The sequence below is a fragment of the Lolium rigidum genome, chromosome 4 (genome assembly GCF_022539505.1).
Source record: "Lolium rigidum isolate FL_2022 chromosome 4, APGP_CSIRO_Lrig_0.1, whole genome shotgun sequence".
Lineage (NCBI taxonomy): Eukaryota > Viridiplantae > Streptophyta > Magnoliopsida > Poales > Poaceae > Lolium > Lolium rigidum.
Window position 1 is genome coordinate 158,587,863 of NC_061511.1, and position 72,089 is coordinate 158,659,951.

The window sequence follows — 72,089 nt, forward strand, 5'->3', positions numbered from 1 at the left end:
CAAAAAGCCTTTGCGTTTCATTTCATTGAAAAGAACGTGAAGACTGTTTAGCGGTTACAGCCCTCAGAAGAGGCAGCACACAGAAAGATTGGATGGATAGCCTTTTATCACAAAGGCATGAATTTTTTTTTAACTTTCCTGTGAGCATACAATGGACATCAGCTTATACACGCCATGGAAACTTATACAAGACACCATGGATGGTCAGGAGGCACCAAGGCTCCATGCCATGTTCATAGACAATGGCATAGTAAGGAGAGTCTCGCCTAAAGCGAGCTACATGAAGTTCACTACAGGTCTAGTAAGAAACACACATGTTATCTTCAAAAACTAGTATAGGATATATACCGTAGATATTGTCTTGGCTCAAATACAATTGTCATCCAAAAAAGGATACCTCAACAACAAATGGCAACTAAAAACTACTGCAGATGCTAGTTCACTAGTGCTACAATCAACCACCCAAGAAACCAGCCTAGACAAACAGGTAACTAATTTAAAGAGTGATTCCGTTGGTTTTGCTGTGAACAAAACCAACTGATATGATGGATTGATGGTGCATGATTATCAAAGCTATTGCAGCTAGATAACAACATAACACTACAACAGTCAAACCTGCAACTTAACTACACCGAGCACCACACCTACATTTGGTATGTATCCACTACCAAAATTAGCACTTGAATAAATGAATGGAACATAAAAACAATAGACAGTAACTACACATACACCAGAGAATGCTCACTTTCATTGGATGTGAAATTAGTTGATTAATCCCTTTGCTGGGAAATCAAATAAAGGCTTAGAACTACACCAATTACAAGTTAGCCTCCTCTCTGGCAACATGAGCAGCGCACAGCTGTGGCACTCATCAAAGCCCTTCCTGCCGGTGGTGCAGAATCGGTCACTTTTCAGTACGTTCAAAGACAACAGGACAATGGAATGTGTACATGATTGCCTTCGGAAGCAATCGATTGGAGCATGAGAAAGAAGGTACCTTTGGACGCCGATGTCAGCAAGCTCCTGAACGGCGGCCTCGAGATCACCACCGTGGGACTTGGGTGCGATCAACTTGCACGACGCGGACATCAAGATAAAAAACAACTATGTCAATTAATTTTTTGGCAAGTGTACACGTAAGAAAACCAGCAGGTGTTCAATTATAGAAAGAGATACAGACAGTACATAGAAAATTCCAGACATTGATAAGCTTGGGTATCAATACAAGCAAGAAGTTCACCAACCTGGGTAATGTTCTTAACGGTCAACATGGGCAAGAACAGAGGATCCATGCTGAACTCTTCCTCACCTTTATTTACCTTCTGCCAGAACAGTCATAACAACAAAAAAACACAGCCAAGTAAGTAATTAGCAATACAGAAAAGAAAGCTAAGACAAGGTCTTGTCATACATTAGCTCACATCATTGTACAAGACAATGTATAACCATTGAGAGAATCGATGCTTAGCCGCTTCCTCCGTCGTCGGTGAGACGCGAAACCTGTGGTAATTGAAGGCCAGAAAAGACAATAAGGACTAAATAGCTCAAGATGCCGATGTCCGGGTGCACCTGCTTGAGCACCTTGAAGATGTAGATCTTGTAGGTCTCCACGCTCTTCTTGGCCTTCTTCTTGCCCTTCTTCCCCTCGCCACCGTCCTTGGAGGCGGTCTTGCCCGCCGGCAGCCGCTTCTCCGCCTTGGGCTTCTTTCCCGCCGGGGCCTTCTCCGCAGATGGCTCCTCCTCCACGGGCTTCTTCGCCGCCGGCTTCTTCTCCGCCTTGGGGGCCATGGGTGGTTCTCGGAGGAGGGGAGTGGAGTTGAGTTTGGCTGGAAGGTGGGAGAAGAGATGGGGAATCGCAGATGAGATGTGAGGAATCGAAGAGGGGATGGAAACTTTATATAGGAGGAAAGAGGTGGGTGGTGATTGGTGGAGAGGTGTGTGCCGCGGATCGCTGACCTGGACGGGTGCGATGCATTGGCGTGGTTTCGGCTGGACGGCTGTGATACGCTGCGTCCCAAATCGCTGTGTTTAGTTCAGGTTTAGCGGGTCCAACCGGATAAGTACCACAAAAAATGAAATTTCATCAAAATCTGTATTTTTTATATATATTATTTATTTTATTGACGGAGCTTATTATGCCACACAGAGAAAGGGAGGATGGGGCTTCGTTGTTAGAGACAGAAGTGGAGCAGTGAGAGGCTCTGGAGCGGGTGTCCTTCCATGTGTGGCTAGTGCAATACAAGCAGAAGCACATGCATGTACAGAAGCCGTGTATGCAGCTATGACATGGGGAATGGTGAACGTCCAAATTGAGTCTGATTCTCAAGTTTTGCTTCGTGCGATCCAAAGCAATGATCTGGACCTGACACCTGAGGGGGTGATCTACCGGGACTTGAGAGTCCTTCTTCAGTTAAATTTTAATCAAGTTAGCTTTTCTTTTGCCCCGCGGGCTTGTAATAATTTAGCACATTGCCTAGCAGCCTATGGTGCCAGCCGACAGGATTCTCGACTACACTGGTCGGAGTCTCTGCCTGACGATGTACGAGTTATGGTGGCCAGCAAGTTTGCTGAGCCTGGTGTTTAATGGAATATGGTGTTCCATCTCAAAAAAAAGAAATATATATATTATTTATTTTATTGTTTTGTATCTAGCACGATGACACGAAGGCAGAGGTTGATCAACGTCAGTTCAAAAGAAAAGAAAAGGAGGTTGATCAACGTCGAAAAGAAGGCAGAAGTTGATCTGGACGTACATTCCACAAGTTAACTTAAGCCTTTCACAATGCATTATATTTTAGCGCCTTATCCTAGATCGAGGTATGTTTTAAGAAATAAGAAACCACCTCTACAAGACTACAATGCATTCCGGTTATATCTACATTTAATGATTTTAGGCTAAGAGCATCTTCACCAGTGTGTTCCATATAGTCGTCGGTAGGGGCGTTGGTACTTCCGTATGGAGATCGCCGGCAGAGCATCCTCTATTTGGGGATGCTGCTCCCACACCGACGCCCCGATAGTGTAGCCCCAACAAAAATTTAAATTTAAAACGATATTTAAAAACCAAAATTCATACGAACTTTATATAAAAGTAACTCGAATTTACACCTAACTAAAACTTAAACTTAATCCTAATCTACTGGCCGTCGATAGGGGCGCGCGACGGGCCTGCCTCATCATCGTTCTTCGCCTTTGCCGACCCCATGGCGGGAACTTCGGCGAATGGGGAAGATCGCCGAGGCGCCCCGAGGCCTGCGTAGCAGTGGCAGCCCTAGGGGAGGTGGTAGACGAAGTAGACCCTCCCCTAGCAGACTCCACCCGTGGAAGGCTAGCAGCGCCAACAATAGGGGCCGGTGGCACCATGGCGGCGGCCGTGCCCATGGCAGCCCTAGGTGACGCCGGCAGCCCCACCAGGCTCACCGACGGCTGAGGTGGGCAGACCTCCACCGCCGCAGCAACTGGAGCAAGGCTGGCCGACTGGGTAGCCGCATCACCAGCGGGAGCATGCGCCGGCTGTAGGGGCGAGGTCGATGTAGAGCCCACACTAGCGACGGGCGTAGGAGGAGCTGGCGCCTCGGCCTTCCCCCGGCGAGGTGAAGGTGAGGATGCCCGAGGGGGTAAGGGTGAAGTAGACCCTCCTCTCGGCACCACCTCTCCTGCACCCGAACCAACCACCGCATCCACTCCGGCATGCGCACCCACGAGCGCCGCCGAGGCAGCCGCAGCCCGTCTCGCCGCTGCTGGAGCAGTACGGGCGAGAGTACACACCCTACCTCTGGCTGGCCTGTCCGAGCGAGAGTGGTCCGCGACAAACCCAGGAGACATAGAAGAACCAGAAGAAACTGCATCAAGCGTCATACGCAAATCACCCGCCAACACACGAGGAGTAGACGCTGCAAAAGGCTGAGCCTCCAAAGACGGACTAACTGCCCGCAGTAGCATACAACGTCTACGGGTTAGGATTAAAGGGCGTGACCGCAAACAAAGGAGCCATAGCATGGGTACCCCCAGGCGCTGAAGAGATAGATCCTCCCTGCTGAACCTGTGTAGTCCCAGTAGATGAAGGCCCCACCCTCGGCTCAGAAGTATCCATAGCATCATCCCCACCATCTGGAGCACCCTCATCACCCTCGTCCGGATCATCTCTCTTTACCCAAACCAAAGGAACAAAATCCGGCTCCGGTATATAATCTGCAGGCTCACGGCGGAAGCGAAACTCAAAGGCCTTAAACTTAACCACATCATCAACTTTAGCTATCGGGCGTGCCTCATCAGAAGGATCCCCAAGAACTCCAGCCTGAAGCATGGCCACCTGAATACGCACCACAGCCCTGCGTCTCAGACTAACAAGATCCACATCAACAGTCTTCCCAACAAGAGAACCAACAGCCCACAAACCCAGAAAGTGTCGCAGCGTATGAGGCACTCCATCCACGTGCAGCCACACCTTCTCGAGTTCAGCATTGTGGGGGACCTCTGCTGATCTCCAAGCAGAAATGGAGATAGAGGAACTGAATGAAGGCACCCCCACCTGAATACCATCAAGCCTATCAAGATCATCGAAGGAAGGAATTGAAACCAAGAACTGCATATCAATATGAGGAACCTCCTCCCACTTCCAATTTATGTGCACATATGACCTATCTTGTGTACTGAACTCTTGCTTATATAGTGAGGTTGATGGACTTCTGGTTTGCATTTTTAGGATCACCATTTGTCATCATTCAGTTCGAGGGCGTCAAATCCAAAAGGCTCCCATTCTCACAAGAAAAGATGAAACACGTCTTTTTTTCGCTGATCAGCTGCAAACCTGCAGTTTGCTCCAGCCCGCCGCACCATGAAGATTGAAGATACATATAGATCATACATCGTGTTTGTCAAGAAAACAACCAATATTTGTACCTCCTTGAATATATGATGATAAGTTTTGTTGCATGGAAATCTATTGCCGTTGGGTAATACATAACTGAAAAGAAGAAGTCTTCGATTTGTACGTTGACTTGCCTATAGTACCAACGAAGGTTGAGCACTCAACTAAGCGGCAGCTAGCATCTAGTTTAAAGAGATTAGAAGGAGTTAGAATCTATCTCTAAGTAAACGTGTTAACGTTACATAAGTATCGTTTATCATGATCTGTTTTTGTTCGACTGATGAGGGTATATGCGGTGAGTTACGAGACTCAGGTGTAGACGTGTAGTCCTATCCAGGAAAACATTTTAGTTGTTTTTTTAGCAAGCGCGTGTGATTTATCGTGTGCTTTATTAATCAACCAAAAGTAGATTCATTATAAATTGTCTCCAGAATAAGATCTGGGGCACCAAGCCACACTGACGTACTAGAAAACTGACGAAAGCAACAACTATAGAACCGATTCGCGAACAGTTTGATATCATGGATTACTGATCCATAAACTGAGCGGTCCCTTTGATTAGTCTAGATTCGCTGGACCATCGAGAAACAATCAGACGCCATTTCCCGGCCTTTAGCACTTGTCACAACCATGGACAAGTCCGCTCGCGCTAGGTGATAGGCTGACCACATCCTAAAGATGCTGAAACAGCTATGTGGCCATGAAACGAAATCGTCACCGCCATGACGGCTGATAGGGATCTGCAGACGTGATCAGCAACTGCTTCGACATAATGTACCCTGGCATCCTTCCATGACAGCAAGTCTCCACTGAATAATGTACCCTGGCATCCATAAGGGCATGCCCAATGCATAGCCCTAGGGGTGTTGCCTCACACCTTTAACTAGGTTCGGGTGGTCCAAAGTAGGTTCGGATGAGGAGGCAGCCTCTTCATCAGGAGGCAACCTCTTCAGCCATAAAGTGGAAAATGTGAGAGAGAGAAAGAGAAAAACCAAATCAGCTTTTGAGAGAAAGACATATTAATGGGATCATAATATGGCATGCATATGTCAAAAGTTTTATCCAAGCCTAGTTGGACAGCTGCCTCCATTGCTCATGCCCTAAGAGTCCGCCGTTTGGCCATCAGTAAGTGGCGTCAGAGTCTGCAAATATTGCAGGCCTAGTTTTCGGCATACAATTGCCATGCATGTGCAATCACGAACACCCCATCTGGCACCCAAGTGAATCAGTTTAATTGCCTGCTGCGGAGGTAGGAGACTGCATTTTAGTTAGACACACAATGTACTATGACAAGCAAGACATAAGTCAATGTGAGTGTCACAGAGAAGGAGACTAAGATTGTGTCTGTTGCATTGCAATCGTGATCGAGGGAGCCAAGTTAAGTACAACAGAGATCGTGGCGAGCAGAGGCGTGCACAGACGCATGCATGGCGCAAGAATAGGGCTACTGAAGAAGAGGGACTAAAGTTGTACAACGGTACAGTTTTCAGGTTTCAACACACAGGTCATGAAGTTCTATCATAGTTCAAACAAGTGCCCAAATGATTTTATTGCTGATGACATATCGTTATTTTCTTCAGTATGTTGGGAGTGTGTTGCTGGTATTTTTACAGGATTAAAACAAATGTAATATTAGCTCCATCCCAAAACTTAATGCTTATATTCTTTTAAAAATGAAACTATGTCAAGCTTAAGTAAGTTTTTATAAAAAATCATTAACACGTAAAATATAAATTCAATAGCATTAGATAGATAATGAAATATATTTGTATATGATATTTTTTGAAAAATATCTTATTTATTGATAAGTTCTTCTAAAAATTTGGTCAAACCTTATTTGGTTTAATTTTTCAAAAAAAAAGCCTTGTGCTTGTGCCATCTAGTTGTTCAATGCTGATGGCACATGCTTTACTGCATCCAGATCACGAAGGATCTCAGCAACAACACGCTCAATCCGCCCCAACAAATTAACCATCAGCACCAACAGCTTCAGACCCTGGTTATGTGAATCTGAAATAGATTGGCATGCAACGATACCAAATGATCTTGTGCACAGAACAAACATCACTCTCCTCGGTATCTATTTTCTATCTTACATTTTAGTCATCACTCTCTTTCATACTCCCGTCGCCAACAAGTAGGTATCCTTCAAGGCTAACCTGAAGACACATATCGCTGCTATCAGTGGGGGGACAAATGGCCACTCAATTTTGAACTACAGAAAGCATTCCTGTTTCTGTGCTCGTATGAACGAATGCCCACGTACACCAGGCAGATCGCGCACCCAACAACCTCTGACGGACGCCATCCATCACGCCGCGAATCACACGAAGCGCGCCTAGTGGCTTTGAGGCCGTCACCATTGCCCAGTTCAGAGAAAATGCGAAGCGCACCAGAAATGGCGACGCGGAAGGGGAAGCCGTTGACGACCACCAAGGATCAAGTTTGACTCTTCGATCATTCATATCGTTTCCTTCATCCATCCTCCAAAAAGAAAAGGGAATTAGTAAGATCAAAAGCTGTACGGTAGTCAGAGTTGGATTGATCTGGGCGCGTCACTTCCACTCCTGGGCGTCGCAGTGCGAGCACCCTTCCAGCGCGACGTCGTCGATCTGCACGCCGGTGTCGTAGACCCGGCCGGCGGCCCACCGCCGCGGGATGACCTCCCGGTCGGCCCACACCCACTTCCCGTCGTACCCGCCGGTGACCACCATCCGGAGCTGCAGCGGCCCCGCCGGCGCCTGCTCCGTGCTCCAAGCCGGCCCGCCGCGCTCCCGCGTCATGGCCCTCCACCCCGACCCTGACCCGGCCGTGGCGACGTCCACGGCCACAATGTCCGTCTGCCCGCCCTGGTACAGGAACCTGAGCGCCAGTCCGCCCGGCGCCGCGCGGGCCTCGGCGCGCACGGACAGGTTGCGGTCGCGCGCGTACTCGCACGGCACCCGCCTGTACTCCACGTCCACGGCGTCCCGCTCCCTGAGCCGCCGCGCGGCGCCGGAGCCGGCGCCGCCCCGGGCCATGGCCGCGTACGCCGCGCCCCCGAGCACGAGGTCGGCGGTGTGGTTCGTGCCGGTGGCGCGCGCCTGGTCCGTCACGACCACCGTGGTGCCCGCGGCGCTGCAGAGCTTGGAGTCAGTGCACCGGACCTGGTAGCACGCGCCGCAGCCGACGCCGGCCCTGTAGAGCGCGGGGCCCGCGGCGGCGAGGAGGCCGCCGTTGAAGGACGACGCCAGGGAGCCGTACCCGCAAGAACCGGCTGCACACGAACGAACGCGCAATTCAGCAAAGCACAAACAAAATTGTGTAATTAACCGTGGCGAAAAGCAGAGCCAGGGGGTGCCGATCGATCCGCGCACGTACCTTTGTCGAGCGCGGGGGAGGAGGCGCGGTACGCCGCCTTGGACCGGCGCACGCAGCTGTCGCAAGCCGACGCCGGAGACAGGCCGGCGAAGAAGAAGAAGAAGACGAGGATCAACAAACGCTTGATCAAGGCCGCCATGGATGGATCGATCGAGCTTGAAGACGCGCGCGCGTTACTAGCGAAGGTGTCTGCTTTGGCGAACGAAACTGAACAGAGGATTCTTGCGAGTAGGAGCACAAGGCTGGAGGTGGGATTTATACCCGAGACGCGGCACGCACGCAGCTTGGGCGGTTACGGTTTAGGACTACGGCGCAGGTGCATGAAGAATACTTGGTGCCCTGCCGACTGCCTCGGAAGAAGACGGCCGTGGTCTGCTACCTGGGACGCAGCGGAATGTGTTGGGGCTTGCGAGGAAGCTGCATGCGCTCGTGGCGTCGCTGGAGTGGAGGAGAAGCACGATAAAGGCCACCGACCCTGGCTGGCTGGATTTACGCGTACGTGCCGCGCTGTGGGCGCGCCAGCAAGCGGTACTTGAATGACTAGGATAATAATCTCCACGTCGTCAGAGCAAGTACAATAAGGTACACTCAGCTGGCTATAAGGAATAAAATATTATATATTTGCTTAGTTGGAGGAGAGAGATTAGGAGAGAGAAGAGAAGTGGGCTACTATCTAATAGCCAGCTCTACACGTGTTCCTAGGCACTATGTGAGACTAAAAGGTGGGCCATGTATTGTTAAAGTACTACACTTTTATAGCTTACTATTGTACATGCTAGCTATAAGTTGACTATAGATGATGTGGCAAATTGTTATAGCCCACTGCCGGCTATACTATTGTTCATGCTCTCATATATCTATCATCCCACAACCACAATCCGGCACGTGTAAAAGTTGTGCTCCCTTTGTCCCATAAAGAATACCCACTGTATGAACATAATTAAATTTTAACAATTTTAAGATAGATTTTACGAATGGATGAAGCAGTATAAAGGATTGAGCTCTTCTATATGAGGAAGAGAAAGGAGGAGGAGCTAAGAGCATCTCCAGTCGCGTCCCCCAAACCGTCCCCCAAACCGCGCCGGATCGAGCGTTTGGGGGACGTGTTTTGTTCGTGCCGCGTTTGGGGGACGTCGCTCCCCAGCCGCGTCCCCCAAACGCCGCCCCTAATCAGAAATTCAAATAGATGCATTCAAAAGAGATCGTTCCCGCCGGTTCGTCGCGATCGGAGTAGCGGCGATCGATCAAAGTACTCGGGCGCGCGATCATATTACGGACCGGTGGTGCATGCAAATTAGAAGAAGGGGTTGGTCGACGGCGTCGTGTCCCGAGTCGACGCAGGCCCGTCGAGCACGACGACCTCGTCGCGATCCGCCTCGTTCCTGTGCATGGTGCGTCCGCTCCGTCGCCGACGCGGAGGCCGACGCAGGTGTAGCGGTAGAAGACGCGTCGGCCTGCTCTTGCTGCGGCTGCCGCCGCCGCCGATGCCGATGCCGCTGCCGGGGCCGCCGCGTCCGCCGCCGCCATTTTGGCTTCGATGTCGTCGAGGATCTGGCCTTTGAAGAAGTTGTGCGCCGCTCGCGTCCGGGGAGACATTCCCTCTGTCGACGTTCTCGGCGGGGACATGTCGTCCCTGCGTTTCTTGAGCTCCAGCTTCTCCTCTTGCCTCTTGAGCAGCTCGGCCCACCTTTGGTCGGCCTTCTTGTCGCGGGAGATAAAGGTCGAGGAGACGTCGGCGAGGCATTTCGTGATCGACGCCTGCGTCTTCTCGGACGACGCAGCGTCGGCCAAGGCGGCCTTGGCAGCCTTGTTGCCGTAGGACGCCCTGCCGACGTTGCCGGCCGGCGCGTCCGGATCAATGGCGTCCTTCCCCTTGGACAACGACAGGCGCGTCAACTTCCATTTCTCATTCATTTTGAGCTTGCCATAGCAATGCGTCGGCGCGAAAGACTTGTGACCATCCGAGTACTTGGCGTACAATTCCATAGCCCGATCAAACTAACCAAAGGAAGCGAGTCATTTCATCGAACACAATGTGGGCGCTACGGATTATGGAAGAAACAGTCGTACCAGTTGGCCGACGTCGGCGCCGCTGTCGCCTCTGGTCTCTAAGTCGTGATGGTACCCATGGAAGGAGTTCACCGACGCCCTGGATGATGGCCCATCGCGTCGACATTGCCTTCCGGCTCCTCTTCATTGGCACTTTCCGGTAGTCGCCGTTGATCGGCTTGCGCTCATCGAACTCGGCCTTGATCCTCGCCCAATACTTCCCGCCTTTTTGGTTGGCGCCGATGATGGAGTCATGGCTCACCGTCGCCCACGACTCGCACAGACAAAGATCTTCCAGAACCGTCCACTTCGGGCCTCGTGTGCCCGACGCCTTCTTCTTCTTCTTCTTCGTCCTCCGGCCGTCCGCGTCTACCTCCACGAGATCATCGTCACCGGCACCCTCGTCGTCCTCTTCCTCGCCGCCCTCTTCCTCGCCGCCCTCTTCGTCCTCAACGTCGTCCTCCTCGTCGTCCTCCACCCCGTCCTCTTCCTCGTCGTCCTCCTCCTCAACCCCGTCGTCCTCCTCGGCGACCGGCGCTCGTCGTATTCGAGCGGACCCCTGCGGACGGTGAAAGGGCCGCCGTCCGGACCGGGTCCCGGCTCGCGTTGCTCGTACGCCGGGGAGTAGAGGTTGTTGGGGTTGAAGCCGCCGTGCGGCAGCGCATCCTGGTAGTGCGGCGACAAGTTAGGCGTCACGCACCGGGAGTGGCGGAGGGGCCGTCGTTGTAGAAGGCGGCTTGCGACGGAGAGAAGACTCCCGAACGTACACCGGCACGTTCGTACTATATGGGCTCGCGTTGGTGGCGGCGATACACCCGGCGATTATGCGGCGGGTGGCGCGCGCGCCGCGAGCCTTCTTCTCCGGCTCCGCCGCCCTCCGTCCTTTCCGCTCCGCCGTCGATAGCTTCCGGCGCAGGCAATCTTGCTGCCATTCATCTTCGGTCATGCCTTCGAGCTTCTTCTTCGCAGCCGGCGCCTTCCGCGGCTTCGCGAACGGCGCTTTCGCCCCTATCGTCGCATTGCCCGGCGGCTTCTTGGCCGCTTTCTTCGCCATCTTTTTGGGGGCTGTCGGCGGCGCCATGGAATGGGGAGAGGGTAGCGGCGGCGGGTGCACGGCGGGAGGGAGAAAGAAATCGGCGGGATAGGAGAAATGAATCGGCGGCAGGATATGTTTTGGGAGGCCTGTGCGCGGCGGTATAGGCGCGATTTGGCGGGAGCGGCGGGATTTGGCGGGAGTGTGAGACGAATTTTCCCGTGCCGGCGACGGGTCGGGCCCGCGTCGCTTGGCCTCGCTTTCGTTGTGTCCGGCGTCCCCGGTGCGTCCCCGTGGGACGGGGACGGGCTCGGGCGCCGGACACCGTATCGGGGCGCGCCGGACAAAAAAGGGCTTTGGGGGACGCGGCTGGAACGCTTTTTTTGTCCGGCGCGCCCCAAATCGCTTTGGGGGACGGTTTGGGGGACGCGACTGGAGATGCTCTAAACCGTGGTGACAAGGATTTGATTCGGGAGGATAAGGACACAAGTGGCGGCTATGTTTGCACGGTGTGGAGGGAGACGAGATTACGACCGACTGAAAAGTATTTCGGGCTTATCACGAACGACGGCTGGCTCCGGGCCGCACAATCGCTGCCGTTGTTGCGCCGCCGCGCGCGAGAGGCGTTCCCGATAGTGCTGAATTGCTACTGCTTTTCTTTCGGTGTTTGCATGGTGCCTTTGTAATTTGTCGTTCGTCGCAACTTGGATTCGGTCCGTTTTCATGGTTTGTTGGTCTGGTTTTAGGTTAGTTTCTTTGGTTTATGGTTATTATTATTTGTGATGGTTGTTGCTCTGCTATGCTGGTTCTTAATTAGGGTCTTAACACGACGACTTCTTGTTTATCTACTATAACAAGCTTTACTATGATAAGATTCGCCCGGCTTCAATAATGATGGGACGAGGACGGCAACATGCCTTCGGCTCACGTAGTGTATGTAGTCGTTACTAGGTGGTCCCAAGACCCAGTGACGGAGCCACGTTTAGGCAGTGTAGTCAATTGGCTACACTGATTTATGGCAATATGCTCTGAATGTATGCAAAAAAATAATGAAAAATTCGTACAAATATATGTATTTGACTACACAGTTTTAAACTGACTACACAGCCTCGTTGTCCTGGCTCCGCCACTGCCAAGACCTACTTGTAGTTTTTTCCGTCTCGGATCTCCCATCATCCCAAAGATTCGAACCACCATTGCTAGTCCTCAGATCTCGGCTTCTATGATATTTTTCATCTCTGACTTCACCGTGAAATGCAAAAGACATGTTCCATGATGACAACAGATAGCAGAGCTTCGTGGCACTTCCTCCTCAAACCAAACGGTCAAAAAAAAAATATTGATGTGCACGACCGAATCCCATCCGAGCCAGCAAATTCCAGGGTGTCGCGCCACTGCCTTGAGCGGGCGAACTCCATCCCGCACAGACACCTACCAAGGGGATGCTACCACCACCGCATGACCAGGGTGCCGCCCCATCCACCGTGCGCAGAAGACCATCAGCGTCGTCCCTAGCCGCCACTGACGATCCCTCGCACTATGTAGCCCCGATACCTTTGGAACCAGGCCCGCCGCCACATTGGTCCGCGCTGGCGGCAGCGGTGACAGGGGAGGCCACCGGAGCCTAGGTTGTTTGGCGGCGCTAGGGTTTCGCCCCAGTGCCGCTCAAGGTTTATCCTAGGATAATACCATTGTGCATGCCATAAGGAGAATTTTTTAATTTGTTTGAGTAAAAAATTGCATTTGCTTACACAAACATGCTCTGATTGTTGGATGTCCCATTGTTTATTGATTTGATTTGATTCGCTTCGATCCTGATCCGGACGCGTCCTGAGCCTCGCGTCCATCGGCTAGATGAGTTTTGGATAACTCATAGAAGGAGGACCTTCTAAGTTGCACGTACGCAAAACGATTGATCCGGTTCGATCAACTAGCACTTGGTAGGCCACGGTGCGAAAGGTATGTGCTAACCAAACTAGGGTCGGCATAGACACCTGGGTTGACGAAAGAAAACAAATGATCCTGTCGTTTTAGCGAGCAAACGGTTGCTATTTCGTAATAGTACTTCCAATGCATTAAGTTCAATTGTTTCAAGACTACCCACAGTGAAAGTATCATATGTAGTATAATGCATCTTATGCATGCAAAAATGTGATGTGGCAGTGCAATTAAAGATGAGAGAGATGATTGTAGTATCATAGGTAGATACCGTATCATAGCACGTAGTTAGTACTAGAAAATTTAATGTCAAATACATCTTGTACATAGATTTGCATTGAGATTCTACAAATCAATTAATATAAGAAGATTATGATACTAGTACATAATACCATGCATTGTGGATATAGTAACATGTAGTAGTATCATACACATTATACTTTTATATGATACTATGCATTATGACTTGTCTAACGGTCCTGATATCCGGCCAGTTCCAAAGGACCGATAGCTCCATTGATTATCGGAGGTAGAAGTACATAGTAGGACTACGGCTCTTTAGAAACAGGAAAATACAAACAAATACTTGCATTTTGCACAAATGATCTCAAAAAAAAATTATTAAAAAAAGCAATCAAGGCCACATCTTTCTTCACTAGGAATCTGCATCACAATAGAGTTAATCTCAATGTCGTCGATGATACCACTTGGTGCGGTGATGCGAGAGCCTGCTACACCTAGGGCCGGCCCATAGGGTGGGGCAGAGGGGCGCTCGCCCCTGGCCCTCAACAGTTAGTACCCTAGTCCAAGATTTGTTTGCACACTTACTACATTTATATTCATACTCTTTAGGTACTAGAGTTTGAAATAATTCTAGAAAATATAGAAGGTTGAAGTTGTAGCTTAACGTGCCTATACTCCGACTCCTTCTCAAATGTGCAGAACAACACCGACCCTCATAATTTTTTTTCTCTGATTATTTATATTTCTCGCAAACAATACACATATATACAAGTAGAAATAAATAGTTTCAAAGTCTTGACCAATATTCTGAAGACCATGGATCTGTAAATATTAGTTTGTTATTGCATTACCTAAATATTTATCTTTCTGAATAATAATATATTTTTAAGTTTTTGTGCGTGTGACCAAGTGGTGAAGCTTGACTGAGATAGTTAAGGGGCCTAGAACACCAATCATGCTCAAACTTTGAGTAAGATACATAAATTTAGCATAAATAGATATCTTTAAGGAATCTTTCAGAGTAGGGGGGCCATTTCCCCCTCCCCTAGAAAAGCTTTGCCACTATGTACAAGGGGCCCTTTGTGTTGTTTTGCCCTATGGCCCCCGAAATCTATGGACCGGCCCTGGCTACACCGGAGCCATGGGGCCTCCACAAGGGAAAACTAGCCTTGAGGTTGAAGACGACGATCGGATGCCGGCTAGAAACAACCATCGCTGATGCTAGAGGAGGGAGTGGCCGCCCTTCAGCCACGAAGATCGGGCGCGAAACAAAGACGTGAGGAAACTCCCGAGAGAAACACTACTTCTACCTTGTTGCAGATCGTCCCTTCAGCCGCCTTTTACACCCGAGTTCCATCCTTCCTCATTTCCATGTCGAGCCGAAAGAGAGAATCTTGAGCCTCGACTGCTATCGTCTCCTAATCCACGGCTGCCCTTAGTGGAGTAGCTCGCCTTGGGGAAACTCTCCGCCATCTTCCACCATGGAAGCTTGACGAAGAGATCCAAAGACCGATGACCGGCCAGGCACACGCCACATCACAAGTATCGACCTTATCTAGAAATGTTTTTTTAGCATCGTTATATTAGTGTATTTCATGGCTATGCGTTTCCTCTTTAGTAAAAAAACAAATAAACACATTTTTTGTTTCTTTGCCTAAATGAATCCCCCTCCCCACCGCCTCAATAAAAGAAAAGTTCCCCCATTTCGTATTAGTTGTCGCAGATATTGATGGTGGTGCAATAGAGGAGGGAACGGATGTTGGGGAAAAGAATGAGAAAGATAAGAAGAGACATAAGAGGGCTGATGGTACTTCTACCTCTAGCGCATCTATTGGATCGGCGGCATCCCTCGAGGATGACCGCCCGACCCAATGAATTGCCTCGGATGGAACTGTCGTGGCTGTGGTAATGCCGCGACAGTTCATGACTTGGGAGTTCTTCAAAGAACACACCAAGTGAAAATTATTTTTCTGTCTGAGACTAGACAGAGCTGCAGTCGTATGAAGCGGCTCCGGGGACGCCTTGGTCTTAGAGGCTTTACTGGTGTTGATAGCGATGGATTGAGTGGTGGGCTTGCCCTCTTCTGGCACGAGAGCATATATGTTGAAGTGAAAGAACAAAATGATCGGTTTATTGATGTGTGGATGCGAACAGCTCCTAGCGAACCACTATTCCATGCAACTTTTGTTTATGGGGAGCCCAGGACAGAAAATAGACACATGATGTGGACAAAACTAGCTACACTCAAAGCTACGTCGTCATTACCATGGGTTTTATTTGGGGACTTCAATGAGGCGCTATGGTCTTATGAACATTTCTCTGCATGTGCTCGTGGTGAAGCACAAATGGCTGCATTCCGTGACTGCCTTCAAGTCTGTGGGTTGCATGATCTAGGATTTACCGGCCTACCGTTCACTTACGACAACCGTAGGGCTGGTCGGAATAATGTGCGGGTACGATTGGACCGTGCACTCGCCGCCGATGCATGGCGAGATATCTATGCCGACTCTGCTGTGACTCATCTCACGTCACCTTGCTCGGACCACTGTCCCATCCTGCTACAGCTAGAAAAGGAGATTCGGGTACAAAGAAGCTCTCGATGCATGCAGTATGAAATTTTTTGGGAAAGGGACTTGGCGCTGAAGGAAGTTATTGACCATGCATGGAAGGATCAGGGACATATGGCTGATTTGGGCAGTGTTAATCAAGGATTGGCTGCGGTAATGGAGAAGCTGCAGAGTTGGGGCAAATATAAGTTTGGGAATATAACTCGTGAGTTGGCTCGCCTGCGCGACAAATTATCAAAACTGCTTGCTGATGGTGCACCCCAAGAGGAAATTAGGGCCACCAATGATGTTATGAATGAAATCTTATACAAGGAGGAGATGATCTGGCTTCAACGCTCTCGGATTAATTGGCTAAAAGAAGGAGACCGAAATACCAAATTCTTTCACCATAAAGCCGTGTGGCGTGCTCGCAAGAATAAAATTGCTAAACTTCGCGATGAAAATGGAGTGATCAAGACGGTCCCTACTGATATGCAGCGGATGGCAGTGTCTTATTTTAAATCCTTGTATTCTCGGGATCCATCTCTTGTTCATGGGAGTATTACTGAGTTGTTACAAGAACAAATCACGGATGTAATGAATGAACAATTATGCAGAGAATTTTCAGAGAAGGAGATCTCGGATGCACTTTTCCAAATTGGACCCATTAAGGCGCCGGAGCCGGATGGATTTCCCGCCCATTTTTATCAAAGGAATTGGGAACTTCTCAAACCAGATATTATTGTTGCTCGTGAAGAAATTCTTTGCTACAGGACATATGCCTGAAGGTGTAAATGACACTTCCATTGTTCTAATACCAAAGGTGGATAACCCAATTGATCTAAAGGAATATCGCCCTATTGGTCTTTGCAATGTTCTGTATAAAATTGTCTCTAAGTGCCTAGTAAATCGACTTCGCCCCCTGCTTGGTGAAGTCATCTCGGAGAATCAAAGTGCTTTTGTGCCTGGACGCATGATCACTGACAATGCCCTCTTGGCATTTGAATGTCTGCATTATATGGAACATGGTACTTCTGTAAATTCAGATTTTTGTGCTTACAAATTGGATTTGTCCAAAGCTTATGACAGGGTGGACTGGTCTTTTCTGGAGAATACGATGCATAAGATGGGGTTTTCTCACCGGTGGGTGCAATGGATTATGGCTTGCGTGACCACGGTGAGGTATTCAGTTAAATTTAATGGAACCCTATTGGAAGCTTTTTCTCCAACACGAGGCCTTCGACAGGGAGACCCTCTATCTCCCTTCCTGTTTCTTTTTGTGGCGGATGGTCTATCAGCATTATTGCAAAAAGAGGTACAAAGAGGCGGAATCTCCCCATCAAAGTCTGTCGCAATGCCCCGGGATTTCTCATCTATTGTTTGCGGATGATACTATGCTATTTTTCAGAGCTAATGATGCACAAGCACATCATGTGAAACATGTCCTAGATGTTTATGCGGCTGGTACTTGGACAGTTGATTAACCCCTCTAAATGCTCAATAATATTTAGTGCTTCATGTTCGGAGGAGGCTCAAGGTGCGGTGCGCCAAATCCTTGGCGTGGAGCAACAAACTTTTGAGGCCAAATATCTAGGTTTACCCACTCCGGAGGGTCGGATGCACAAAGGAAAATTCGAGAGCACGCAAGCGAAGCTCAGTAAGCGGCTAATTGAATGGGGTGATAGCTTATTAGCGCAAAGTGCAAGAGAAGTGCTGATCAAAGCCATTGCACAAGCTATTCCAGCCTACGTCATGGGTGTCTTTAAGCTACCAATGTCGGTTTGCGATGACCTTACTCGTTTGATTCGCAATTACTGGTGGGGTTCTGATCATGGAAAGAGGAAAACTCACTGGATAGGATGGCACAAGCTCCTTCGCTCTAAACAGCAAGGAGGCATGGGATTCCGCGATATGCGCCTTTTCAATCAGGCTCTACTTGCTCGCCAGGCCTGGCGACTCGTGGCCTTCCCTGACAGTCTTTGTGCGCGAGTTCTACGAGCACGATACTACCCCAGTGGGAATTTAGTGGACACTGTTTTCACTGGGAATCCATCCTCAACGTGGACAGCTATTTCCTATGGTCTCGACTTGTTAAAGAAAGGACTGGTGTGGCGGGTCGGTAACGGCCGCAGTATTCGGATTTGGAGAGATCCCTGGTTACCGCGTGAATCATACATGAAGGTGTTGACGCCGCGAAGGAAAAATCGCCTTCGGCGGGTCAGCGAGTTGCTCGATGCTCAAGGCAACTGGAATGAAGCTCTTGTACGGGAGACCTTTTATCAAGTGGATTCAGATATTATCATGAAAATTAAACCTTCTCAGCGGCTTGGGGATGACATACTTGCTTGGCAGCCAGAAAAGTCAGGACACTTCTGTAAGGGTATTTTACCCTTATCCATTATTTTGGTAACAATGACACCGTGCTAGTGTATTTGGACTAATACATGACTACTAGATGATTCCCAGGTATTAGCCAAAGAGGTATAAAGGTGTATCAATGGAACAAAAAGGCTAAAAGAGACCCCCATTTCAACAACAATCAAAAAGGGGTTACAAGAGAAATCCGGTCACCAGCCCGGTCCAACCGGACCAGCAACCGGCCAGTCCGGCGTACAGGCCGGTCGACCGGTCGGAAACCGGGCTCGACAGGAGGACCAGCAGGTCCGGTCTGTGGCCCGGTCGGCCGGGCTCTCGACCGGCGGGTCCGGCGCTCCGTCCGGTCGACCGGTCGGAAACCGGGCACCAACCGGGCACCAACCGGAGAAGAGCCAGAACGACGCAAGAGGTGCTCCGGTCACCAGTCCGGTCTGACCGGCCTCTGGACCGGGCTGTCCGGTCTGTGGTCCGGTCTGACCGGGTTTGTCGGGAAGAATGCTGAGGTGGCAAGTGGCAACGGCCGGATTTTGAAGAACACTATAAATAGCCCTTCTCCTACCTCTAGACAGTTAGGCAACATACTATAAACTGTTCTTGAGCTCTCTCTCTCTTACTCCATTGCTAGAAACACCAAAAGCCTCAGATCTCCCTCCTCCTCCACCCAAACTCAAATCCCTCCGGGGAATCACTAGAGGAGGACCCGATCTACCGTTCTACCAAGCCAAATCTCATTCCCCCTTGTATTCATTGAGAAGCTTGCTTCCTAGGGTTCCTTGGAAACCCTAGGTGGGCAAGAGGAGTCCGGAAGCATCCGGGCTGTGGATTTGCTCCGGGCAAGATTGTGAAGGTTTGGAGGCTACCTCAAAGTCTACCACAAGTGAGTGAGCTATTCCTTCGTGGGATAGGCTCCGGAGAATAGGGTGAGCCTTCGTGGCGCGGGGAATCCTTCGTGGGACCTCCACTCCTCCAAACGTGACGTACCTTGTTGCAAAGCAAGGGAACACGGGAATACATCCTCGTCTCCGCGTGCTATCGGTTATCTCTAACCGAACTCCTTACTTGTGATTTAACCGCTCTGTGAGAGCCTTCGTGCTTGAGTTAGTTGTATCCTCATATAGGTTGCTTCACCTAGTTTGCATTAGGCTCATCTTTATATTCCGCAAAGCCTAATATTGCAAAGAAAGAATTAAAATTTGTAGAAACCTATTCACCCCCCCTCTAGGTTTACCATCTCTATACTTTCAATTGGTATCGAGCCTGGACTCTTATTAAGGGCTTCACCGCCTTAAGAGTGAGATGGATAAACTCTTCGAGGGTCTAGATGAAGACTCTAACCTTTCGGTTAAAGAGATGAAATCTAGATTCTTGGCATATGATGCCGAGAAGAAGAAAAAGGAGGATGAGCTACAAAACCAAATGACGAAATGACTGCCATGCTTAAGAACCTAACCGCGGGTGGAACTCTTAGTGGGGCTTCGGCTTCTAAAGAATCCTTCCATGAGGTTGACCATAGCTATCCCAAAAACACTTCACCCATGCCTCATATAAACCATAGTGGGACCGTTCCCCATTACGATGGAACTCACTTTCCTCATTGGAAATCTGCTATGGAATCTCATATTCGCAAGTGCGAGTGTGGAGCTATGGGAGCTCATTGTTCATGGATATCGGGAGCCACAAGATCCTACTCGGTTGTCCTCCACCGAGTTCTACAACCGTCAACTCAATGCATCCGCACGTGACAAGATTAGAAGTGGCATCAACCGCAAGCTTCTAGATCAAGTTGATGACATTGTCTCCGCTAAAGAGTTGTGGGATCGGATCGTAGTACTCCAAGAGGGAACCGATTTGATCCAATCATCTCTCTATGAGACCGCAAAGCAAGAGGCCTACCGAGTTCATGATTCGAGATGGAGAATCCGTATTCGATGCCTATGCTAGGCTTGGTGCTCGAAAGTAAGGATCAAGGGTCTTGGTGCTTGAGAAGTACAATGACGGATTCGAGATGAACGAAGCCTTCATAAAATCCAAGGTCATTGCTATGATTGCCGTCAAACAAGAAGACACCAACCTTGGGCTCAACTTGCAAATCATGACCAAGAGTGCCGATCTCAACTCCGATGATCTAGTCTCCTATGTGGCCGCCAATGAAAACATGGCCAAAGCCGGAAAGAGGCTCAAGGCAATGAACCGTGTTGATGAAGCTTCACACAACCATGAAGCGTCACACAACCTTGCTCTCAAAGCTAGAGCCGACCATGAAAGCAAAGAAGACCTTGAAATTGAAGAAGAAGAAGAGATGACTTCAACTAGTGATATGGCTACCGACTTTGCTTTCTTTGCCAAGAAATACAAGGCAAAGTTTCCAATGCTCCTCAATGACAAGAAGAAGAAGAGAACTTGCTACAATTGTGATGAAGATAGCCACTTTGCAAATGAGTGCCCTTATGAGAAAAGGGTAGACAAGCCAAGATTCATCAAAGGGGTCAAGCCAAGATTGAAGCCAAACCCAATCAACGATCGATTCAAGAAGAACAAGGGAAGAGCCTTTGTTGGAGCCGAGTACTTGTCCGATGATGAAGATGAAGATGAGGAGAAGGAGGCCGGGGTGGCCGGTTTGGCTTTCTCCAAGCCCGGATCACTCTTCACATATGACTACTCCAAGGACTACTCCACGGAGAATGATGTTGGTTCCTCCTTCATGGCAAGAATCACTCAAGATGATGACTCCGATGACTCTTCTTCCTCTACAATCGTTGGTTCTTGTCTTATGGCAAGGGAAACCAAGGTAATGGAATCTCCACCTTCCCTATCTAGTGTTCTTGATGATGAAAATGAAAATCAAGATGAACTAAGTGTGCTTAAGGAACTTTACAATGTTAGATGCACCCTTCGTGGTGATGCTCTTGTCAAGTTTGATTTCTTGATGGACTCTCTCAAAGAAAAGGATGAGTCCATTGAGGAATTAGAATATCAATTGAATGAAAAGGAACGGAGATTCAATCTCCTAAGACAAGAGCTAAAAACCGAAAGGTGCATATCTCAAGGCCTTAAGCAACAAATTGAAACCTATGAACTTGATAAAGTTAAGGACCTAGAAACTATTGATAGGGCTCAATCTTTGACTCAAGTGCTCCATACCTCAAAAGAGGAACTTGAAGTTGCTCATGCCTCTCTCACTAGGGATCTTGACCACCTTGAAAGAGCTAACAAGCTTGTAAAGGATGAGCTCAAGAAACTTGGAGAGAACCATGACCTACTTCAAGAAACCTACATGAAAGCACTTGAAGCAATGAAGGATCCCATTGTTGTTGAAAAGCATGCTAGTTCCCCTACATCTTTTACTAGTGAGCATGCTAAGCTTGTTGAGGAACATGTTCGTTTACAAGAGGAACTCTCTTTGCATGTTGAGACCAATGCATATCTTGAATCCTTGGTGACTAAATATGGTCTCGACTACCATCCTAATGAATCCTCTTGTGAGCATGCATCTATTCTTGAGGAAAATGTTAGGTTAACAAAGGAACTTGCAAAGTTCACCACCGCCAAGAACAAGATGGGATTGGATGACCTCTTGAGTAAACAAAGGTCAAACAATCAAAAGTATGGACTTGGATATGTTCCCAAGTCTCACAAGAAGAACAACTACAAGAAGGAGAAACCCGCTCAAGATAAGAACAAGAAGGTCACTAATAATGGCAAAGCCTCAAGGGGCAAAGCCACTAGTGGTGACCGCACGGGGCCAAACGATCACTATGCATTATTTGTTGATTATTATGGTGATGTTTATGCTAACTATGTTGGCCCTCCTAATGGCTATGCTTATAGAGGGTACTCAATTTGGGTACCAAAAGATATTGTTGCCATTGCAAAGGAACCCATTAATCGATGGGTTCCTAAATCCTCTACTTGATTTTGTAGGGGTATTCCTCCGGTGGTCCAAAATGGGTGTTTGATAGTGGATGCACCAATCATATGACCGGAGGAAAAGGTGTGCTTGATCAATTCATTGAAGATATCAACAAGAAGTCAAGCATTACCTTTGGTGACAACTCAAAGGGAAAGGTACTTGGGTATGGCAAGGTAGCAATCTCTAAGGACTTGTGCCTTGAGACGGTTATGCTTGTTGAACACCTTGGCTATAACTTACTTTCTATATATCATCTTGCCGATGCCGGTTACAATTCATATTTCACTAAATATTATGTGCAAGTCTTTAGGAGTGACAATCTCAAATTGGTCCTTGTTGGATATGTGGAGAACAACCTTTACGTGGTTGACCTCTCGAAAGAGAGCCCCTCCTTCTCCACATGTCTAATGGCGGCCAAGCATGACGAAGGTTGGTTGTGGCATCGCCGCCTTGGTCATGTTAACATGAGAAATCTTAAACAACTCCTAAAGGGTGAGCATATTGTGGGACTAACCGGCGTTTCTTTTGAGAAAGATCGTGTTTGTAGTGCATGTGTAGCCGGAAAGCAACTCAAGAAGAAGCATCCCATCAAGAGTATTGTTTCCACATCTAGGCCTTTGGAGCTCCTTCATTTGGATCTCTTTGGGCCATCACATTATGATACTCTTGGTGGGAGCAAGTATGGACTTGTCATTGTTGATGATTACTCAAGATACTCTTGGGTCTTTCTCCTCAAGACTAAGGACGAGACTCATAGAGAGTTCATCACCTTTGCCAAGAAAGCTCAACGTATGTATGAATCCGAGATCAAGGCAATTAGGACCGACAATGGCACCGAGTTCAAGAACTACACTATGCAAGAGTTTGTTGATGATGAGGGCATCAAGCATGAGTTTTCGGCGCCATACACTCCTCAACAAAACGGTGTTGTTGAAAGGAAGAACCGGACTATCATTGAGATGGCAAGAACCATGTTGAGTGAATTCAACTCACCCCACAACTTTTGGGGAGAAGCCATCTCTACGGCCGTCCACTACTCCAACCGGCTCTTCCTCCGTCCCCTCCACAACAAAACCCCATACGAGCTCCTTACCGGTAACAAGCCTAATGTCACATATATTCGTGTCTTTGGATGCACATGCCTTGTTAAGAACAACAAAGGGAAGCTCGGTAAATTTGAGACTAGAACCATAGAGGGTATATTTGTTGGATATGCGGAGAACTCTCACGCCTATAGATACTACAACCGATCCTCCGGGACCATTGAAGTATCTTGTGATGTGGTGTTCTTGGAGGATAATGGCTCCCGAGTGGAGCAAGTTGTTCCATGTGTTGCAGGTAATGATGATGATCCATCTAGTGCTATCAAGAATATGGGCATTGGACACATCCGGCCCATGGAGGTTCATAATGATGATCAAGATGATGGAGGAGATGTTTCAAGCACGCCACAAGTGGAGCCTAGCTCAACTCAAGCCGAACCATCATGTGCAACTCAAGAACCATCCTCTACTCAAGATGAGTCACAATCCGAAGAACAAGAAGAAGATCCTCATTCCATGGAGCAAGATCATGATGACGATCAAGAAACATCCTCAACTCATGATCAAGCTCAAATGGTCCCTCATGATCAAGTACTAGCAAGAGATGAATTCATTGATCATGAAGGAACCATTCGGAAGATCAAGGCCGCTACAAGGGCAAGCGACATGAAAGTGGATCAAGTCCTTGGTAGCATTTCAAGAGGAGTGGTAACTCGTAGACACCATGCATTACTTATCACTTATTGTCAACATCATGCTTTTGTGTCTAGTTTTGAGCCACTCAAGGTACATGAAGCCTTGGTCGATCCGGATTGGGTAATCGCCATGCAAGAAGAATTGGAGTGTTTCACTCGTAATGAAGTATGGTCTCTAGTTGAGAGACCCAAGGATCATCGCATCAATGTCATTGGGACCAAATGGGTATTCAAGAACAAGCAAGATGAGAATGGCATTGTTATACGAAACAAAGCAAGGTTAGTGGCGCAAGGGTTTGCCCAAATAGAAGGTATGGACTTTGAGGATACCTTTGCGCCGGTAGCCCGTCTTGAAGCTATTCGTCTTTTGCTTGCATTTGCATCTTTCCACAATTTCAAATTATATCAAATGGATGTGAAAAGTGCATTTTTGAATGGTCCCCTAAAAGAAACCGCATATGTGGCACAACCCCCGGGTTTCAAGACCCATGCCGACCCAACCACGTGTATTTACTCCATAAGGCACTCTACGGTCTCAAGCAAGCTCCACGTGCTTGGTATGAGTTCCTTAGGGATTTCTTACTACATGATGGGTTTTGCATGGGTACGGTCGATTCCACCCTTTTCACCAAGCGGGTTAAAGGGGGTGGCCTCTTTATATGTCAAATATATGTTGATGATATTATTTTCGGTGGAACTAACCCCAATCATAACAAAGCTTTTGAGCTATTGATGACTAGGAAATTTGAGATGTCCATGATGGGAGAGTTGAAGTTCTTTCTAGGCTTCCAAGTGAGGCAACTTGCAAAAGGCACCTTCATCTCTCAAGAAAAGTATGTGAAGGACATGCTCAAGAAATTCAACATGACCAATGCAAGTCCAATGAAGACACCCATGCCCGTGAAGGGGCAACTTGGTTCATGTGACGGTGAGAAGGATGTGGACATAAAGGTATACCGCTCCATGATAGGATCCTTGCTCTACCTTTGTGCCTCTAGGCCGGATATCATGCTAAGTGTAGGGATGTGTGCTCGTTTTCAATCCGCTCCCAAGGAGAGCCATTTAGTGGCGGTCAAACGGATACTAAGGTACCTTGTTCTCACTCCTACTCTCGGGCTATGGTATCCAAAGGGGTCAACCTTTGAACTCATTGGTTATTCGGATTCCGATTGGGCCGGTGATAAGGTTGATCGGAAGTCTACCTCCGGGGCTTGCCAATTTATTGGCCGGTCATTGGTGAGTTGGTCATCCAAGAAACAAAACTCCACCGCCTTATCCACCGCCGAAGCCGAATACATATCCGCGGCATCTTGTTGCACTCAATTGTTATGGATGAAGCAAACCTTGAAAGACTATGGTGTGTCTCTTGGTACGGTGCCTCTTCTTTGTGACAATGAAAGTGCAATAAAGATCGCCAACAACCCGGTTCAACATTGTCGCACCAAACATATTGACATTCGCCATCACTTCCTACGTGATCATGTTGCCAATAAGGATATTGATCTCACTCATGTGGGAACAACCTACCAATTGGCGGATATTTTCACTAAGCCTTTGGATGAAGCCCGCTTTGTTAACTTGAGAGGAGAACTTGGTATTCTTGATCCTAAAAACTTGGATTGATTAACTTCTTGCACTACATTCTTGCATTTATCTTGCTATCTAGATTAGAGGTGTAGCACATATGGGGATAGTCATCTTACCATGTCTTGGTATGATGCATACCTATGTGTGCAACATAAATAGACCCAATGTCATTATATGGACCCAAGCATGTCTCTTCGAGGTCACATGACATTTGCGCTTTCACATAGGGGGAGTAATCCCCCGCCCCTCATTGAGCCCTCATTACAAACTAATTTGACTATATAAGGGCAAATGATCTTATTGCAAAAAAAATCATTCCAAAATGACTTATGATTCTTGATATACACTTCGAATCATGCCCATTGTTGCTATTCACATCTTGTTTGGGTTTTCTCTCCAATGGGTATGCCTAGAGGACTTTGTGTTTTCCAACCCCATGTCTATGCTCATCTCATCATCATCTATCTATCTATATGTACATGTCATCATTTGAGCACTCACACACATTACACAAAGCATAGGGGCAAAAACGAGGCTATTTTAGAAAACTTCTGGGCTGGCCGGTCCCTGGTCCGGTTGGACCGGGTCCGTGACCGGACCGTCCGGTTTCCGAGCGGTCAACCGGCGTCTGGGCCGGGTCAGCCGGTCGCCAGCCCGGTCTGACCGGACTCTCGACCGGACCATCGCCACCTATATATTGTGGACGAGATACCCCTTGGGGTCTTCTTCTCCATTGTTCCCCACTCTCAAACCACCATGGCCGGCGCCTTCAACACCTCCACCAAGATCTAGGCCCTTCCCACCACAAGAACTCCCCCAAACTTCACCACACCATAGATCGGGGCCATTGGAACATCTCCACCGAAGGATTTGGTCCCTCTCCACCTAGCTTGGGAATTTTTGGAGTTCTTGGCTTTGAAGCCTTACCACGTGTTCTTCTTGCTCCCTTGATCAAGAAGAGCAATGTCTTCGGGTAATGTACTCTCCTTTCCTCCCTTTTTCTCTAGTCCTCCTCACACATTGCAAGATCTTGCCAAAAGTTGAGAAAACTTAGGGTTAGGGTTAGGGTTTGTAAAGTCCTCATGCCATTAGAGTGTCTCACACCACAATGCACTTCACCACTACATTGCTATAGTCTATATTCAAGTTTATGAGCTTTTGCATGGTTTTGTGGTAGAAATCTGGGCACAACAATAACAAATCGACAAACCCGGTTTCCAGCCCGGTCGACCGGCCGTTCAACCGGCCGGCCCGGCGTATGGTCCGGTCAACCGGTCGGAAACCGGATCGTCCGGTCTGCTGCCCGGTTTGACCGGCCTGTGCGCCGGGTTGCCCAGTTTTCGCACAAACTCATCACTACACTTGACTATATGCTATGCTTTTCGGTTTCTCTCTTATTGATGACATGTACACTTACCCCACTGCTATCCTTGCTATATTTTTCTCATTCACAGGAAGTTGGAGTGGTGAGCCACCACGTAGCCATGTTGCCAAGCGAGGTAGGACGGTTGATCCTCCCCGCCGTTCTAGTGGCCGTGCACCCCCCCAAGCTCAGCAAGGTACTGACACTCGGCAGCTCAGCTCGAGGCGGAACCAAGTCCGTTGCCACCAAGCACAAGGATAAGAATGTTGTCCAAGAGGATGATGAGGTAGTACCAACCATCAATGTTGGGTCTGCAAACCGTCTTGAGTGGCAGGAATGGAGGACACTGAATCCGTATCGCTTTGAGAGGCCAACTTACACTCGTACAGACAAGGCCTTCTGGACCAACACACAAGCAGCCCTCTGGGAGGGTTTCTATGATTCTCATGAGTTCATGAAGCATGGTAACATTGTATCACCCAAGGCCATCAATCCTGACGAGCTCAGACTGCATGAAGCCACCAAGTATCGGTTTGTGGTTCAAACCTTGAGGAGTCTGGGATTGTATGATCTTGTGTGCCTCAAGCTCGATGATACTCAAGATGATCCTACCTTTTGTCCCCTCTTTGTCCGTCAGTTTCACTGTACTGTCTTCTTCCATGATGATGCAGACCGCACTCTCACTTGGATGACCGGCAAGTCAAAGTACTCATGCTCCTACTCTGAGTTCCGTGCAGCCATGGGTTGTGGTGATGACAATGATCCAGGGTACAAGATTCACTCACGGTCCAGGTGTACTAAGGGTGACATCTCTTTCTGCTATCCTCGCTAACCCTACGCCCGGACCTCCCACTATCTCTCGGGATGTACTACTCCTATTTGGTGCTTGCCAAGCTGTTCGGGGAGAACCTCATCGGCAAGTCCGGAGACCACGGTGAAGTCCGGAACTATCATCTCAACTTGATGTACTATTGTCATCCCGACGAGGTAAGGAAGATTGATGGCCGTGACCTTATCTACTGTGAACTGAGGAGAGCAATTATGGACCGCATGACTCCCAACTACGCCCAATATGTTCAGCGGCTCATCAACTTCATTGTTCCCGCTCCTCGGAACGTTACTGGTGAGCAAGTCATCATGGAGCCATTCCGGTTCCCCATTCAGGAGGCCACTCGTTTAGACGTTCCCTCCATGATGCCCACCACTGAGCGCCGCTCCAAGGCACACCATGATCATGATGCTAGCTCCAGTCACTCTCGGCGCTCTCAGCATGGGGCTGCTCGTTTCTTCACATGCCTGTTCCAAATGTGCAAGAGAACCCATGATGTTGCACATCAAACCCATACTATGACCCAAGAGACACGGAGGCGCCAGAATGAATTCATGGCCTCAAGGAACCACCCGGTTCCTCCTCCTGGCCCTGAGATGGAGCCGGTAATAGCACCTCAGTGGGAGATGCCTCTTCTTACCGATGAGATGCTCCGGAACTTCGACTTCTCGGTGTACGCTCATGGTGCTCTCCCTAGGCCTGCTCGTGCTCCTCCCGCCGACTATGCTCGATGATGATGAGGGTGATGATGACGCGGGTGATGATGACGCGGGTGATGATGATGCCGGTGATGATGATGCACGCGAGAGCTCCTCCTCGCTTGGGTTTGGGCACTACTGATGGGTGCGATAGCATCTCTCCTTTTTTTTTTTTTCTTCGCCTTTTTGGTGTTCCGATGCCAAAGGGGGAGAAGAGAGTAGAGTCTAGACCACGGGGTCCTTGATCGCCACAAGCCATGGGAGTTGCTTTATTTGGATTTTATATGGCTTGTGCTTTATTTGAGTTTTTCAAGAACCATTTGCTATTTCCAATTATTTGTGTATGGATGTGTATGGACGACTATTATGTGTGCTACTCTATGTTAGGATGATTATGCTATGCTTATATATCTTGTTATGCACATCTCCATACCATGCTTGTTTCCTAAAGATATTGGGGGAGCTCCTCATGTTTCACAAATGGTGTACTTTGCATTCAAACGCAAATTCTCCAAGTGCACACATTATGGGGGAGCTTTCGTAATATCTTATATGGAATCAAGGTTTAGAGCTTATCATAATATCTATTTGTGACTCTAGCTCGGTTTGTCATCGTTTACCAAAAGGGGGAGATTGTAAGGGTATTTTACCCTTATCCATTATTTTGGTAACAATGACACCGTGCTAGTGTATTTGGACTAATACATGACTACTAGATGATTCCCAGGTATTAGCCAAAGAGGTATAAAGGTGTATCAATGGAACAAAAAGGCTAAAAGAGACCCCCCATTTCAACAACAATCAAAAAGGGGTTACAGGAGAAATCCGGTCACCAGCCCGGTCCAACCGGACCAGCAACCGGCCAGTCCGGCGTACAGGCCGGTCGACCGGTCGGAAACCGGGCTCGACAGGAGGACCAGCAGGTCCGGTCTGTGGCCCGGTCGACCGGGCTCCTGACCGGCGGGTCCGGCGCTCCGTCCGGTCGACCGGTCGGAAACCGGGCACCAACCGGAGAAGAGCCAGAACGACGCAAGAGGTGCTCCGGTCACCAGTCCGGTCTGACCGGCCTCTGGACCGGGCTGTCCGGTCTGTGGTCCGGTCTGACCGGGTTTGTCGGGAAGAATGCTGAGGTGGCAAGTGGCAACGGCCAGATTTTGAAGAACACTATAAATAGCCCTTCTCCTACCTCTAGACAGTTAGGCAACATACTATAAACTGTTCTTGAGCTCTCTCTCTCTTACTCCATTGCTAGAAACACCAAAAGCCTCAGATCTCCCTCCTCCTCCACCCAAACTCAAATCCCTCCGGGAATCACTAGAGGAGGACCCGATCTACCGTTCTACCAAGCCAAATCTCATTCCCCCTTGTATTCATTGAGAAGCTTGCTTCCTAGGGTTCCTTGGAAACCCTAGGTGGGCAAGAGGAGTCCGGAAGCATCCGGGCTGTGGATTTGCTCCGGGCAAGATTGTGAAGGTTTGGAGGCTACCTCAAAGTCTACCACAAGTGAGTGAGCTATTCCTTCGTGGGATAGGCTCCGGAGAATAGGGTGAGCCTTCGTGGCGCGGGGAATCCTTCGTGGGACCTCCACTCCTCCAAACGTGACGTACCTTGTTGCAAAGCAAGGGAACACGGGAATACATCCTCGTCTCCGCGTGCTATCGGTTATCTCTAACCGAACTCCTTACTTGTGATTTAATCGCCTGTGAGAGCCTTCGTGCTTGAGTTAGTTGTATCCTCATATAGGTTGCTTCACCTAGTTTGCATTAGGCTCATCTTTATATTCCGCAAAGCCTAATATTGCAAAGAAAGAATTAAAATTTGTAGAAACCTATTCACCCCCCCCTCTAGGTTTACCATCTCTATACTTTCAACTTCTCTGTCCGTAGTGCGTATAAGCTTGCGTTGCATGAATCTCCTGAACAATGTGCCTTCCCGGCTGCTAGCTCTTGTCCAGATGGCCGTGATCCATGTTGGTCAAAAATCTGGAAAGCTGCAGTACCTCCTAAGGTTAAAGTCTTTGCATGGAAAACAGCATCGAACGCTCTGGCGATAGAGGCAAATAAACTAAACCGTGGTATGCAAGTCACAGGAATATGTTCCATTTGTGGTTCAGAGAGAGAAGATATAGCTCATGCTTTGCTAAAGTGCAATCATGCACACAGACTATGGGAAACCATGCGTGAGACATGGTGCCTCCCTTCAGACGCTGACCTTCAGGTGAACCCGGAGTCTTGGCTGCGAACTATCTTGCAAAATTTACCAGACCAAATGATTGACACGACCTTGTTGGTTCTATGGCGGGCATGGTATGCTCGCAACAAGGTAACCCATGCAAAGCCCCTCCCGTCAGTCGAAGGATCAAAGCGATTCTTGTGCAGCTATATCAAGATCCTGCGTAACATAAAGGACCAAAGTACGGAAGAGCTGATTAAAGGAAAGCACACATCTGTCCTAGACCTTCCTCACGTCCGTGTTGTCTATCGGCCAAAGAAACCTCCAGATAAAGTATGGTTGAAACCAGCACTGGGTTATGTTAAACTCAATTGTGATGGTTCAGTTAAACTGGAGGATGGCTCTGCTGGTACTGGAATGGTGCTACGCGATGAAAATGGTCAAGTGATTTTTACTGCATGTCGCCATCTTTTGCATTGTGAGGATGCCTTGGAGGCGGAGGCGTATGCAATCGCGGAAGGTTTGAAGTTATCCTTGCAACGAAGTAATCTTCCTATCATAGTGGAGACAGACTGTGTTGGCCTCATCACCGCGATTAACAACGGGTCTCAAGACCGTTCCTCCATCAGGCATATTATCTCTGAAATCAAACTATTAGCTAATGGCACTACAAATGTATCCTTTGTAAAAGTGGATCGCTCGCAGAATAGGGTTAGCCACTGTCTTGCAAATTTTGCAAGAACAGAATCTAGAACTATGGTTTGGATCGGCTCTGAACCTGACTATTTAGCTCAGGCTCTGGTTTACGACCAAGATGTAATCCCTGCTGCTTAATATATCCTCTTTTACCCGCAAAAAAAAAAGAACGCATAAAGGAAATGATAAAATGCTGCTCGTGAACTTTTTTTTTTTAGATAGGATGTTCGTGAACTGAAGACATGAAAGTGACTCGAGCGAGAAGCCGAGAACTGAGCTACGCTCACAGATTCTCCAATCCTCGACGCAGCATTGTGGAGCTGGAGCGTGTGGAGTATCTCGCATTTGACTTGGTCTCACCCGGCGAAAGCACTCCGGATGTGACTTGATATCGCTCGCCCACGCGGCAACGAAATCCGGAGTCAACGACCGCATCCCAACGGTTTTCCCGCCAACTGCATGCAGCAGCAACGCCGGTGCTTGCTTGCTTCAGCTGACACTAGCGCTCTGCTGCAGCCCGCAGGTGATGACCTGGTCAGTCGATTAAAACCAACTATCCGTTGACACAGAGACGCAATGAAGGCCAGAGGCACCACCTGAATCTTGCGTGCATTCAAGATTCCATTCAAGATGCCGCTGACCTGTGCGCGTTACCTGGGATTTTGACTTTCGCAACGCGGATGGACCTTGAACCCGGGCGGTTGGCAGTCCGATGTTTATTCCCGCCGTTTACTGACAGAGCTTGATTGCACGACCCCTCGAACTCAAACACTTGGCGCCACCGCCCACCGGACACCGGCACCCAACTTGTTCTTCACAGCTAGCCTTTCTTTCCAGACCCTAGCTTCTCTCTTCTGCTCCAAGTTTTGCACGGCGTCGGGTGGCGGTGAGTTCCCCCGGACGCAGGACACGTTAATTCCTCACTCCCAGGTGGCCTGCTGCATGCGCTGCAGCGTCGCAACGCGAGCGTCCTGTGCTGGCGGCAGAGTGGACTGCGGCGGGTCGCTTGCCGCTGCGGTTGGCATGTCGGCTCTATGGCTCCCTTGCACTCGTCTGGAATGGGAGACGGCTTTGCCCTTCTCTCTATCTCCGCTGATGTGTCGATGCACGTACTAGAAAGCTAGGCAGGATAGACTATAGGAGTAACTCAAATACAGTACGAGGTACCCACACACGCCCACGGCCACAATGCTATGCTAGGTCCTAGGCCTCAAGAATCTGTGGTCGTGGCCAGAATCGCGATACTTATTTTAACAAGAGGACTGCATCCAGAATCATTGTGCACGCTGAACCTCCCGTTGTAGTTGTAGGTATGATCATTTGTGGATCCAGTGCTAACCATACGAATAATGCGTAACCATACAAATAATTTGTATTATTTTTGAATTTGAGCTTATGTTAAAGATAATACCATTGCGGCAATTTCATATAGCCCACATCAAAGAACAAATACCCGTTTAAATTTGTTCTTTAGATATTTTATCAACACCATTTATCCAATCATATTTGTAACATTCGTTCGGTGGAGGGATATTAAAAGTGTACTGGTTGGTTCTCCAAATTAGATTTGCGAAGGAATAATCGAAAAATAAATGGTTTATCGTTTCATCAATATCACATAAAACACATTTCTTACCCCCGTTCCAATTTCTTTTTGCAGGATTATCTTTGTGAGAATTACTTTTTTATAAACACTACTAGGGAAAGGCCTATAACCGCTAGGCTTACTGTTGTGCGCCGGTAATAACCAGGTTACCACCGCCCTCTGTTCTTGTGCGCCGGCGATAAGTGCGGCCACAACCGGGGCTGGGATGGGCCTAGGCCACAAATTACCGCTGGCGCACAAGACCAGGGGCGCGCCGGTAGTATTTCCCTATTGTCGCTGTAGCGTTGTGCCTGTGCGCCAACGGTATTTCGTGTCCTAGGCCCAGCCCAGCTTCGGCCGTGGCCCACACATTACCGCCGGCGCACGCCCCTGCTGGTGCACCAGCGGTAACCTGTGCACTATTATAGCCGAGCCAAACCAGACATTTGTCTCACTTCTCTCCCACTTTACTTCTCGGAGATAGGTGCATCGTTTCAGCGGCAGCAACTACAAAGGGTACCACAATAGGGTGGAGGTGGAAGGAAAATACACACGCTATCTAGTGGGAGAGATGAGAGAGATGAGGAGGACTGGATGAAGACCATCCTCATCGTGATCATGATATGCTCTATGTGATCGTAGTTTAGATCAGTAGCTAGATTGCGAGGTATATAACACTTGCGACTATGTCGAGGCTTCTAACTTTGTCACTTCTAGAACTATCTACTTCGTTTCGTGTTGTAACATCGTATGAATCATGATTTCGAAACGATACTTGGTTATTTGTGTATTGATATTGAAATGAGACTTGGCTATATGTGTTTTTTATATTGCATATGCATTGTATCTATAAAAATATCAATTGTACTGGACAGTATAAATATATAATATGCAAGAAAGAAGGGAAAAATGATTTTCGAAATAATATTGCCAGTTCAGAACTGGCGTGCCAATGGTACAGCTTTACTAGTCGGTGCACCAGGCTTGGTGCGCTGGCAGTAACACACGTACCGGTGGCGCACTCGCCGGTAGTACATACATACCACCGGCGGGCGCTGGTGCGCTGGCAGTAAGGGTTTCCCTAGTAGTGAAAGAAACCACATGAAAATTTTAATCTTTATTTTCCAAAGATATTTGCGTAGGAAAACCTTACGACCATTCATCATGTGTGCATACATGGATTTGACCGAAAAACACTGGTAGTAGAAAAAAACATTCGGGTCTTCCGTCAAGTTAACCCTAGTTAGGCGCTGAAGTAGTAGTAGGCAAACCTCCCATTTATCAATAGATAACATTAGTAGGAAATAGCTTATCAGTGGCGCACCAAAATGGAATTATGTGACATATATAAGATGCGTCACAAAATTCACGCCACTAAATTTTATTTTTGTGGCATATATTTATATGCGCCATAGATGTCTCACATTGCTGTAGTGCATCCACACAATATGCGCCACGAAATTATCGGAAAATTCAAAAACAAAATTGGGAAAAATAAATAATTTGGAAAAACACTAATATTTGAATTTTTTGACCATCAAATTACACTACGAATATAAATCAAATGGTAATATAATGATAACTTTTCACTAGGTCACCTATCCTCAAACTCCTCCAACCTAAACACGTTTAACTTCTAAGTTCGATTAGATTGAGCTACCCTTGTACTACTAAAGTTCTTATTAACAAACCTCTTAAGGCTGGTTGATGTATATGTGTGTAGATGTGTGTGTAGTTTATGTGTGGTACTCCCTCCATCCCAAAATATAAGGCATCTAAGGATTAGTTACAAGTCAATGTTTTTAAAGTTTGACCAAGTTTATACATAGAAATATAAATATTTACAATATTAAATTATTATCAGTAGATTCACCCTAAAGTATATTTTCTTAATATGTCAATTTGATATTGTAGATGTAAATATTTTTTTCTAAATATCTGGTCAAAGTTTGTAAGGTTTGACTTTTGACCAATCCTTAGACGCCTTATATTTTGGGACGGAGGGAGTGTGTGCATATATATGTGTGTTTAGGTGAGTTTTAAAATTTCTCAAAAAATCAAAAACTTCAAAAAAATTGAAAGGAAATTCAAATTTTTTAAAAAAATTACAAAAAAAATTAAAAATACAAATTTCAGAAAATATAAAAATTTCCAATTTCAAAATGTAAAAAAATAAAAATTAAATTTCAAAAAAATCAAAAAATGCAAATTTCAAAAAATGTAAAAAAAGTAAATTATATTTTTGAGCAATTCAAAATTTTAGAAAATTTCAAAGAAACTAAAATTTTCGAAAAAATCCTTAATTTTCAAAAAAATTGAAAAGAATGTAAAACATCCTTAAATTTCAAAAAAGACTGAAATTTAAAAATAAAAAACCATTTCTATAAAATAAGAAAATATTAAATAATAATTTTTTTTGAAATTTAAAAAATCAAAACAATCCTAGAAGTTTAAAAATTGGAAAAGAATCTAAAAATTTCTAGAATTTCAGAAAAACCTAAAATTTTAACAAATCTAAAATTTTAAAATCCAAAAAAATTATGTGGTGCATATAGAAATGTGCGGCACAAAAATACACATTTCTGTGATGCATATGGTTTGCATGCGCCACAGAAATATTTTTATGGAGCACGCCTTTTAAATGCGCCACAGAATCTGATTCTATCTATAAGCGTTTTCTTACTAGTGTAAAGTTCTCCTGAATTTGATATTTAGAGGATTAATCGTTAAAACATCTGAAACCAGAACGTTTCTTAGCTGGACAATGTTTTATAATGAAGGGTATCGGTTGGTAACCTAACCATATGTCCTCCTAAAAGCGCGTGTTTTGACAGTTGCCAACTTTAAAAGATCACCTTAACTCCCACGAGCCCCTTCCAAAAAGGAGAAACAGTGGGTTTTGTTGTCAATTGTGACAGTGTTTGAATCCGAAGATATTTATTATGCAACAACTTCTTCCATACTTCATCCTCATTTAAAAGTTTAAATATCCACTTGCGAGTAAGCATTTGTTTTTGATATCTAACACATTCACCCCGAGACCTCCTTGATCTTAGGTTGGCAAATAATGTTCCATCTAGTCAGCTGATATTTACGCTTATGTCCATCATTTTGCCAAAAAAACATTGACATGTATAAATTTAATCTATTCTTTACCTCTCTAGGTATTTCAGAAAAAAGATAACATAAACATTGGTAGACTAGTTAGGACGAAATTAATAAGCACAAATCTATCTCCATATGAGAGTAGCTTGCTTTCCAGTAGCACCAAAGATTTTCTTATACCGGTTCTGCTCAGCATTCGCCATTTCAAAAAAAGAAAAAATCTCATTCTTACGGAAATTAATCTTAAGTCCAGATAATTGTTCAAAGTTGCAAAGGATTAATTTCGTGTTAACAGCCTTCTGACGGTCATGTTCCATGAAGATAATTGTATCATGTGCATACTGTAGAATGGATACCCCCCTCAATTAAATGTGGGATAAGACCACCTACCCCTCATCACCTTGGGAGTCAAAGAAGAAAACCTGGCTCGCTCCCCTCTCCTCTCCGGTGGCGACACCAGCCAACATCGAAGAGGATGTGCACCACGGCCATTACAAATTAGGTCTCCCTAGTGGTGTCTGGCATTATGCCGTGTTGGAGCTTGTCCTCGGTGCTTTCGAGCAGCACCTGGTTTGATAGCCTAGTCCTCCTCCCGCTTCTCGCGCTCCGGTGGTTAGAGGTCGAAGAAGGGCGGAGGTTCTATTGCTATGGCTCTTCCAAATAAGCTCATTTTTTGGTCAGATATGGTGATTTGGCTTATCCTTTTTGTTCCTGTGTAGGTCTCCGACTCTCCGTGGTGGGGAAAGAAGAGTGGATGGGAGGGAGTTTGACACTGCTTTCGGGAGCTCATCATCAGCGATGCTTTGTCGGCTTCTCGCTGCTCTACCAATGAATATTATATCCGAACTCACTACGTGAGGTTCTTGTGAGGACGATCGAAACCCACTATTGGAGAAGCTGGAGAAGCGAAGAGGCAACAGGCCCGCCGCCAACTTAATTGACGTCCATGGGATTTGCCCCGTGTCCTCTTCGGGTGGTGAACATGAGAGTGAAAGGGTGGCGGCTCATGGAATGGAACCCTAGTCGCCACCCGGAAGTCGACGCAAGGGCCAAAGCTTTGTTCTAGAATAGCCTTGCCTTTGACTTATCAAACGGGCAGTCATTTGCACATAAGTTCTCTACTTTGGAAACGATGGGATGTTGTCTCCAAATTTGTGATAAGATAGCATGATGGCCCGTGCAATCATGAAGTGATAAACATGATTGGACGAAGATTAAGATGTTGTAGGGCACACAGTCCGTGAGAACCCAATGCAAAGTAAGTACGAACCGTTTGCGCGATAAACGACAAGATAATTTGTTTTCCTTCTTTAGGCCCAGGGGTCTATGTCGACTCTAGTTTGGTAAGCACATACCTTTCGCAACGTGGCCTACCAAGAACTAATTGATTGAACTGAACCAATCCATACTTTGCTTACGTGCGAGGTACTACCACTAGTACGAGTTATCCATAACGGCTCTAGCTGATGTGGACTCGAGGCTCCTGACGTGTCCAGATCGAGATCGATGTGAATCAAATCAATAAGAGTAAAGTTTGTTTTAAACCTTGAACTGACAGAGGGAGTTGAAATCAAACCCCGAACTCTCAATCCCTGAAATCAGCACCCTAAACTCTTAATTCCCGGCCATAATTAACATCTAGATCGTTACCAAACAAGGATTGCAGACATGGGACATCTCTCTCAATGACAACTCCGGACCACATCTCATATCTATCATCTTCCTCCACTCCCCTTTTCTTCTCCCTGTTCTGGATCTCGTGGTGTGTGAGCTCCTCGCTGCAGTGCGAGCAGTCTCCGCTGACCCTTTCTTGGAAGCAAGAATCGCCGATTCTGCCGAACAGTCATGCAGATAAGATGGCTTAGGCTGAGAGCAGCGAGCAGAAGCTGCTTGACATCAGGCACGGGCGCGTCGGTGAGGCACGGCGAGGCACCGTGGCCTCGTGCCTGCAGACCACTCCTACCGCCCCACACGCAACCTCTTCGCCACCTCCGGGTTGTCCATGACGCCCTGGACGAAGCGCCCCAACACGCCTGAGTGGCGCACACGCAGCAGGTGAGTCGGACGCCGGTGGCTCCAGGCCTCCGGCCACCTTGCCACGACGTGCTCTGCACTCTGCAGCCGCCACCAGCGCCTAGACATGCCATCATACCGCCTCCGCCAATTCTCGCCCGCACCCGCTTAATCAACAGAGAGAACCGTGTACGTAATGGTCAGTGGGTGCCTTGGGCGTGGACGCGTGGTGTACTTTACTACTTTGGCAAGAAGAGGTGGTGCACGGAGCTACGACGAGAGGAGGGACACCGCGAAGAGCAGATTGGCGAGCAGGTGCCGGTGATGGTGCTACTGCGACCGCTCCTCACCTCGCAGTCTGCCCGATCGAGCTCGTCCGCATGGCCATGGATTGCCCAAAACTGCGTCGGCTCACACTGCGGTCGATCCTCTCCTCCGCCCACGAGGCGCCTGCCGGAGCTTATCCCATGTTGTCGTCTCCTCAGCTCGAATCGAAGGATCCATTTCCCCCGCCGTGGCCATGCAGCTCGCCGTGCACTGCGCGATTTCCCGTTCTAACGCTGGGCGCAGCTGCTCTGCGTTCTCGTTTCTGCTGCATGTTAAGCTAGCTACTGAGTAGCGCTTAGTTGCTGCTATGTGCAACCTGCTCGGTATTTGCTGGTATGTGCGTGTGAGAGATAGATTGGATAGATCAAGGTTCAAGGACGGCAACAAGAACGCCTATGTTTCCCTCTTCAGATCATATGCTAATAATTTAGAAGAAGTCAAACAATCCCAGCGTTAATCATGGCCACGTCAGCGAATCCCGCCTAAAACGAGCGCCCCACGAGAAGTGACCGGGATTTATGAGTTGAGGGTGCTAATTTCCGGTATTGGAAGTTTGATGTTTGATTCGGACACCCCAAACAAGTTTAAGGTTTTTTTCAGACTTTACTCAATCAATAAACAGTCGTGCTAACTGCTAAGGCTGGCCATAGTGCTAAGTATCATGTAGTAGTATCATGCATATGATACTTGTGTATGATACTATCTCTCTATAGTGAGTGGTATCATGTACTAGTATCATAGCTATGCTATATTTATTGCTTTTTAGAATCTCAATGCAAATTTGTGTACAAGATTTGTTTCGCATTAACTTTTCTCGTTATATGCGCTATGATACGGTATCCACTTATGTTACTCTAATCTCCTCTCTCCTCCTTAATTAGCTGCCACATCAGCATTTTTGTGGGACCAATGTGCATGATACTAGCTAAAATACTAGCACTATGGCTAGCCTAAGGCTGGCCCATAGTGCAAAGTATCATATAGTGGTATTATCCATATGATACAAGTCTATAATACTACCTCTATAGTGGTTAGTATCATCTAGTAGTATCATAATCTCATGATATTTAATTATTTGTAGAATCTCAATGCAATTGTGTGTATAGGATGTATTTGACATTAAAGTTTCTAGTTTCACGTGCTATGATACAGTATCATATTATGATATCACTAGCATATCTCTCCTCATTAATTATAGCACCACATCAGATTTTTGCCAAGGTGGCATGCATGATACTAGCATATGGCTAGTCTAACAAATCGGTGGCGCGGATGGTATATATAGGCTGAAGCGGCGGATACTGGTTGAAACCCTACTTCCTTCCCTTCCGTTGTCTCTGCCGCTTCGCCACAGCCGGCCCCACACTCCGGCGATAAATCACGCCTCATCCGCTGCACCACCACACCCACTCGACCCGTAGATGCCTCAGGGTAGTAGTTCCGGCGGCAGCGGAGAGGGGGCGTCCGGATTGGGGGCGGAAGCGCCGCGTTTTGAGCTGCCGGTGTTCAACACCGTGGAGGAGCGCGCGAAATGCGTGCGCTCTGAGACCGCGCGGAAGCCCAATGCATGATGGACGAATTGGGGACTCGTGCCACCAGGGAAGCTCGCAATGTATGCCTTATCTGGTGAGCGGTCGTCCTCCTTTGGTCGCCGCTACCGCTCTCCCTTAGCATATGAGGATGAGGCAACCTCAGACGAGGAGGAGGTGCCGCCCGCTTAGCGCTTCAAGTACAGTGACTACGTCGACAACAACGGGGAGGAGGAGGCCGCGATCGAGGCAACGCGCGTTGTCACCAAGGCGGAGGCGGCCGTGCGATGGAGGTGCATGCGAGGAGGCCGATGATGACCACCAGGTATACGCACGTTCGACGCTGCACAGAAAGAGGCCACCGTCCGACACGTGAAGATCGAGCGTGTCATCCTCGACGACGACTAGAGCTCGCCGTCCGCCACTGCCCCCGCGGCTACAAGCCCCGATGAGGTATCCCAGAACCCATTTTTGGTATAATTAGATAAGCGGCCGCGTTTTAATTAGGTTTCACCGTCCTCCTTTTGAACAATTCATCGATGTATAAAGTTGAATTGCACAGACAAACTCAAATAGACGGTGAACTCATACTTCATTATTCTCTTGGGAAATTTAATTTCAAGTTTACGGTTCGTGTTTGCGAGATCTGATCTGCACGAGCTCGCAACGCGGACGAAAACGAGTTACCGTGCTATGTACTCATGATTTTAGAGCATCTCCACTCGTTTGCCCTTCCCACGCCGAAATCCGGGGAAATTTACGTCCGGATTGGACCTAAATTTGGCGTGGGGAGGACTAGTTTCCCAGCCGCGATCTCAGACGAAGACGCCGATCTAAATTTGAAAAAGGAAACTTGACAAAATACGGCAAAAAACGATTGAATTTAGACTAACTTTAATGATATTTACTATATAGAGGGCGAAGTTCATACATAGGGGCCGAATTCGACTATATTTCGAATTCGGCCAGGGAAATACAACACTAAATATTAAAACACGGCGCTCTACATGCCGAAATGGCGGTAGAACACCGTGTAGTCGCCACCGGCTCCATCATCGTCGGAGCCGTCGTCGTCGAACTGCGGTGGCGCCGACGCTGCCAGGCTGCTGCCTTGGCCGGCGTCTCCCCACCGGCCACTGGTGCGAGGCGGAGACGGCGATGGCTTGTACCAGTCGTCGTCGGACTCCTCGAGGTCGATGATGGGGACAGCGACGCCGGATGGAGGAGTCGCAGGCCGGCGGTAGCGAGCGACGTCCTCGAGGAGCCTCGCCTGCCGCTCCGCCTCCTCCCTCTCCCACTGCTCTCTCGACCAGGCGCAGGCCTGGTCGAGGGGCATGGCGTTCTCGGCGGGGACGAGGTCTAGAGGGACCTCGCCATGACGGCCTCGAGGATGGCGGCGTCCTCGGCGCTTTCGGCCTCCTCCACCTTCACCTTCGCCGGCTTGCGCTTCCGCTCGCCGGAGGTGTCGGGTTCGCGCTTGGGGCGGAGCCGTCCTTGTGCCGTCGAGGGCTCGCGGATGACGATCCCGCCGCCGTCGCGCGCGCGGGTGCTCGGCGGGGAAGACGGCTCCTTTTTCACCGGCGCCCATGATGGCGCCAACCTGGAGATCGACCTCAACGCCGAACCGGACGACGAGGAACTGGCAGCCATGCGCCGTGGCTGCCAGCTGCTTACCCGGCGGCGGCTGGCCGATGCCCTAGACAGCGGGGGCATCGTCAGAAGGGGGAAGTTGCCGCCCTCGATGTGCTCGAGGACGGCCTCGAGCGTCCGGCCCGGCACGCTCCACCACCGCTTGCGTCCGGCGGTGTTGTTGCGCTTTCCGTTCAGCTCCTGCACCGTGGGGATCTTGTGGCCTTCGGGTACCTTCAGCTGCTTCTCCGCGAGTAAGAGATCGAAAATCTGCTCAGCTTTGGTCACGTCGAAGTCGAACCCTTTCGGAGGACCTTGTGGCTTAACCCACTTACAGGACACGGGGCTTGCCGTCCGAGTCCATTCAGCCACTGCTACCTCCCCGATCTCCCATAGCACCTTCATCCTCGTCCGCCTCAACCAGGACCACCGCACGCTTGAATTTGTCCTGGTAAACATCCGGGTGGCGCTGTTCATATGCCGACAGCTTCGCACCATGTGCGCCAACGAAGGGTAGTCCGCTTGGGAGGCCACGTCCTTGATCGATGATGAGAGACCCACCACCGCCAACTCGATCTGCTTCTTTTCACTTACGTGAACCGAATAGCATCGGTTCCTAATGGTCCTGAAGCGCTGGATGTATTCTGACACTCGTTTCCCCGCGCTTCTGTCGTACTTGTGCAAGATCGGCAATGCCAGCCTCGGAAGCTTCTGAGTGATACTGTAGGTGGAACTGCTCTTCCAACTGCTTCCAAGTCCGGACCGAGTTCGGTGGCAGCGATGTGTACCACCCGAAAGCCGATCCTGTGAGGGACCGTGCGAAGAACCTCACACGCAGCTCGTCCGATGCTCGAGATAGTGCCCAGCTGTGCCAAATATCGGCTCACATGCTCGATGGAGCTGGAACCATCCGATCCACTAAACTTTGTAAAGTCAGGGAGCCGATATTTGGGAGGTAGCGGAATCAATTCGTACTCGTTGGGGTACGGCTTGGTATAGCCGGTTGTCCTCCTTTTCGGCATCATGCCGAACTGGTCTTTTAGGATCGTACAAATCTCATCTGCTGTGATGGCCGAAGGCGTTGGACCCTGAAGATTCGCCGGGGTGGCATACTTGGCCAGCCATGCTTGCTTTTCCAGTTCTGAGCCAACTGCAGGAGCTGAGCTCTGGAGGTTTGTCGGAGTGGCGTACTTCGCTATCCACGTTTGCTTCTCAAGATCCGCTCCCGCCATTCCTCCTGCTGTTCCAGAGGCCCCTGCTGTTGCAGCCTGGTTTGGGATTGCCCAGTTACTGCAGTCTGGCACGTATGCGCACGTGTATCCGTGCGGGATCTCCTTGGGCGCCTCATGTAGGAATTGGTAGTCACTTGGGTCACCACCAATCTTGTAGACGACGTAGGCCGATGAGTTCGGCACTTCTGGCGCTGCCAACGCGAACGGCAACGGTGGACGGGAGTGGAGTGGCATCTCCCCTTGGTATGTCCCCAGAGCCGGTCCTGACGGAGAGTACCGATGGCTCATGATTTCCTGGATCACGCGAAGAGCGACACGCTCCAAAGTGTTCACCAGGCTCTCAGAATGGCGGTGCAGCGAATGAGCCACCATGAAGTTGATCTCCTCGACGCAGCGACCTGGTGCGTTCTTCGACGGGGTGGACAGGTCCACTCCATCGAGCGCGCCTTCAGGTGAGAACCCCTTCCACCCGATGCCATGGGAGCGGGTTCCGTGGAAAGAGCCGATGAGGTCGGCCTCGAGGACCGCTTTGATCTCGTCATGCTTCTTCTTGAGCTCGTCGCCGGATCCTCGTACTTGACCGGAGTGCTTTCCGCCATCTCGGATGTAGATGGCGATGCGGTGGATGTCGAAGATTGTCCCACCGGGCGTGCCGGAATGTGTTGCGGTCGAAACCCACCGTCGAGCAACGACCGGCAACACCGTAGAGCCGGGAACAACTCGGGGCTGCGGCTGGCCCTAGTCCCTCGGAGCGACGGCCCGCAAAGCCTTCTGGTCACACGTCCGATGCCGTCGCAAGGGCGTGCCACCCGACCTATACCGGTCGGGAAGGTGTTGGATGATGCCTCGCTTAGTTTCTGCAGTAGGCACACACGTAAACTTTAAATACGAGCCTCGATCGGCTCTCAGGTTATCCTGTGAATCGGCTCAAAGAGCCGATCCACCCATGATTCGTACAAGGTGTCCGAATATATGGTGGTCCTGCTTGATCAAGATAAAGTTAAAGCGATCTATGACGATTTAGGGTTTTCACCGCATAATCGGATCATCCTACTCACGATTGGGCCTCGCGCTCGCGTACGGTGATCGTAAGCCGATCCTAGACAGGGCCTAAAAACCAACACGAGGTTGATCCTCGGAACATCCTGTCTAGGGCCAGCGAACTACACCCTACACGCCGCTGGATCCTCCAACCCTTTGCAAGGCCTAACTATTGCGGATATTAAACTAATCCTTGAAGAACAAGGAGCAACCGTAACGGATCGGATCTACTAAACAAAGATCAAGCGGGGTGCCGCCCCTACACCTAAGATAGGTGTAAGGGCGGCTAGATGCATAAGGGTTGCACTACGACAGCATATGATACTAAGAACAATGCTAACCCTAACACATCTAAGATAACTACGTTGCTCGCCATCAAAAAGGCTTCAGCACGAGCAACGCATGAACAACGTAATAAGCTTATGCTGCCTAGATCGCAAGATGCGATCTAGGCAGCATGGTGCTTACTGGAGAAACCCTCGAGACGAAGGAGTTGGCGATGCGCCGAGATTGATTGTGTTGAACGTTGGTTGTTGTTTATTCCATAAACCCTAGATACATATTTATAGTCCAGGGGACTTTCTAATTGAGGCGTGCACCAAACCGTGCACGGGCAAAACTCTAACTTCTAAACTAAGATGCGATCTAATATGTTACAGATACACGGGCAATTTAGCCCAACTTGGTATAAAAGGCCGATTCACATATTTCTTCCATGTGTATTCTTCAAACCCATATTGATCGCGGCCCACCTCTGACTCGGTCAAATCCTGGTGATAACAGGACCGCGCCAAGCTGCTGGATCAGCGAAAAGGATCCGTGATGGGGCGTATGTGCATTCCGCGGAACCGCGCACTCGGCCATGAACAGCTGATGTAAGATTTTTTTGCCGAGGTACCGACCTATCCTCCCCGCCTCTTCCGTAGAAGGTACCGAATGCGTAGGACTTTGTTCGAGAGAATAGTCAGAGATTGCAAGGCTAATTGCGATTATTTCAAGCAAAGAAGAAATGCTGCCCAAGTCATGGGATTTAGCCCATATCAAAAAATATCTGCCGCAATGAGGGTGATTGCATACGGTATACCGGCAGATTATACCGATGAGTACCTTCGCATTGGTGTACAAACAACCACAGATTGCATGCGTATGTTTGCCAAGATGGTGATCAAGTTGTATAGAGAGACGTATCTCCGAGCTCCAAATGAGGAAGATACAAAAAGGCTCATGGAGATCAATGAAAAGAGGGGGTGGCCGGGGATGCTTGGTAATTTGGATTGCATGCATTGGACATGGAAAAATTGTCCAAAAGCATGGCATGGAATGTATTGTGGCAAAAGCCGTGATGCTACCATTGTTCTTGAAGCTGTGGCCTCTCAAGACTTATGGATTTGGCATGCTTTTTTTGAACTGCCGGGGACACTCAGCGACATCAACATCTTGAATAGATCCCCTTTGTTTGCAAGACTAGTTAAGGGTGAAGCACCAACTTGTAACTACAAAGTTATGAATAATGAGTACACCATGGGGTACTATCTCACAGATGGTATTTACCCTAACTATGCAACCCTTGTCAAGTCCATAAAAGAGAAAAAGGACAAGGCTTTGACAAGAAGGGAAGCTTGCTTCACCAAAAATCAAGAGGCATACCGCAAGAATATTGAGAGAGCTTTTGGTGTCTTGCAAGCAAAGTTTGCAATTGTCCGGGGTCCTGCAAGGTTTTGGGACAAGAAAACTCTTGGTGATATCATGACATGTTGTGTGATTCTTCACAACATGATCATTGAAGATGAAAGAGGTTTGAACTTGCCATATTTCTATGACAATGTTGGCACCCGAGTGCAGCCCGAGAGGAACCCTGATCGGATTGAAGCTTTTCTTGCAGCTCATCGAGGCATTGAAAATGCCGAGACTCATCACCAGCTCACCCAATATCTGATTGATCACCATTGGCAGTTGCATGGCCAATGAGTTATTACATTCATTTCCTATTGTTGTATGTGTGAAACATTTGTTATTTGTTTAATTCTTCCATTAGAACATTTGTTGACATTTCCAAAAAACATTACTGTAATAATTATGACGATTATTGTGTGATGTAAAATATTTATTTTATGTGAATGTTGTGTTGGTTCTAATATCCAATTTGTCAAAAAACCCTGTTTTGAGGGGTTGAAAACTCGTCCGAGCTTTTTTTTTTTTTTTGCATAGAATATCGGGAGCTTTATTAAATATGGTTTCCAATACAATCAGCCCTTAGGCTGCTGGACAAGAAACTAGGATTTTCATCAAGCCAGCTACAGGTTTGATCAAGTGTACAAGCTAGTCTCGCACATACATGAGCAGAATTATTTGCCGAACGCCTAACATGCTGAACTGAGAACGACACAAAATCAGAAACCAGCTCCCCAACTTCATCTAAGATAGGCGCCACGATGGAACGATCATCCCGGCGCAAAGACCAGAGGTTAACTACCTCCAAACTGTCCATCTCCATCACCACATGTGAGAACCCTCGGAGTTTCGCGAAGATCACTCCATCTCTTAAGGCCAACACTTCAGCAATTAATGGATCAGTCACTCCAATGAAAGGTTTACTCCAAGCACCCAGAAAGGACAGGTGAGACCTAGCAACTCCACCACCGCCACCCTTCCCCTCAGGTGCATTGATGGCGCCATCCGTATTGATTTTAACCCATCCCGGATCAGGTGGTCGCCAACATTGTCCCTCCGCAAGTTTCGAGTTCTTTCCTTGCATTTCTAACATATACAACTCCTCCCTAATCTTGCGCATTGACAAGATAGGATCATATGCCTCGTCATCATGAACCCATCGATTCCTGGATGACCAAATTGCATACATGATACTGATAATAGTGCACCTTTGGTCATCACTAAACATGGGGTCACACAGAATGTCCTTTGCCCATGTGTTTTGGTGAAGCCGAGGTAGCTTCAGATCAAACATCCGCCTACCTTCCTCCCAGAACCTTTGTGCATGTGAGCAACTTATCAGAGCATGCATGAGGTCTTCTTCAGAGCCAAGACAAATCTCACACCTCCCAATCTCCTTAATATGTCTACGCTTTAGGGTAACACTGTCAGGTAAAATACCCCTTAGCACCCGCCACCAAAATACTCTGATCTTAGGCAGCACTCGTAGTTTCCACAGAGATTTCCACATATTTTCTTCTGCAGTTGAAGTTCCCATGACCGTCCCTTCTTCTAGAGCAAGATGCTCTTTCCGAATCATTAGAGCACGATATGCTTGTTTTAACGAGAATATATGCCAGTCTTCTCTAGACTCCACGCCAAAAATCCTCCCCTCCATTTGCTCTTAAAGGAATATTTAAAATTGCATCCGCATCTGGAGCAAGGAAATTATCCCGAACCACATCCACATTCCATGTACCACTTCCAGCAATGATCAGATCAGAAACTTTTTCCAATGGTAGAGTGCCCATCCGGCCCATAGGTTTCAATGAAAGAGTACCTGGGATCCAACGATCTTCCCAAGTTCTTATCTGAGTTCCATCGCCAACTCGCTTAATCAGCCCTGTAGATAGTCCCACCACAATGGCTCGCCATGTCGCGGATGCACCTCGTGGTACAGTAGCCTCCATAAAATCCACATTATGGAAATACTTCCCTCTCAAAACTTTAGCACATAAAGAGTCTGGGTGAGTTAAGAATCTCCACCCATGCTTGCCCAATAATGCTATGTTAAACTGCTCCAGGTCTCGAAAACCCAAACCACCTTTTATCTTTGGTAAAACCATCTTTTCCCAAGATAACCAATGTAAAGACCGTTTGTCCAAAGATCCACTCCACCAAAATTTTGCTATACTTGAAATCAACATTTTATACACCTTTTTGGTGAGCTTAAAACAACTCATACTGTATAAAGGAATTGCCTGAATAATCACCTTTATAAGGATCTCCTTCGCTGCACAAGAAAGGAATTTTTCAGACCAACCTTGCATCTTCCCACGTGAACGTTCTCCAATATGATCAAATGTTCCACTGGTAATTCTACCTACTGCTGTTGGGAGTCCCAGGTAGCGCTCTGTAAAGGCCTCCACTGAAATCCCAAGTAGATTTTTAATCACATCTTTCAAAGGCTGCATTGCATTTGGACTGAAGTAAATAGAGCTTTTCTGTTTATTAACCATTTGACCAGACCAATCAGCATAAATATTCAGGATTGAGTTTAGCCTTTCCGCACTTTCTACCCTGGCACTCATGAAAATCAGACTATCATCTGCGAAAAGTAAGTGATTAACCCATGGAGATCGGTTACTCACCCTTATACCTCTATCCACATATGCCCCATATCTATTCAACAGGGAGGTCAGCCCCTCTCCACATATCAGAAATAAATATGGAGAGATTGGATCACCTTGTCTCAAACCTCTGGTTGGTGAGAAGAACTCCTGTAATTCACCATTAACCTTGACAGAAAATCTCACCGAGGAGACACACTTCATAATCAATCTGACAAAATTACTATCAAAGCCAAGCTTCAACATAATAGCCTCTAGATAGTGCCACTCCACCCTATCATATGCTTTCATCATATCTAATTTAACTGCACAAAAAGCCTTCTTGCATCTCTTCTTTTTCTTTAGGGAATGCACACTCTCATATGCCACCAAAACGTTATCAGTAATTAACCGTCCTGGCACAAATGCACTCTGTTCCTCCCCAATAACATCATTCAAAATCCCTCTCATTTTATTTGCAATAGATTTTGCAGCAATTTTATAAAGAACCTGACAGAGGGAAATTGGTCTATATTGGGATATATACTGAGGATTCCGTACCTTTGGGATTAAAGTGATAGCAGTATCATTCATCCCAAGTGGTAAGTCCCCGCCATTCAGAAAATGTAAGACAGCCGGCACCAGATCAGCTTTTAAGATTTCCCAATGTCTCTGAAAGAACCCAGCCGTAAAACCATCCACACCCGGCGCTTTCGATGGCGCCATTTGGAAAAGAGCCTTCTTCAAATCCTCCTCAATAAACTCCTTGGTCAGAGTTTCATTCATATGTTCTGTTACTTTTGGTATAACCACATCCAATAGTTGTCCCATCTCCCTGTACCCTTGAGACTCGTACAAAGCATGATAAAAACCCCGAATCTCTTCATTAATCTCACTAGGTTCCTCACATACCCGATCATCCTCTGTAGATTTCAGAGATGAAATACGGTTTATTCTTTTTCTTTGAACAGCTTGAGCATGGAAGTAGGAGGTATCGCGGTCTCCTGATTTAAGCCATTGTACTCTGCTCCTTTGTTTCATCCAAATCTCCTCCTGCCTCAGAGCTTCTCGAAGCTTTCTAGCAACCGCCCGTTCCTCGTCCGATGGTCCTGAGCCCACCGATGCACCTCGAAGTCGCTCTAAAAGTTTCTGCAATTTCCGGACCTTTTTCCGTAATCCACCAAACTCCTTTGTACCCCACGTACTAAGCTTATTTTGCATTTCTTTCAAAGCTGAGACCACTCCCTGTAGACCAAACTGGCCAGCACCATGCTGCCAAGTTTTTTGACCAACTCGTCATATTCCGAATGAGTTTGCCATACATTCTCATACTGGAATTGTTTCGTCCCATAGTTGGACCGTAGACAAACCTGTCGTAGCTGTGTCAAAACAAAGCAATGATCTGACTCTACAGAGATTATATGTTTCACGCTCGCCATTTCAAAAAGCTGAAGAAACTCCGCATTCACAAAAGATCTATCAAGCCTTGCTTTGACATTTGCATATCCTTGCTGCTTGTTATCCCATGTGAACGGAACTCCAGAATATCCAAGATCTTGTAACGAACAATCATCCACTGCCTCCCGAAAATTCCTCATCTGCCATTCTGGTCTGGCCGCGGAGCTAAAATGTTCATCCGCATATAATGTTTCATTAAAATCACCAGTACACATCCATGCCCCATGTGGCACCGCATGTAAAATACGCAGGAACCTCCAACTGTGATAACGATTCTCCACTCGTGGTTCCCCATAAAAACCAGTAAAACGCCATGATGGTACATTAGCGTCAGTCATACTCACATTAGCATCAATATGCGCTAAACTGAAACTTTTGATATCAACTTCCACTCCATCAGACCAAAAAGTCCTATTCCACCACTCAGCCCGTCACTATCGACAGCGAAACAATGTTTAAAACCAAACACACACTTTAACTTCTCAACTCTCTCCGCTAAAATTTTCGTTTCCATGACAAACAAGAGAGTGGGCCTTTCCTGCTTCACCATATTGCGAAGCTCACGAACTGTCGCCTGGTTCCGAAGCCCTCGACAGTTCAGACTTAGACAACTCATTGTGGCAGGCAGGGCTGCGCCGCAGCCGCTGCCAAATTGCCAGAACTTGTTGGTGTAGGTTTCTTCTTTCTTGGTTCTTCCCTACTCAGATGATCGTTCTCCCCGTCAGCATTTTCAGCTGAAAGAGAGGCCTCAATGTCCATGTCAGCTCCACTTCCATCAGTGATAGCCAACATCGGCTTCTCCACCCTCTTATACAATTGCTGATGCACACCCTTCCTCTTATACAATGTACTTCTCTTTTCAGGGGATGTCACCTCTCCCTTTCCAACGACATTACTCGAACTTCTAGTTTCCGTAGTCTGGTTCTTGAATGAGCCCTGCCCTCCAGTCGAAGCATCACTAAACGACTGTCTCTTCCAATCTTCTGGTGCCCTCAGCCCCTTCCCAAAAGGAAGGCCACCTTTTCCATCTCTTGTACCCGGATTTGGGCAGAGAAGATCACCATGTCCGAAACGACCGCAAGAGAAACAAAAGTGTGGCACCTGCTCATATTGAATATCATAAGAATCTGTGCACTGTCTCCTTGCCGAATCGATCAGAACCCATCTCATCAAAGGTTCAGAGATATCTATAGTAACTCTAGCTCTTAGAAAACCACCAGCATGATCAAACTGGACGTTTGTTGCTTGCTTGTCAATCTTCTGTGCAATGGGCAGCCACCACTTCTTTTCACGGAGGTTGAAAGGCAGATTCAACACTCTCGCCCATAAAAAAAGTTTATCAAACTTCAGCTCTGATGGCTTCATGCACTCCTCAAACTCAGAGAGAATCACAGCATTCATACTAACGTGCCACGGTGATCCCTCCCAAACACGCTCCCGATCTCGTTGTGTCGCAAACTCTGCTACAAACGTATTAGCACCAACAGATCTAAAAACCAGGCCCTTGGGATTGCCCCAAGCCGGGCGGAGGGCACTACTGATGGTTTGGATATGAAACACAGTCCGGTGTAAGACCTTCCCCGCCAGCATCCACTTATGAGGCCCCTCCTCCCGATCATCGATAACCAGAGGCGTCGCCTCTGCCTCCGTAATGTCCAATTTTCCTAGTTGCTCTTCAAGCTTTGCCCTAGCCGCTCTTGGTGACAAGGGGTCCGCTGCTGCCGCCTTCCCTTGCTCCGACGCCATGGTGGTGCCTAGCCTTCTCTTTCCGACGCGTCACCGATTAGATCAATAACCGCCGCCACACGTCCACAGAACCCTAATCGCCTCGAGATGAGGCTCCCAGAGTTACGGGAAATAGAACCGATCACGTTGAGAAACTCGTCCGAGCTAGCAGACCCCATATCCCCACCCCATAAAACAGAATACGAAAAGTGAATACAGGACCCTCTACTCGCGTTTTAAGGGGCGAAAAAATATGGGACCTGTTAGACATGCTCTAACGGCGCTCGCGCGCTTAGCTGAAGGCCTGAAGCTGCGGCGCCGAATCACATCTCGCCGCACCTCGGTAATCCATTATTTAGCCCCTCTCATGTCTATAGATCCTATAAAATTTATTTCATCACCATGTCAATTGTTTTGTGCATTTGTTCGACCAAATCTTGATGATAGTTTGCGGACACCTCATTGCTTACCTACAAATTTAGGCTGTAGTACTAACAAATACATTGCGTACAAGCAAGTTTTTTTTTGCCAATTTATCTTCCGCTGTGTTAGAGGCAAAACCTCGCCCCCCTATGCCGGAATCCTGGCTCCGCCCCTGCATGTTCGCCCACCTCTTCAAGCTGTGCGCCCACTGGCCCTCGGCGGCCGCGCCGCAGGTCGCGTCGTGCACGCGCGCATGCTTGCGTCCGGGTTCGTCCGGTACCCGTCGTCTTGAACTGCATGCTGAGTCTATGCCCGGAGAGCGTTCGCCGAGATGACCTGCAGAGATACCGTCTCGCGGAACACCATGCTCATTGCCCACTGCGTACTCGCGTTCTGTGGACATCACGACCACGATATCAATGTTTGATGCTATGCCAAACCCGGATGCCGTGTCATGGAACGCTCTCATCCCGAGCTATTGCCAGCGCAGCCTGCACCCGGAGTCGGTCGCCCTATCCTTGGAGATGGCTCGCTCTGGTGTTGCCTCCGACCGGACAACTTTTGCTGTCCTTCTGAAGTCACGTGGTGTGTTGGAGACTTGGCACTTGGTGTTCAAATCCGTGCATTGGCGGTGAAGACAGGGTTAGGGATTGATGTGCAAACTGGCGGTGCTCTAGTGGACATGTAGGGCAAGTGCAGCAGTTTGGAGGACGCATTATTCTTCTTGTCTGGGATGACCGAGAAGAACTGGCTCTCGTGGGGTGCAACTATTGCTGAATGTGTTCCAAATGATCAGTAGTATACACGTGGTGGATTGGACCTGTTCATAGAGATACAGAGGTCAGGGATGGGGGTGAGCCAGCCAGCTTATGCCAGCGTCTTTAGATCCTGTGCAGCAATGCCATGTCTGATACTGACCGTACTGTTGGGACAGCCATTGTGGACGTTTATGCTAAGGGTAATAGCCAGGCGGACACTAAAAGCGCATTCTTTGGCTTGCTCAGCCATACAGTGGAGACATACAATGCCATGATGGTTGGGCTTGTGTGCACGGGGCTAGCAAATGAGGGCATGTAACTGTTTCAGTTCATGACCAGGTCAGGCATTGGTTTTGACGCAATCAGCTTGTCGGGGATTTTCAGTGCTTGTGCAGAGATTAAGGGGTATTTACTACAGTATTTACAGGGGCTGCAAAGCGACCCGGCCGATTGGAACCTGGCAACGCGCGAGGTCGAAATCAGCGACGTCTGTTAGTGCCGCGAGATTAGTGGCTAATATAGCGTCTATTGAATACGCGTTTGACTATCATTTCCGCATCTAGCATTCGCATCTGTATACAAGGGCCACCACGTACGATACTGAGCGAGCATTTAACGACATTTATTAGCATGATGCACCACTTAATTACAAGCGGCCGCACAGCAGAGCATCGGCTGCCGCAAAGGCACGAGCTTCTGTTTTGGAGATTATCAAATTCGTGCATATTAACTAGTCCTCTTGTGAATCGTCCATATCTATATCTATACCTAATAATAAAGGAGCTAAGGTTTCTGCCAAATTTTTCGTCCAACTTTTTATTGGACTGTTTTGCCCTCCCACCAATCGCATATTACGCACTCTGCCACCGCAAGTGAAAAAACGGTTCAAACAGAAACGCCCATCAAGCATCGTGATTCCCCATCCTTTCCATTGTGTTGACTGACTCAAATCGCACCCGGGCCTGGTATGCACCGATGGGCCACGAGCTTCTCCTGAACTTTGTCCCATCCAAAATCTGTGGTACGTATAGATTATCTATGCTTAATAATCCCACCTCGCTACATTACAAGGAGTTTGGCCAGTTTAAATACATCAAGCTTCCTCTAATCAACAAGCCACTAGATCTGATTACAAAGGAAATTAACTTCTCCATAGGGTGGCGGGGCGGCGCCCGATCAAATGCGAATGAGGAAGGCAAGAGATCGAAAGAAAATCGGAAGTCAGCACGAGCTTTGCCTGAGATCTGGAAAGAAAAACGGAAGTCAACAAACAGAGGAGCCTTGGGCGTCGGTGGCGAGCGCTGACCGGGACATGCGGTTTGGTATCGGGCGAGCCCCCCTGGCCCCCGGGTCTCCCAGCCGCGGCGGATGCAGATCGGCGAGGTTGAGCAGGGGGTGGGTGGAATAAGAGACCACGAGCTCCTGGCGAGGACGGCGTGACGAGCTCGACGATGGGACGGAGAGATGATGCGGAGCAGCTCCTGCAGGAGGGGCGGCGTGCGGCCAATGTCGCACGTTCATCCGGAGCCCCGCTGACTTCTCGCTCGCGTTTGTTGTTGCTTCTCCTCCTTTCTATTTCTCTCAGGATGGAGATGGTGCTCCAATCCCACGACCGGTTGATGCTATACTGGTCTTTCTCTCAGCGTATAAAGATTCTGGATCTATCTCTGCTCCGAATATTGGTTTGGTTTTGTGGCAAAAAAAAAATGATGTGATGTCTAATGTCTAAGCAGACGATTTTACAAAATATAGAAAAACATCTTATGTATTGTGCACACAACCTATTTGTTGATATGCCTAGAAGATTTTATAATGCTTTTTTTTATTTTTATGTATCTATGGTAATAAAATAAAGCTAAGCTTATTTGAACATGTGAAGTAAAATTTTTATTGAGATGCGCCGTCTCGGAGTCCACCTCGTGCCGTCTGGCAATCCATGAAATTTCGATGCTCGGCATCCGTCGGGAGTTCACAAGTTCTTTTACTATTTCACGGCAAAAAATTGCAACGTGATCGTTGTTTCTTGGCTTGGCCTACTGCTTATTTTTGGAACATGTTGCTAGCAAATCACAGAGGAAGTTCTCAAATCTAATCTGATGTAAATAGATGAACTAAAGTAGCATTTGTACTAGCTAAAAAGACGCACTCACAACTTAATAACAAGTGGCCACTAAAATCCTGCAAAAATGTTCTTTTGCTTTATATATCAAGATTGGCAAATCAAACTGAAAATTTATAACTTGATAATACTGAACATTAGTGGAAATGCATGCAACTAGATAAATAACTTTAATGTCAGAAATGAAGATTGCTAAATTAAGTTTTGGACAATTGTAAAAGGAGAGAAATTGATATCTTCAATACATTCTCGTACCATTTTTTACTAGCCACCATTTTTCTCACAATCATGTTAAGTTCAATTTTGTTTTTGTGTTCTGTAGAGGTGCGAATTAGGAACGACAACATCGATGCTGCCAAGAGAGAGGGAGATTGACGCATTAGCGTGCCACAACACACAAGTCACAAATTGTTTCTTACCCCGATGAAGTGTTCCCACGAAAATGACACGGATTGGGAAATCGGCAACAAGGAATAAATGATGGTATTGGGTTGGCAACACTCAGATATCTCGTGTTTGCTCCGTAGGAAAGCACGGGCACTTCTGCTAGTAATGCATATAGAAAAAAACACACGCTTAGTTCACCAATTATTCGTTGAGTTCTGGATAATTTCATGAGCCAAATAAAATACATGTCCATTTTTCACTGCTGAACCATTTGCACTGCAAGGAAAATTACACATTCCTTTTACCAAATCGGAGTGACATCAACAAAAATGTTAATCCAGCACGCAATGACAGGGAGAAAGATGTAGCGACTCTACTTACAAAAAAGTTCAATACTGCCTCATCCACGCAATGACGAAAATCTGTATGAGAACAACGTTCCCATTACTAGATCGGAACGAGAAGAACGAAAATCTGTACAAATCCAACACAGAATAAGATCAAGAAAAAGAACAGGCTCGTACAGATTGGATTTCTCAAATCTTGGCTATTATACTGAATTGGGTTGGAGTACATTGGGCGGAAATGAGTAGCATAACCAAAAATAGCCACCACAAAAGCATTCTCCAGATCTGAATCTTCATCAGATTGAAACAAAATAATCCTAGACTAAGAAAACAAATCTCAAACCTAACTTGCACCTGAACATGGCTGCGGCTGCCGCCGCGTCTTCCTGCGATGACTCCCGTCGAGGAGGCTGGGGCGCTGCACCATTGGTTGGGAGGCTGGGGCACTCCCATGCGATGACTCGCCAGTCGTTCCCGCGGCCGCGCCCGGCGTTCCCGCCGCCGGCGCCCACGACGACGACGTTGAAGCGCAGATCCTACGACGGGGACCCCGATGACCTGGAGGAGAGCGTCTCCTGGATGCGAGATCGGAGCGCGAGGCCGAGGCTGATCCCGCCGCCGGATGCCACAGCGCCCTCGCCTTCCATCGCAACAGGCTGAGCAGAAGAGAAGGAAGAGGAGGTGCCGGCGGAACGGGAGTTCTCCTTCCCTCCTTTTTTTTTGCGAGTGGTTCTCCTTCCCTCCGATCGAGGGGCCACCCAATGTCGTGGACGCTGCGGCTGTTCTTGGCCAGTTCGTTGCCCAGTTCTTGGAGGCGACGATGGGCGCCGCCGTGGGCCCCAGGACGGAGGAGATCAAGAAGGATCTCCTTCTCAGCCGAGGGTGGTCGACATGCCGGGGCTCGAGAGGTGGCTGCGGAAGGTGGAGGCTCCCGCAGAGCTGTGCTCCAACGAGGATTCAGCCGTGCTGGAGGCGAGAAGAAAGAAGGGATGCAGGGGAAGTTGTGGAATGCGAGGAGGAAGAGATGAGAAGGAGCGTTGCAGGGCAGGTTATTTAATGCCAATCAATGTCACTGCATCGGTAAGCAGAGAAATACACTCCACATACTTCATATACCTGCTAGCAAATACACACGTACTTAGACAGATGTTGCTCTCGCATTCGCTGCACTTTCATCCTCGCCCGTGCCCGGGTTTCATTCAGTGTTTCCGGGCTGCAAAGTCACTACTTAGCAATGAAATCAGGTTTTGATGCGGACATCTGTGTGAGAAATGCAATTCTTGATCTGTATGGGAAGTGCAAAGCATAGGTACAAGCATACCTGATCTTCCAGGATATGGAGCAACAAGATCCAGTCTCTTGGAATGCTATTGTTGCTGCTTTTAAGCAAAAAAAATGGACACTATGAGGAGACTGTAGTTCATTTTAATGAAATGTTGCACTTTGTTGTGGATCCAGATGATTTCACATACGGCAGCGTGCTTAAGGATTGTGCAGCTTTACAATCTTTGGAGTTCGGGCTGCTGGTTCATGACAGTTCAGATGCATTTGTAGCTAGCACTGTTGTTAGCACTGTTGTTTACACATGTACTGCAAGTGTGGTATGATGAAAGATGCTCTGAAACTTCATGACAGAATTGAGAGGCAAGAACTTGTTTCATGAAATGCCATCATGTCAGGATTTTCACTGAACAAACAGATTAAGGATGCCCTGAAAATTCTTCTCACAGATGTTAGATATGGAACTAAGGCCTAATCATTTCACGTATGCCACTGTTCTTGATACGTGTGCTAACCTAGCTACCATTGAGATCGGAAACAGCTCCATGGTCAGATAATCAAGCAAGAAATGCTGGTAGATTAATATATATCTAGTACTCTTATAGATATGTACGCCAAGTGTGGGTACATGCAAGACTCACTGATGATGCTTGAGAAGGCGCTGAACATGATTTCGTGCAATGGAATACTATGATATGTGCATACCCGCTGCATGGCCAAGGATCCTGATGTTCGATAGGATGCAAAAAGAAAATGTGGTTCCAAACCATGCAACTTTCATTGTTGTATTTTGGTTTGCAGCCATGTTGTGCTGCTGGATGATGGATGCCGTTACTTCCATCAGATGACCACCCGCTAAAATTTGAACCACAACTGGAGCACTTTGCTTGCATGGTTGATATACTAGGACAGTCAAAGGGACTGCAGGAAGCTCTGAAGTTTATAGGCACCATGCCTTTTGAAGCTGATGTGCAGTCATTTGGAAGACTCTTTTAAGTGCTTGAAAGATCCATCGAGATGTTGAGGTGGCTAAAATTGCTGCCAATAATGGTGAACTACTAGATCATGAGGATTCTCCAGTTTACATTCTTCTATCAAATGTATATGTAGAATCAGGGAAATGGGTTGATGTTTCAAGGACAAGAAGGGCTTAAGAAGGAACCTGGCTGTACCTGGATTGAGGTGCAGAGTGAGATGCATGGTTCCCTTGTAGTATATAACGTCCATCTGAGATCGAGCGGGCTGTATGACATGTTGAATTATTTGATTGATGAGATGAAACTGTCTGAATATGAGCCTGATTTGGCTTCTTTTGCTGAGGTTGCTGAAGAGGGGAGTGCATTTAAGCAAGATCAGTTGGAATAGTTGGTGGCTAATATCTTCTCCATTGGAGTTCCAATCTACTATTTGTCAAATCTTTGAGTTAAACACTCCACCAGCAGAGACAGTGATACTACAAATGATGCCGACGTTTTCCCTGGCATATCACTGTCCTTTAAGCATGGCCTTGTTGATCTAAAGAGTGTATAAAATTGACAAACTTTTGGTATGAAAGGAAGTCAGACTGTATGATATTATATAATGACAGACTTGGCAATTATGATTTTTATCACCATTTATGCTGGTGTAAAAGGCACTTAACCGAAGGGTGCAGAACAGTAAGTGCAAATGTAACCTGTTTTCCTGTCTGCACAATTACAATTTGCTTCCTCTGATGCCACGAGTGGAAAAAAAATCAGCTTTCTTATTAGATTGAGAGATCTCATTGGACAGACAGTTTCTCTAAAGCTGAATCTGAGGATAGTATGTGATATGCTTGTACAGCAGATGTTTGAGGATAGTATGGGATTATAACAAGTGAATTCAAGTTCAGTTGTTCAACTGCTGTCCAGAAGATGCAATGCTCCTCCTAAATGTAACCAAGAGAGGTATTTTTTCTGGTTTAGTTTATAGATACTCTTTTTTATCTGAGGGCACTGTATTTCCTACAGCTAGCTATTATCATTAGTGAGTGTTCAGAGCTTCTCAAATTGAATTGCTATAGCAATATTATTATTAGACATAGGGTACTAAAGAGATTTTGGTTCTAGCTGTTCAGTGTAGTATCATGAATATTTCTGTAGTTTGTCAGTGCCGGTAGCATATTCTAGTGAACAGTTACTGCAACTCTTGTTTCATATCCCAAATTTTGTATTATAGCATAGGTATTTCAATTGTTGTCTCCCTGTACCATCATATTCTATGTACTCCTAACACAAGATATGCATGTCTCCTCCAAAATTAGAAGTGTAGAAAGCAAAGTTACCGAAATCTTCACAGAAATGTCTCACCTTACTGAAAGGTGTTTTACCATTGATGCACAAACCGGGAAATAGCAGAAGGTGCACAGACAAATAAATACATGACTAGGTGAATTGACACCTGGAAAGAAGTTCTTATGGATCTGAATAGACTTGAGCACAGTAAGCTTGCAATTGTATTTGTTCAACCTTCTTTTCTGTTTGTTTTCCAAACACATGCAAGTAAAGCTTCTGCCAGGAAAACCAATCTGTTTGACCTTGAGCTCTATCACATTTTTGCTGCGGGGTAGAGATGTTGGTGATTGAAGTTTAGTTGTGCATGCCTGCATTCAATGTCTCAAACATCACTCTAGATAGGTAGTCTGCTATATTTATTCTAATTCTGATATTTGACAAAAGTTGCTGCACTTTGCCGTCTGAAATGAATTGGCCTTCACTGGTCCTTTTCAGTCCAACAGCTTACATGGTCCAGGGCCACACACATTTCCAACTCCCTTTCACGTTTTCCCTTTTTGCCGCCAAATGGGAAGATGTGAAGTTGGGAACTAGCAGTGATTTTGATGGCTCTGCCGATGCAGGTGAAGTGGAGGGAAATCTTGATAGGAAGCAGTTGAAGCACCCTGCTGAGCAATGATCAGTCAGGCAGTTACCACTAACCAGAAACGAGTGACTTGGAGGTTGGAGCAGGAAACCTATAGCCTCATTCAGTAACAGTGGCTGAGGGTGTTCACAGGTTGGGTTCAAACGGCTGACCAACGAACAAAACCCGCACTGAACCAAGAAGGCAGTCTTGCATTGTTTTCCGGCTGTGCAGGTTAAGACCGTGAAGCTTGGGCGCGTTTGGTTGCCTGCATCAGTTTCCTGCACCACTGACGCAGCGGGAAGTAGTTCCCTGCGCGTCGCAGACGAGCCATGGGCCATAAAAGCCACGTTGTTTGGTGGCATGCATAGAGTTTTTTCGGTCCCGTGGAGATTTGGGCTCTGCCCGTTTGGTAGGTCGGTTTTCAGGTCTTGTAGCAGCCCAGAATGGCGCCCCTGTTGTTTGGTTGCAACCTAGAATCTGCTTCTGCTTACCTCTTACCTTCGGTGGTGAGGTTACCAGCGATCAACATCACAAGCAAGAACACAATTCATAGTTCAGACAAACTTAGCACTGATCATAGTTCAAACACGGTCATAGTTCACGACACAGGACGATCATAGTTCACGACACATCATAGACGGTCATAGTTCAACAGACGACAGGAACAACAACTACACACAGACCAGGTAAGCTTCAGACATGACTTTGGAAGACGACACACCTGGTGGCGTCGCCATGGTAACGGCACATGGTCATCACCTCAGTGCAGGTGTGGTCGAAGATGACCACATTGTACTGTAGGGTGGACACCTTCTTGAAGACGAGGAACTGGCCTATCTGCAGCTGATGAGCGACGGCGAAGGCCGCCCACCCCTGGTCGATGTATGCGTCACCGCCTTCTCTCACCGTAGCCATCCTCCAGTAGCAGCCATTGTTTGTGGTGACGATGATGTTCGATGGGATTTCTCCGAACCACCTGATGAAATCATGAGGGATCCGTAGCCGGTTGAAGGTTGGCTTGAAGACGATGCGCAGGAACTAGTCCGACCCTACGTTCGGCTGGAAGTGGCCGACGTTAGCCGCCCTTCGCTTCTTGGACGGTCCCTCGTCGGGGATCTCAGGTGACCCAAGCTTTAGCTTCTCAGTATGCCACAAGAACACATGCCATTAGAGGTGTGCCTGCTCACAAGTATATAGAACATTGGAAACATGTGATGCCTCATACATTGGATCACACGGCAGCTCAAGGGACTGCCCTCAAACTAAGTCTAGTGTGCAAAAAGTCACACACCCATGACTAAGTTTGAGGGCAGCACCTTGCCTTCCAGTGTGCCATTGTTCAATCATTGGCCAATGCACTAGGCAAACCAAAACGAGGCCTCATATATGTAGGATCACACGGCAGTCAAATGGATTGTCCCCAAACTAAGTCTAGTGTGCCACTAATATGGCACCCATGACTAAGTTTGAGGGCAGCACCTTGCCTTCCAGTATGCCATTGCTCAATCATTGGCCAATGCACTAGAAAAAAAAATGAGGCCTCATATATTGGATCACACGGTAGGCAAAGAGACCGTCCTCAAACTAAGTCTAGTGTGCAAGTAATATGGCACACACGACTAAGTTTGAGGGCAGCACCCTGCCTTCCGTTGTGCCATAGTTAAATCATTGTCCATTGAACAACTGAAGCATAAGTAGCATAGGCCTCATACAATGAGCACATATGGAGGAGATGTTTGATCTGAACCAATGGCATGGTGATGTTCAGGCATGCCATAGGTTCTGATCAATCATCTCCTCACACTATGATTACCTGTTACAATCATCGGCGTAGTTCAATCAGAAACTACACAATCTACAACAACTCATTCCGCACAACAATATCAACATGCTAAACCCCAGCACAAAAAACCCTTCCCCTTTTTGCATGCACAGTAAGATCTGCCAGTTTCAGCAATCCAAAGCCCGATCTAGGAATGATCTACCGCAATCCGATACTAGAGTAACAGATCTAAGCAAATCGAGACCGTGAAAAGCAAGAACTGGACAAGAACATCAAGAAATGGGGACGAACACCTTGCAAACGTCAATCCGACCGCTATCCTAATGGAAACCCTAGCAGATCTAATGTGCATGTCGTCGGAAATGCCCGAGAATGGCATGTTCTGCCTGAACGAATACGAATGTGAGAATGAGAGGTCGTTACCGCCATTGTTCCGGCCGAGGACGAGCTCGAGGTCGCGGGCGAAGTCGAGATGCCGATGAAGACTGCGGAGCAGATTGCGGCCGATGTCGCGGTGCTGCTCGCCGATGTCTCCTCCTCCGGTACCGGTGCTCCTCCGTGCGGCGGATTGGTCGACGGGAGGGGAACCGCCGGGTGATGTGACAGTTTGGGGGAGGTCGCAAGTGAGAGGAAGGAGAGGGAGCGGTGAGCTTAATTATGGCGCGTGTTCCCGAAGGGACGCGACGTTTCCGCCTCCCTTCTCCACGCGTGCAGGCTTCTGGCCGCAACGGGCCTGGCCCTGGAGAAACTTCCATTCCGTGCGTTCCTCCAGGCCTGTCCCGGGGGTGCTTTAAAACCCGGTTCATGCAAGAACGTAGTGGGTTGCAAGCATCCAAACGGACCAAAATTTGCTGGGCCGATGCGAGCCAAGGTCCATGCAGGCTACCAAACGCGCCTCTTGTGAACCAGGTATAGCATGGGTGGGATCCAATTAAACCATAGTAACATGTGAGAACGGTAGATTCCCCAAGACCCCAATCACATTGTAGTTAGGTCATGGCGGCGGTACTGGTGACGGAGGAATGGTGGTGGAATGCGCCAGCAAAGACACGATGGAGATGGAAAGAGCTGATGTTGCCATGATGATGGGTGTTAGAGCATCTCCAGCCGCGTTCCCCAAACGGCACCGGATCGAGCGTTTGGGGCCGTGTTTTGTTCGTGCCGCATTTGGGGGACGTCGCTCCCCAACCGCGTCCCCCAAACGCCGCCCCAAACTTTTTTAAACATTAAAATACTTTTTTTTTTGCATTTTTATTTCAATATATAGAAGAAACATTCCACAAACTAATACATATTTCGGAACATGGTTTACACAAACTAAGACATGGTTTGGAACATGGTTTGCACAAATTAATACATAGTTGAACCATGGTTAACACAAATTAAAACATTGGAAAATGAGAAAACCTAACTAGTGTTGGCATCGCAGATTTCGTGTGTTCGCTGCCAAGAAAGAACACTCCCAAGCACTCCCAGTCACCCAAACTGGAAAATCCAGCTGGTGATGATAGCCATGTTGGTCCTTTTGAGGAAGAACATTGCGGTGACCCTGCATACCACTGCATGTTGTAGTATGCCAGTCGTTGATATAATATTCACGAAGTACCATTCCGCAAATATTACATCCCTCAGAGTAGTACAACAGAACATAGCAGGGTCCATAACTCATTCATTGATTATTACAACTATCATACACATGTCATCTTGGAGCCCCTCTTGGGTCCTAAGAGGAATACTCCTGGGTTCGAGGCGAACCCAACTTATCTTACAATACCAGAGTCTCATTAAACTAAACATTTATTTCATCGAGTAGCTAAATACTAAGAGTTCGGGCTGCTCGGTTACTACTACTATCGGTTATCTCTAGGCTTGATCTCCTCCGGAAGCCTCCCCGGATCCGTAGACTATGAGATAGTCTACGCCTTCAACTCCTCCTGAGAGGTCTGGTTCCTCATAGCCGATGATCTCGGCTCCTTCATTGCTGTCGTAGTCCTCCTCCAGACGATTCAGACAATCTAAGCATGGGATTTAAGAGTGGTATGAGTACGAGCGTACTCAACAAGTTCATTATAGATAAGAGGTGTTTAATGCACTAGCTACGATATTAGACCGGAAAGCCTAATACCAATGCAAGTTTTGATAAACATTTCTTCAAGAGATTGCTTTTATTTCAAAGAGCTATGTCCGTCGGCCTTCACCGGTTTACTAGAACTTCATGGAGCTCCTTTCCGGCCGCGTTCGCAGTTCCTCAATCCCGGAACAGGGAGTGACAGTCACGATTCTTTACACTCTGCGAGAGGTGTGTTGCTTTACCCATAAGAGATCTTAACCTTGGTGCCAACCGGGCAGCTTTCCCGTCCACACTTCCTTCGGTGTGAGGCCCGGTATAAGGTCTAGCCAATCATGTTCGTCCGCTACCTCGAACACCCACCCTTTGTTGCATGCCCCGACCCTGGGTCCACGTCGGTCCCATTATTCCTGTAGATTTCAAGGTGGACCCCGACCACGACAACAGTGCTGGGCTCTACCATACACTCCTACGCCGGTAGGCTGCAACCCATCCTAGACCGCAATACCGTGGGGACTTAGGACTCCCCAGCCTCACCATCTTGCTCCTTCGGGCGACAAGTGTACTACGGACTATGCCGTGGGGACTTAGGACTCCCCAGCCTCACCAGCTTGCCCCCTTGGATTACAAGTGTACTACGGTAAAGCGCATCCGTTGATGAACGAGAGGTGGAAACACTTTCGACTACTCCGTCCCACTCCGCATCTTATGGTTAACACGGGTATTACGGCACAAGAATCACTGGCGACATTTGTTGTTTAATCCTAGATGGATATAAACCCGTGCAATGGAACCTCCACCATATCAACACAATCCATGGTTCCATTGCCCACCACACAATCATATTCATAGTTATGAAAATAGTGGTTTTGATTTTTATGCAATAGTGATAACCATAATACTTTGCAAGTAATATGATAGAAATACTCAAATGGCATGAGCAAGTGATGAACTTGCCTGAACACTGCAAAGTTTTGCAGTTGGAAGGTGTGGACTGACCCTTGTCCTCTGTTTCTGAAAATAGCATCATTGTCCGATAAGGGCAATGGTTAAAGAGGCAATTATGCATGATTCCATTTTTAGGGTTTGTTCCCCCCTTCCGATGTCGTTATTATTTCATGTAAGAGGTTAATACTAAGAATAATTTGGGGATACTTGATTTAAAGTAAAATACAACCTTGAAATGTTGTCAAGGTGTTTTTAAAGTACAAATGCATTAATTGACTTATTTTCATTATTGAAAATAATTTGTGTGATTTAAATCATTATTTAAATCATCAAATTAAGACTTATTCTTTTTTGTCTTCAAAAATTCTCTTTGATATTTTATTTAGATAGAGAATTTTATGCTGATTAATGTTCATATTTTTACTTATTTTTTTAGAGCTGTATTTTATTTTATAAAATTCTTGGAAATTCTCATTTAAATGGGTATTTTGGAAATGTCCAAAATACCCCTCGGACCCACACTGTCGGGCGGCCGAGCTGGTTAGGTTGGACCAGCCCGGTGGGCTCGGTCCAACCGACCCGGTCGCTTCGTCGTCCCCCTCACTCTCGAACCCTAATCCCCTACTCGCTCTGGCGACGCGCGCGTCGCCGCCCCCTTTGCCGAATTGTTCCGGTCGACTCCGGCCATCGCCGCCGGCGAGATGCGGCGCATCTGATCCGCCGTTCGACGGCGCTTCAGATCCACCGCGCCGATATGTGCTTCGCCGCTTCCTCGACGCATCCCCATCGCCTGCCGCTCGCTGCCGTGGTGTCTTTGCGGCGAGTTCGTCGCCGCCGACGCTCCTGGTGCCGAGGCCGTGTGCCTCGCCGTGCCTGCGCTGGAGCCTCCGTGCTTCGGCGACCGCCTGGCTTGGCCATGGCTTGGCGCTGCCGTGGCCAGGCTGTGCCGCCGTACCGCCATGGTGACGCCGTAGTGCTCCGCTCCAGGTATGTGCGCCGCCATCCTTTTCCTTCTTCCTTCTCTACTCGCTAGTTCATCCTCCTCTCCTGTTCTCTTCTCCCTTGCGTCTGGCTCGACTACTGGCCTCATTCCCCATGTGGAGATGTTGGCCGTGCCGATGCTGCTGCTGCGGCTTGCTAGCTTGTGCGCTGTCTTGCTATGCTTGTGTGACTTGTCTTGCTGCTGTGCATCTGCCATGGTTCTAGCTTGCTGCGTTGTGCTGTTCTTGCTCAATTGCTTACTGTTGCAACTCATGAACCATTGCTTATGAGCATGCTGTGGTGCTCTGTGTAATTTTAGTGACTCCTGCTGATTCTCTGTATAATATTCCTTTCCTGTATATGCCATGGATTGCCCTTGGCTTGATCATTCTGTGATGATCCTTGCCTTTGGCAAGTGCCAGTGCTCCAGATGTGCTATAGTATGTGCTCTAATTCCTGGACATGCTCAATTGAGCCTAACTGTTGCATTAACAACTCCATCACTTGATGGAGTGCTTCAGATACAATTATAAAGCTCTATTCACCTATCTGTGATGCAATTGTTCAATTATATGGTTAATTTAATTATCTGGGCCTTGTGATGATACTATGCTTGGCTATAGTGATCTGTAGCAAAAGTAAATGATGCTTTGATGATCAATTGATCATTACTTACTTGTGAGCTAGTGTGTGCTCCTCTCTGTGACTCACTGGTGTTCACCAGTGCTGTTTGTGCTTCATACAGGCTTAACCTGGTGTGTACTGTTGTTGGCTTGCAACTGCTGTTGCTTGTAGTGATCCATTGGATCACTGCAAAGCCTTGGTGCTTTGATTTGTTTGTTTAGTTCACTTATCTGTATTTGCCTGAATTATACTGAAGTGGATAAGTGATGTGAGCTGCTTTGCAGTTGTGATCATCCAATTAATTATGACGAGGCTAGATGGATGCCAACACTCGGTTGTGTACCCTAGCCCTCTACTGAATCCAAATGGATAATGATGTGTGGGTTCTTGTCTTGGTTGTAGGTTGAGGTAGCCACGGCAGTGACTCGTGATGCTTGTCAAGGGTAGCTCCCTTCTTACGTGGCTTGCTCTTGTTGGTAATTGCTTGCTGGATTTGAACAAGCTGCTCACCGGCTTGATCCAATACTTGGACTTCCAGGTGGCTTTTGATGTTGAGAAATTATATAGACAAAGATTTGTCTATTGTCCGATGGCCTAGCTAGCTCGTAGGTGCTTAGTGTGTGGGTTAGGCTAACTATGAATTCATTCTTGGCTGGATTCCTTTAGTTATGCATCGATTTGCATAACCGATGTTCCCATAGGATGATTACCTAGTGGTCTTACCCATATTTGCTTGCACCAATCGGCTTTGTAGCCAGATGATGACACAAACAGGGTATTCTACCCTTCTGTGCTCCTGTGATGCATTGTATGCTTATTTATGAGCAAAACTTGGTTTTGCTCAGGTTGATTTGGTTTATACCTCACTCCAGCTCCTAGAAATAGTGTGTTGGTGTAGAGGTTTTGCTTCTGGTGGTTTGCTTGACTTGCCCTGCTCCTCCTTGTGGCTTGTGATTCTTGGTTTGGTTCAGTGGTGAGTTTGGACAGATTGAACAGCACTGGCTGTTCTTCTTGTTCTAGCTGTTCTTGGTGTTCTTGGTGACTTACCCTGTTGCTTGTCGATGGCTGAACAAGTGACTAGGGTTTTGGCTGTGAAAAGTATTTATATGGCCAGCCATTGCATCTCTGGTCGACGACACCACCTTCCCCTTTGGGTGACTCACTGTGTGTGTGTGCTGCATGCACACAACCCTGTGAGCAGGCTGTGTGTGTTGTACAGCATGCACACATGCAGTGTGAGCTGCCTGTGTGTGTGTGTGCACCTGATACTCTGAACTTGGCTTGGAGATGATCAGCTCGGCAGAGCTGATCCATATCCCCAATTTTTCCTTTCTTTCTAACCTGCCAAGTGGCTATGCCACTTGGCTTAATTCTTGTCTTGCTTTGTTTTGTGCAGGGAATCAACAATTGATCAAAGTGGATATGGAGTTCATCAAATCCAAGATCAAGTGAAGATGATCTTGTAGTATTTAGGATAGGATCCATCCTTGTACTTTTCTTTTTATTTTCTTTTATTTTCCAATTTCACCAATTCTTGTAATGTGTTGTAAAATTCATTTATTCCCATTATGAATAATGTAAAGACAATGTATCTTGTGTGTTAATCAATAAATCTCAAGGTTTTCTCTAATGAGCTTGTCTTATTGTTTAAATTATTCATAATGTGCTTTATGTATTATTTACTTAATGAATTTCCTCACAATTCAACCTGTTTAGGGTAATTATTTAATATTTGAGTTTGAAATTCATAATCAACTTTGGTTTGAATTCAACCATGCTACTTAATTTAAAATTCAATCATGCAACTTATGTTTGATGCAAACTCTCCCTCTCTTCTCGAAACCCTAGTTTAGTTAGAGAAGAGCAAGTTTGTCGCACTCTCGAAACCCTAACCCCGTAAGGTGTCGAGAGAGAAACTTGTTCCCCTTCAATGCAGTTTTTGTTAAAAAGCGCGAAATTTCCCCAGAATTTACTATGCAATGCACATCCCTTTCTAAAATCTACCCCTCGATCGTCTCTAAACCTGGGATATTACAGCCTTTCCCCCTTAAAGAAAACTTCGTCCCGAAGTTGTGGTTGTAATACCTGAACAGTTCGGGGTATGTTTTCCTCAGATCTTCCTCTTTTTCCCAGGTGGCTTCCCTCTCGGGGTGATGCTTCCATTGTATCTTGCAATACTTGATCGCTTTATTTCTGAGTTGTTTCCAGCTCTCCTCAAGAATCTTGGCTGGCTTCTCGATGTATGTCAAGTCTGGTTGTAACTCGAGCTCATCATGTGATATTGGTTCATCTGGGGTCTTCAAACACTTTCTGAGTTGTGACACATGGAACACGTTGTGAACCTGAGATAACCTTCCCGGTAGTTCCAATTCAAAGGCTAACCCTCGGTTTTGACTCAATATCTTAAAAGGTCCTATATATCTAGGACTGAGTTGTCCTTTTACTCCAAACCTCTGGAGTCCTTTCATCGGGCTTACCTTAAGATAAACCATGTCTCCAACTCGTGGCTCCCATGTCCTCCTCTTCTGATCGGCATAACTCTTTTGCCGACTTTGGGCTATCTTGAGCCTGTCTCTGATAATGTCAATGATTTGTTGTTTTTCCTTGACATAATCAGAGTTGAACTCTTTGCTTGCTCCGGCTTCATACCAACATATCGGTGATCTACACTTTCTTCCATACAGAGCTTCAAATGGTGCCATCTTGATGCTGCTTTGATAGCTATTATTGTATGAAAACTCGCTAGTGGTAAGTGCTCCTCCCATGATCCTCCGAAGTCTAGGGCACAAGCCCTAAGCATATCCTCTAAGATCTGGTTGGTTCTCTCGGTTTGTCCACTCGTCCGGGGATGATAAGCGGTACTATAGTCCAACTTGGATCCTAAAGCTTCGTGTAGTTGCTTCCAGAATGCTGATGTGAACACGGATCCTCGATCCGATACGATCTTCTTAGGCACTCCATGCTTACTCACGATCTCTTTGATGTAAAGATCGATGAGTTTCTCTCCTTTATCCTGCTGGTTTACCGCTAAGAAGTGGGCGCTCTTCGTCAACCGGTCCACGATTACCCATATCATGTCCTTCTTTTTATTAGTCATGGGTAGTCCGGTGATGAAATCCATCCCTATTTCTTCCCATTTCCACTCCGGAATAGGTAAAGGTTGTAACTTCCCTGCCGGACTCGGTGTTCAGCCTTCACTCTGCGGCAGGTATGGCATTCTGCCACATATTGTGCTATCTCCCTCTTCATGTTATTCCACCGAATAGTTCCTTTAAGTCCATGTACATCTTTGTACTTCCCGGATGTATTGAATATGGTGTTTGATGAGCTTCCCGGAGTATTACTTCCTTAATTTCAGCAATATCCGGAACGCAAATTCTTTTCTGGAACCATAATGCTCCAGACTCTCCGCGATGAAATTCTGATGGTCTTCCTTCATCTATTCTTCTCATCTCCTCAACGATGAATGGATCGTCCATTTGACCCATCATTATCTCATTCTTCAGGTTGACATTAAGCTCATCGGCTACTTGCAACGCCGATAATCCTTCATGGGCTTCTTTCTCCCAAAGTTGTATTTGGGCTTGGCTTATTTCCTTCCTCAACTCCGGTGATATTTCTTGTTCCACTCCTCCGGTGCTCTTCCTACTCAGGGCATCTGCTACAACATTAGCCTTCCCTGGTGTGTAATTGATTGTCAGATCATAATCCTTGATCAATTCTAGCCATCTTTTCTGCCTCATTGTAATATCCCAGGATTTGGGGTTACAAAAAGAGAGAATAGAGAAGTGTGCATTGCATTCATGCATAGAAAATCCGGGGAATTTTCGCGCTTTCGTTTAAAACTGGCAAAGTGATCGAGGTTTCTCTTGCATCGGTGGAATTGAGTTAGTCATCGATGTGAGTGCGATAAATCTCGACAAGCTTAAGCTTTTAAGACAATTGAAATATCAAAGATGGGTAAGACAAATACTTCAACTTGATAGTCATCAAAAGTTAAATTGAACCTCATATTGGAAATTTGAATTGAAAGAGCAATTTACATTTATTGTGGTATTTAATAATACTAAATTAAGGAATTAAACTATTAAGAACCATAGAATTCTTGGAATACCAAAATGGGGAAAACTCAAATTTCCAATATTATCATATAGAACAATGTTCCATAATACAAGTTATGATTAAACAATAGGGATTAAAGACAAGTAAATAAAAATAGGAACTAAATATTACAAATAATAAATACTCATATGAGTAATCTTGCAACAATTATCAAAGTATCACCATTCACAAATGAATACAATTACTAACAAGGAAATTAGAGCTTTATTGATTGACACACAATTATACAATGTCTTTACAAAAGAATAGTGAAAAATGAATATAAAATACAAGTACACAGATAATAAAAGTAAATCAGATCTTAAACTAAGTCTTGAAGATTGCTATCTTCAGCATTTCTCGTTTAACTTGATCACCTGCAAAACAAACAAAGATAACACAAATGAAAAGTAAAGCCAAGTGGCTGGAAAAAAATGGAAAAGGAAGATCTTTCTTGGCCGATCTGATCCACAAGGAGATACACTCAGTCACGTCCAGCAGCCATGCAGGCTAACAGCACAGTCACCATTTGCATGTGTGTGTTGTCCACCCAGGACACTCCTTGGGCAGGGTATTAAAGCCATGCCGTGTTGTTCAAAACACTCTAGGAGCATACCATTTTTCACAGCCGACGTTCTACACAAAGAACCAAGAACATGTCTCAGTTCTTTTGTCCAAAACACTGAAACGTCCTAGAATTCAAACCAGAGAATTCCAACAGCCAAATCAAATCATAAACCAGAAGCTGAAGCAAGAAGATCATGGTGACATAGCTGGATCTAGGAGGAGAAGAACAAGTTCGAGGAGGAGAAGCTCATCAAGATCAGAAGCTAAACAAGATCAAAACACACTTTTTATAGGAGCTGGAGTGAGGTATAAATCTCACACTTGAAACAGATCATACATGAACTCTTTCCAGCAAAGCATATAGATAGACAAGTAAATCGGGGAAAGCATCAAACATCAATGTTTGAATGTTTTTATCATCACTTGGTATTGAACTAAATAAACCCGGCAACTTAAACAGAGCAGAATAAAAAGATACCAAGCCAGCTCAGCATCCAGCCGTATGCATAGTTACAAAGAATAAACACACAGCAAGAAGCAAAAGTGACTAGCACCAGATTATTTCACAACTACAAAAGCTATCAAGTTTAACCCAGCTTTAAAACACCATCAGACTTGGGTTAAGACAAAGGCATCATATTTTAACCCATAAGATTTTTCTACATCTTTCACATGTTTTGATAGCACTACAGTGGCAATCAGAGAGATCACCTACTGCAATACCATCCAAATACATCAAGCCCACAAGTAAGCCATGTCCTGGAAATGGTCAAGCACCCACGTTGCATGAGCACATCAATCAGGGGAAAAAAAGGAAATAATACACAGACAACCAATCCAACTACCCTTCCACCAGATTCTATCTAGGAGGATTGGAGGGATTATTGTTTTCTCTCAGTCTTGAATAGAAGTGCTATTCAAATTCATCACAGAGAACTGAAGGCACAAGCAGTATTTGTTCTGATCAAATAAATTGTGCCTCGACCTTTGCATCATAGGCCGGGCCCAAGATATCAAGCTCAACATCCGTTCTTATCAGCAATAGATAGAAAGAAATATGCATGAGAGAAGGGAGCTAGATCACCTAGCTATAGCTAGTGATCCCCGGTAGAACCAGGGAGCTCTTAACCTAACCACATACAGAGAGGATAGCAAGGTCCCTGTGAGTAAGCCAACAACTAAATCATGTCCAGGAATAATCAAGTATCTACTTTGCTTAGCACATAAAAGTATCTGTTACATAACACATGGTAATAATCAGTGGATCAATGAAGCATCTTGATCCAATAGCCAAGCCATTTTGAATCAGCATACTAGCCACAAGCATACATCAAGTAAATTATTCAGCAACACATAAATTAGATTAACATTTAACAAGCTTCGGAGAATTGCTTGGGGTCCAGGAAATGCTACGAGGCCAACCAAGAAATCTCCAAGAAAAGCCATAATCAAATCAATCATTTATTTGCCACCCAGCCAACCGAGTATCATGATATTGCCAAGCAACA

At 47.1% G+C, this 72,089-nt stretch overlaps 1 protein-coding gene and 1 pseudogene across 1 annotated transcript; one reads left to right on the forward strand and one right to left on the reverse strand.

The window, feature by feature from the left end:
* Nucleotides 1-7,388: 7,388 nt before the first annotated feature.
* LOC124647695 (expansin-like A2) lies at nt 7,389-8,369 on the reverse strand. Its single transcript, XM_047187594.1, has 2 exons — nt 8,231-8,369; nt 7,389-8,126 (listed from the first exon to the last, which is right to left on the reverse strand). Exons 1-2 carry the CDS (start codon nt 8,367-8,369, stop codon nt 7,426-7,428), a joined length of 840 nt encoding a protein of 279 aa, XP_047043550.1. The 3' UTR covers nt 7,389-7,425.
* A 43,050-nt stretch (nt 8,370-51,419) lies between these two features.
* On the forward strand, nt 51,420-57,991 carry LOC124647697 (annotated as a pseudogene).
* The last annotated feature ends 14,098 nt before the right edge of the window (nt 57,992-72,089 follow it).

Bases quoted from the DNA above. Each gene is read 5' to 3' on its own strand.
- LOC124647695 (XM_047187594.1), bottom strand. From the start codon at position 8,369: ATGGCGGCCTTGATCAAGCGTTTGTTGATCCTCGTCTTCTTCTTCTTC. The intron at 8,127-8,230 runs GTACGTGCGCGG...GTTCGTGTGCAG, and splicing joins CTCCCCCGCGCTCGACAAAG to CCGGTTCTTGCGGGTACGGC.